General features: G+C 43.9%; 1 protein-coding gene and 1 long non-coding RNA gene across 6 annotated transcripts; one reads left to right on the top strand and one right to left on the bottom strand.

The window, feature by feature from the left end:
• Nucleotides 1-28667: 28667 nt before the first annotated feature.
• LOC129527133 (uncharacterized) lies at nt 28668-37463 on the bottom strand. Its single transcript, XR_008672077.2, has 3 exons — nt 37313-37463; nt 33790-37218; nt 28668-29075 (listed from the first exon to the last, which is right to left on the bottom strand). It is a non-coding gene; the product is annotated as an uncharacterized lncRNA (long non-coding RNA).
• A 149-nt stretch (nt 37464-37612) lies between these two features.
• Nucleotides 37613-70027, top strand: ADPGK (ADP dependent glucokinase). 5 transcript variants are annotated; one of them, XM_019011130.4, is made up of 7 exons: nt 37613-37925; nt 46296-46521; nt 49557-49619; nt 60881-61001; nt 64939-65135; nt 65733-65831; nt 68502-70027. In XM_019011130.4, exons 1-7 carry the CDS (start codon nt 37693-37695, stop codon nt 69051-69053), a joined length of 1491 nt encoding a protein of 496 aa, XP_018866675.3. In that variant the 5' UTR covers nt 37613-37692; the 3' UTR covers nt 69054-70027. The 5 variants fall into 5 exon arrangements, with proteins under 5 accessions (XP_018866675.3, XP_018866672.3, XP_063554758.1 ...); XM_019011127.4 differs by having other exon boundaries at nt 37614-37925; nt 68499-70027; XM_019011129.4 differs by lacking the exon at nt 37613-37925 and adding an exon at nt 38008-38138 and having other exon boundaries at nt 68499-70027.
• Nucleotides 70028-71618: the final 1591 nt, after the last annotated feature.

Here is a 71618-nt window from a genome sequence, read left to right as displayed (position 1 = left end):
TGTCCCCTAATGACTTCTGCTGAGCAAACCTATTGGCCTGGCTGCCTATTCCCCTAGGTGAGGACTCTTCCCAAAGGACCATAATCCACACAAAAGAGGATCCTGTCCCACTGTTGCCAGAGATATCTAGCCTCACTGAATTCAAGAGATGGACACTGGTTTGGCTCAAGAGAACCCTGTTACACCCAAATATATGTTCAGCCTGCAAAAGTAATAACGACACCCTAATAATGACGGGGCAAGAGCCAGGCTTGGGGCTGTTTACCACCAATTCCACCTGCAATGGCCCAAAAGGCAAGAATATTGTCTGCCCTGGGCAGACGCTTGTGCTCTGCTAAAGGCTAAAATGGGACCACGACCTCTCAAGGTCTTGGTGTTTCCCACTCCCATGACCCTCACCCCACTTGCTGCTTTTCCTTATAAAGTGAAGACTACTGGTGTGGAAGAAGGGAGGGAATACCAACAGCTATGGTCTCAATGTTTGTTTCCCCCCCAAAATTCATATGTTGATATCCTAACCTCCAAGGTGATGGTATTAGGAGGCGGGGCCTTTGGGAAGTGATTAGGTCATGGGAGCAGAGCCCTCGTGAATGAGATTAGTGACCATATAAAAGATGCACCAGGCTAGGTGCAGTGGCTCATATCTGTAATCCCAGTACTTTGGGAGGCCAAGGCAGGCGGATTGCTTGAGCCCAGGAGTTCAAGACCAGCTTGAGCAACATGGCAAAACCCTAACTCTACAAACAATAAAAAAATTAGCTAAGCATGGTGGTGTGTGCCTGTAGTCCCAGCTACTCAGGAGGCTGAGGTGGGAGGATCACTTGAGCCCAGGAGGTCAAATCTGCAGTGAGCTGTGATCGCACCATTGCACTCCAGCCTGGGTGACACAGCAAGACACCATCTCAAAAAAAAAGGCCAAAAACCAAAATATAAAAGATGCCCCAGAGAGACCCTTCCTTCTTCCACCAAGTGAGGACACAACAAGAAGTCCATCTAGGAGGAAGCAGTCCCTCACCAGACATCGAATCTGCCAACACCTTAGTCTTGGACTTCCCAGCCTCTAGAACTGTGAGAAATAAATTTCTGTTGTTTATAAACTTATAAACCATCCTGTTTATGGTATTCTGTTACAGCCTGGAAAGACTAAAACACTGATCCATGCTAGAAAACAACATTCTTCCTCCCCAAGCTTCCAGCTCCAGCCTTCAGGACACTTGCTCAGTCTTCCCAGCCCCTGCACTGCTGCTCAGAGACAGGCCATGAAGACTGACGACCCTGCAGTTTTGGGAACTGACCTCCCCAGGGGACTCTGCTCACACTCCAACCTCATTTCCCCTTCAGACTGGCCTGGAGTGATTCTCTTCTGAAAGGCTTAACCCCGTTACCTTTGGTTTCTGCATTTACAGGGAAGTTCCAGTACAGAGCCACTGGACATCACCCAAATATCCACACTCTTCTTGAATATGATGCTAACAACATCCCCAATGGTGTTCTTCTCAAGCTCAAGCAGCCTGACAAGGCTTCCTGGGAGAGAAGAGGCCTCTGAAAGAGTAGGATTGAGTTGCAGCCAGCACAAAGAGAGAGGAAGGCCTCACAGTCAGTGGATCTCCACCCCTGAGGATGTGGAGTTAGCCCAGGGGTATGATCCCCCAGCCTTGGACCAGCTGAGGACCATGATCCCCAAACCCTGAGCACCATGGGGACCAGCCCAGGGATATGATACCCCAACCCTGAGGACCATGGGGCCAACTCAGGGCTATGACCCTCCAGCTGCCCTGAGGACCAGACCGTGGAGACCAGCTTGAGCTTAACTTGGTTAAGCTCTGAGACTAGCACTACAAGGGACATGGAAAGTGCCCTAAATATGAGGAAACAACACCCAGGGTAGGGCCCTCCACTGTAGCCTGTGCTGAGGCACTAGCCTGCCTTTGGGTCAGCCCAGAAGGGGAACTAGAAAAGGCTTCCAAAAGGCAAAGCCCAAAAGGGGAAACAGGAACCAGGAGGGTCATGGAGGACAGGGACAGCAGGGCCCATGTAAACTGCACAGGAAGAAAGGCACTTGGCTGTGGCCTTGAGGAGATTCATGCATGAAGGTAAAGGCAGGAGTTGGGAGCAGCAGACCAAGAGCCCTTCCAGACCTGAAGGGGAGACATCTCTCATCCTGGGGTGGAAGCACCAGACATTCCGTCTACCTGACTCCACATTCAGTCTCTACCTGCAGACACAGAGAAACTGCTGGCCACACATGCCTTCCTGGAGTCATGCATTCTAGTAAATCAACCCAGCAGCTCCTGGTTACAATCTGTTCCACCTGTACCTCAACCACAGGGAAGAGATGCCTGATGTTTCTGTCTCTCTCTCTCTCTCTCTCTCTCTCTCTCTCTCTCTCTCTCTCTCTCTCTCGCATTCTGAGTTCGAGAGTGTGTGTGTGTGTGTGTGTGTGTGTGTGTGTGAGTGATTATTTTTAAATCTCACCGCAGTTGGAGATGGTTGTCCTAAGAGGATGATAGAATTCCTCTGAGGGAGAAAACTGCTCTTTTGTTTGGGAAAACACCTTAATGGATCTTTTAATTATGCAAAGAGAGGCCCCAGGGCTGCTTTGGACTGGAAAGGATGAGACAAAGAGGAAGCTAAATCACACTGCATAATAAACTCACAGAAATTTTGAAACTCTCCCAGGAGGTAGCCTGAAGAAAGGGGCCCCCAACAAGAGGAAAACTCAGGGGCCTAAGGAAAAAGGTGGCCAGTGAGGAGCACAGGCTTCCCCCACCACCCTGTTCCCCTGCCGATGACACTGCTGGGGACAGCACTGGTTTTCCCACAGCAGGCTGGCATCCTTTACCTAGATGTTGGTGGAAAGGGCACCCTAGGAAGCTGGAAGGCTGAGATGTTTGGATTACAGATTTCAACTATTTCACTCTTGGGTCTGCCCATTTTTATGAAAAGCAATAAACTGATGTTCCGGCACCCACCTCAACCTTTCTGGGAGGTAGCAAGGGGAATGATGAGCTGGAGATGAGGTAACTGGAGATGAGGTCACCAAGGAGAAGTTCACAGTCATGGAGAGGGGGGTTCACTTTAGTTCTGTTTTGTGGTTTACAAGGCCACTCTATCTCATTGCTTCACCAAATCATCAGTAAAATCTGCATTACTTGCTAATGATTTGCAGAATCCTATTTGACTTTTGGGGGATGTGATCAAATGTCAAGTCCTGCTCCAGCGTGGATGTGGGAAATAGACTCAGTCAGTTACACCTGGGTTCCACTTAAAGCTAAATGTGTTCCATTCAAGGGTTGTCTTTTATCTTAGATTATGCCCTTCCTATTTTTATGAAATGATGGAATGATGTATTTTTCATGTCCTCAGTTGGCAAAATAAAAATTTTCAACCTAGTGTTACCTCCCTTTTTAAAAATATTTTTTACCCGTTTTTGAAATCCCAAAGTCTGACATTGTTAGCAGTGGTAGATGAGAACAGGTCTGCAGCAACCTCAAGTCTTGCCTTCTCAGAAGAAAGAATTCGACCAAGAGGCATAAGGAAGAGAAACCGAGGCAAGTTGAAGAGCAAGAGTGAAAGTTTATTAAAAAGCTTTAGGTCCAGCATGGAAAGAAGTAAAGTATACTTGGAAGAGGGTCAAGCGGGCAACCTGAGAGAGTCGAGTGCTCTGTTTGAGCTTTGACTTGGGGTTTTATATGTTGGTATACTTCTGGGGTCTTAAGTCTCCCTTCTCTCCTGATTCTCTTCTTGGGGTGGGCTGTCCACGTGCCCAGTGGCCTGCCAGCACTTGGGAGGGGCTGCATGTGCAGTGTGTTTACTGGAGGTGTACACATGCTCACTTGAGGCGTTCTTCCTTTACCAGTCACCTGTTCCTAGAAGGTTGTATACCAATTAAACTCTGACATGTTGCCTCTTAGTGCACATGCTTGAACCCACTGGCCCAATTCCTGAGATCTTATTAGGAAGCTGCTGATCACCAGTTTCAGGTATTTCTGTCTATGGGGAGACTGCTTTTCCCTGGAGCTTGCTGTGACAAATTATTATTTTAGAGAGACAGTTAACAACCACCTGACCATCACCTGATGGTCGCCTGACCTTCTTGGTTTGTGGTGAGCCCTCTCCTGCCCTGCTCCTGTCTAACTACCTGCCGTAACAACTTGAAGCCACATTCCTGAAGGCTCCGCCTTGCACAAATCTTACCCAGGTGGGAAATGCAGAGACGGCTTCCAACGAGAGAGGCTCTCCCTTTCCTAAAGATTTCTGCAGTGTCTGCGTCAGCACACAGCTTTATTACTCACTATGACATCAGGACAACCTTTCGATTAAAGAAACCCGACCTTACAGGCAACAAACAAGGTTTTATAGACACTTTATGTCCTTCGGCAAACTTCTTGAGTTTTTCCTCAATAAGCATCAGACTTAGAGGCGCATGTATTTTAGTTTGGTGCTCAGTTCCACAATCTTAGAGTTTTTCAGGTCTTTGATCATGCTTAAATGCTTCCTAGTCTTTATTATACTTCATGGTGGGGAAAGCCTTTTCATGGCCTCTTTTATTTATTTATTTTTTTTAGTCTTTATCATGAAGTGCAGTGGCCTTTGCTCACCCCTCATGTTACATATCTCTACCTCCCCAGGCGCCCGTAACTCAGCTAGCTCCCTGCATCTCCATCCGGACCTCTTGCATTCAAACTGTCTGGGCAGCCTATTGGGTGCCTGGCTGCCTCCTGCAGGGCTCAGAACCAGCTAGCTGAGAACCAGCTAGAGCTGGAGATAGAAGGGACCTAAATTACACAAATCCATCTGGTCCGACAAAGCCTCAGTGGGTGACCACTTGCAGCAGGGCTCCTGGTGGCACATTTATCCCCATCACGTCTTTTGAGAAATCTTCTCCCAGCCAAGTTGTCTAGTGCCCTTTTCTTCTCTCCTCCACAATCAGCAAGAGCCTGTCTGCAGTGTTGCACTGGATCTTTGCAGCTTTTAGGTGCAGGGCAGTTCTCCAGGTGTCCAGGTGGCCTTGGAGTGAACCAGTTCTCCCCACTTTTTCACTTATAATTTTTAAATTAACTGTAGAGGCCAGGTGCAGTGGCTCAAGCCTGTAATCCCAGCAATTTTGGAGGCCGAGGCAGGCAGATCACTTGAAGTCAGGAGTTTGAGACCAGCCTGGCCAACATGGTGAAACCCTGTCTCTACTAAAAATACAAAAATTAGCTGGGTGTGGTGGCATACACCTGTAATCCCAGCTACTCAGGAGGCTGAGGCAGGAGAATCACTTAAACCAAGGAGGCGGAGTTTGCAGTGAGCCAAGATCGTGTCACTGCACTCCAGCCTGGATGACAGAGCAAGACTCTGTCTCAAAAAAAAAAAAAAAAATTTCTTTTTTAAAGATTAACTGTAGAATGTCCTGGGAATGCAACATCCTGAGATAGGCAGGAAGTGGTTGCAACAGTTCTGGCTCTGCTTTTCTCCCTCGTAGAACAGGATATCCTTTAACACTTTATCCCAGCAAGTCATGTTACCATGGGGTAGAAAAACCAGAGCAGGCTGCTTTCAGGGGTCCCTCAGCTGCAGTGCAAGTGGAGCCCACTCAGACAAGACTCCATCCAATTTTGCTTCTTTCCTGAGCCATGGGGATTGGCTCGCCATGAATCCTAGGTTTCTGTTGTCCCTTGCTGCCTGTATATAAGTAATAACCCTGCTCCATGTAACTTGTTATGTGAGAGTGTCCTGTTCACTGGACTTGAGTAAGTGATGGAAATTGGCCAAGGTGCAGTAGACAATGTGATTGATACTGGTACATAGTGTTATCTGCCTTGCCTTGGGTATTTAAGTCCGATGTCCAGCAGGCAGTTTCTCAGCTGCTTGACTCTGCCCAGAAGCTCTTGAGAGGTACAGGATCAAAAAGATCAAAAAGACTGGTCCAGCACCAGAGTTACCCCCAACCCACAAGACAGCTTCCATTGGCCAGATTTGTAGTCCCCTCACCCCCAGCCCAACCCTGAGACACTCTGCTTCCTGGACCATCTCATTCACATGCACTTAGGAGAATAGCCCTAAGCCAGGGTGAGGGTCATGCAAGGCCTGGAAGCTCAATGACCAAGATGCTACAACATTAGGAAGCAATAGTCTGAAAGGGGTCTTCCTGGGAGGAGACAGGCCAATTCTACAGTTTTATTTAGCTCTGTCAGAAAAGACTGTAGGGAAGTCCAGGAAGACACTGGGCTGGGAGTGGAGGGAGTTTGGAACCAAGGGTTCTGGTTCCTTGCCCTTGCTCAGGCCTCTGGCCTCTGGAATGAGGTAAATTGTCAAATATTTACCTCCTTGCAGAACACAGGCTCTGCGTTCTCTCAGAAGTGAAGGCAGGATTGGACCACCACGAATGGAGCCTCCACACCAAGAAGGATGGAGGACTGTGTGGCCTTTCACATTTAACCCGGAATCACTCCCTCCACTTTGCAAACACACACAACATGCATGGGGCACATGAACACGTTGGGGCTCAGGAAATGATGCCCCAAAGTGAAGACCTCAGAAGCTGCCTCAGGAGCAAAGTTTCTCTGTGACATTCCCCTGCCCTCCTGTCTCTTGCCCCTCATTCTCTCCTGAGGCCAGCCATAGAAACTAAAAGCCCTCTTCCCCCAGATGGGTCATTGAAGAAACCAAAACCCCCTTACCCCAAAGCCAGTCATAAAACCTAAAACTATTACTCTTACCTTCCCCCCACACCTTTTGGTGTAACAGCTCGCCATAAAGAAATTCTCTGACACAACTTGTTTGGGAGTCATAAGACGCCTATTCCAGAAAGGGTCCTATCCTATACCTGGGAGAGGGGATGCTGCACAGAGAGGCCCACCAAGAATCTGGACAGACAGGCCTTGCTGGGTTTCCCCACTAAGTCTATTAGCATGAGATCATACCCTTTCTGTGCAATCCTATTTCTACATGGCTGTCCCAGCTTCATCCACCAAAGCATAAATATAGATCGTTTTTCCCTGTATTTTGGAATTTTCATTTCTGAAGTCTCCCATGTCACATAAAACTTTGATTAAACAAATCTGTTATGTTTTTCTCTTGTTAACCTGCCTTTTGTTATAGAAGTGTCAGCTGTGAGCCTTATGATGGTGAAGGAAAGAGCTCACATCTTTTCTGTTCCTTCATACATGTGTATAGCCATCTGTGTTTTGGGGGCATATACTGCTTTATTGCGATGTTGGTGTGTATCTATGTACTTACATGGCATGTATGTGTGTCTCATAATGTGAAAGTGATTGTATGAACATGGCTGTGCACAAGCATGTCTGTGTGTGTGTGTAACTCACGTAAAGGACAAGGCAGAATGAAGTGCCACCGTGTGATAAATGAAGAATATGGGGAACTCATAAGGAAAGAAGAAAAAGGGAATTAAAGTTGTGTTTTCCCCTTCTCCTCTTCCACGATTCCTTCTCTGACTTTCAACACATGGTGACTCAGAAAAGCTCTGAAAATATCAAGGTTGGAATGAACCATCTAATGCTGGAAACATTTCTGCAACCTCCCCAACAAGTCACTGTCTGTCTCCTCTTTAAGCACCCCTGCTGCTGTTTCTGGTGCTCACTGATGCTCCAGAGAGTATACCCTATCATCATTGGCTCTAATCACTGGAAATACCTTCCTTATCTTGCTTGAAATCAACACCCCTGTAAATTCCGCTTGCTGATACAGCTCCTCCTTGATGAGTTTCATAAACCAACTATCTATTCTCTGTCCCAGGCTCATCATGGTCTTTTTAAGATATGAACCTCAGAACTCAACACAATTCTCAGACCAGACAAATCAGAGTAAGCAGGACCATTGAAAAGTATTTGCCTTGTCCAAAACCAGGTAGAGATAGGGACTGATATCTAGGAAATTCTAAGAACTCCTGAAAATTAATACAAAAAGACAGGCATCTCAATAGAACAATGAGCAAAGGATAATGACCAGACAATTTATGGAGTAGAGAACCCAAAGGCTCAGTAGCATTTGAAAATATAATCAGGCAAGGAGCAATGGCTCACTCCTGTAATCCCTGTACTTTGGGAGGATGAGTTGGAGGGATTGCTTAAGCTCAGAAGTTTGAGACCAGCCTGGGCAACATAGGGAAAACCTTTTCTAATAAAAGTAAAAAATGTGCAAACCACATCAGTAATCCAAGAAATGCAAATGAAAACAACAGTGAAATATGACTATACCTGTTACACTGGCAAAAACAGAAGCTGAGTAACAAGTATTGGCAGCAGGGTGTGGAAACAATGGAACTCTAACCACTTGTGAGAGTGTTGAATAGTGCACCCACCTGGGACAACAACCTAGCACTGCCAGGTAAAATAAGGATGGACTAGCCTCTGTTCCAGCAGATCCTCACCTAAGCATATATCTCAATTCCATTCTCATTCAGATTCATAAAGCACATGTATGAGAATGTTCACCACAATTGTTTGTGGTTGCAGGAAATTGAAAGCCATCTGGGTGTCCATCACCAGGGTCATAGATAGGTAACACGTAGGGGGGATTCAGCATTTAGAAGTAATGAAGTTGGTATACTCATGGCAACATAAGTGGAAATTTAACAACAAAATGCTGGATGAGAAAAATAAGAAATAGAATGTGCTCCATGACACCACACCATTCACACAAATTCAAAACAACAGCAATACAAACTTTGTAAGTATAGGAAGGCATACAGACAAAAAGAATGTATTCCGTATGGGAATGGAATGGAGATAAAAGGAATACACAAACAAAACAAGAAAGGGATATTGTGTGGACTAACGATGGTGGTGTGCCAAGAATCAGAGTTTAAATAGTAAAGAGATAGGGAGAAACAGTATATTTCCATTAATGTGGCCCAAGATTATCTTAGCATTTTTAGGTAGCCACATAGAGACAACTAAGCATCTTTTCCAGATACTCCTACCACCACCACCCTATACCCAAACAAATGCTTTTTAGACCTCAATATAGGGCTCCACAGTTAGTTCTATTTCAGTTCCTCTTGACAGATTTGGTCCATTTTTCCAGGCTACTGAGCTCTTTATGGATTCTCATTCTGTTATCCATGATCCTGGCTATTCTTCCTACCTTGATGACATGCAGGATTAGGGCCCATGTGACATCCACATTCTCCTTATAACTTCTGTCATTCAACACTTAATAGGGACCCACTCTAGGCCAGACCCTGTACCAGATACAGGCAATACCGAAATGTAAAGAGAGAGTCTGTCTTCAAGGAGCTCACAGTCTAGAAGGGAGAGGCATGAAAGCCCAAAGTTACAATGTAGCGGCAGGGCCTGGTGGCTCATGCCTGTAATCCCAGCACTTTGGGATGCCAAGGCGGGCGGATCACTTGAGGTCAAGTGTTTCAGACCAGCCTGGCCAACATGGTGAAACCCTGTCTCTACTAAAAATACAAAAATTAGCTGGGCATGGTGGTGCGTGCCTGTAATCCTAGCTACTGGGGAGGCTGAGGCACAAGAATGGCTTGAACCTGGGAAGCAGAGGTTGCAGTGAGCCGAGATCATGACACTATACTCCAGCCTGGGTGACAGAGCGAGACTCTGTCTCAAAAAAACAAACAAACAAACAAAGTTACAATGTAGCAGCATCACTGCTGCAAAGCAAAGGACCCTGGGAACAGCAGGAGGCGGGGCCTCCAAGTCTCTGGGGAGCTAGGGAAGGAGGCCCCAGGGAGGCAGCACATAGGCTGCAACTTGATAGAGAAGAAGTCAGCCAGTGGGGAGAGCTGGAAAGAGAGCTGGCACGAGGGGCGGCGGTCCTGCAAGAAGGGAGGGTGCGGTGCTCACCTGTGTTGGCAAGCCCATTCTCCATTCCTTCTGCTCCTAGAGTCACTTCTCCATTGTTTCTGAGGAAAGCTGCCCTCCCCGACTCTTAGTCTATGTGCTTTGGGAAAAGCTGATTCCAACCTGCTCTGGGGATGAGCATATGATGATTCAGACCTGGATTACCAGAGCATTGCCTTCCTCTAACCACTGTGACTGTTTAAGGGGTGCGCACCTGACCCAAGGCAAGCCAATCAGGTCCAAGCAAAGGTAATCCTGGTACTTGGTTTGAGCAGCAATGGGAAAGGGATACTCTTTCTGCTGGATTTGTTCCTGTGAGGAGGTAGCAGTCTAGAGCTGCTGGCAGCTATCTCACCACAACATGAAAAGAAGCCTGCCAGAGAATGGAGCTAACAAAGCAAAAAGCAGAGCTGAGAGATGGAAACAGCTTTCTGATGACACTGCTTGAGCCCTTGGATCCAGCCATGCCTGAAACTGAGCCAGATCTTTCCCTGGATGTTCAGTTGTGTGAACCAATATATTTCCTTTTTGCTTAAGTCAATTTGAGTTGGATTTTCTCTTCCTTGCAATGTTAGAAATCTTAACTGGTCCAAAGTGACAGAAGATGAAGTTAGACAAGTCAGCAGTCACCAGATGGGAATTTAGATGATATCCAATGGGAGAGATGTTGTGGAAAGTGGAGAACCAGAGCAAGGAGTATAATTTTGTGATCTGCATGGTTCACATCAGATATCACTACGGTGGCCAGGATGAGAGATAAGACCAGAGGCAGTGAGGCCAGTTAGGACACCAATACAGTAATTCAAGCAAATGAGGATGGCATCCCAGGCCAGGGAGAGGAAGAAAAGGGAAGAAAGGATCTGAGAGAGATTTAAGAAGTGGGATCTACTGGATTTCGGAATAGAGTAGAATGGAGGGAGATGTGAGGGTAAGGGAGAGGGAGGATTCTGAAGTAACCCTTGGGTTTCTGGTTCTGGTGACTAGTCTGCTGTATTTAGAAGGATAGCCCAATAGTGCCCTGCCTGGAAACACAGAGCATGGAAGAAGAAGCAGGTTCAGAGGAGAAGAGAGGGAAGGGATGAAGGTGGAAGGGAGAGGGCAATGATACATTTGGTTTGGGACATGCTGAATTTGAGGTGCCTATGAAACATCCAATGAAATGTCTGATATTAATGAGTGCACAGGCCTGGAGCCCCAGAGAAGAGTCCATGGCTGTGGATATTGACATGGGGTCAGAGAAGACTTCTGAAAGGGAGCTGCAGCTGAGAACCCAAGCATGACTTAAACAGAGCCTGGTGGCCGGGCACAGTGGCTCACGCCTGTAATCCCAGCACTTTGAGAGGCTGAGGCAGGCGGATCAGTTAAGGTCAGGAGTTTGAGACCAGCCTGGTCAACATGGCAAAACCCCGTCTTTACTAAAAATACAAAAAAATAAGCTGGGTGTGGTGGTGCTCACCTGTAATCCCAGCTACTCAGGAGGCTGAGGTAAGAGAATCGCTTGAACTCAGGAGGCAGAGGTTGCAGTGAGCTGAGATGGCACCATTGCACTCCAGCCTGGGCAACAGAGTGAGACTCCGTCTCAAAAATAATAATAATAATAAAATAAAATAAAATAAAAAGAGCCTGGTAAGAGGAAGGAGAGAGAGTGTTTTTATGTAAAGGCATGGGGTACACAGAGGCACTGGGTACACAGAGGCCCAAAGGCCCAGGAAGGCTTGGCCTCTACTCTGATAGTCTGGCCATCCTTTTGAAGATAATGAAGAGAATGGAAACTCCTGAAAAATGCAGTACATTCACCTTTGCACATATCTTCTGCTGGTCCCTAGGAGAGTTGGTAGAGAGAGCACAGCTGGTATACAAGAAACCAGCCATGGGAGCTAACAAGCAGAGGTATTTTCTTGTCAACCTTGAGCAGCAGGGTGGCAGACATAAGCAAAAAATAGTTGAAGCTGTTGCAAGAATGACATTCCTTTGAAACATCACAAATGAAAAAGCAAAATCCTCTTAACCTATTGACAGTTCCCAGTGGAATAAAACCCTTTCTCTGAAATTACCTCCAAATTAGCAAAACCATAATTAGGATTACTAAATGAATAGATCAGAATTCCATAGAGAAAATACTTACTCCAGCAAAACCTCCCCAATTCAATAGCTCTTTCAGTGAATTTCTTCTAAAGTTTTGTATTTCCATTGACTAATCTGCTGTATTTAGAAGGACTCGTAAGCCACTTGCCAAGCAGTTAAAAGGTCTAAAATGTCTTTGCCAGGAAGCTCTTTGGGGACCTTAGCAAGAATGTACAGAGAGGCAGTGGGTTGTCCGAAATGCCTCCCTGCAGCCAACAGGACACCACTTTCCCCAGTGCCAGTCCATCTGCCACTGGGGTATGCCTTATGAACCATCCAGAGCAGCCTAGGATTGCCCAGTGCCATGGCCAGTTCCTAAGGTGGTGGTTGCCCCTGCAGGTGGGAGCCTTCTTACCCATAGAACTGAGGGTTCCATTTGGAAGAAGCTAATGGATTATAAGAGACAATATGAATTGCACAATGAAGGTGAATTGTGTTGCTTTGAATGCGATACTGAATCAAGCCTGGGCCACATGGTGCATTGAGGTGTATTTGGATTACCCTAAGATTTTGAGTGGTAGGACAGCTGAGAGGACCTCTGATGTGGAAGATAAGCAAGGCCCTACCTGGAGTCCTAACCTACTGTTATGAGCGGGATGTTTGTGTCCCCACAAAATTCATGTGTTGAAACCCTACCCCCCAGTGTCATAGTATTTGGAGGTGGGGCCTTTGAGAGATAATTAGGATTAGGTGACTTCAAGACGGTGGAGCTCTCAAGAATGGGACTAGTGCCCTTATAAGAATCCCGAGAGAGCTTGCTTCTCTCTGCTCTCCACGGTATGAGACTACAATTAGAAGTCAGTAGTCTGCAACCAGAAGTGGGCCCACTGTAGGAATTCAGCCACCAACCATGCTGGTACCCTGACCTTGGACTCCCAGACTCCAGAACCATAAGAAATAAATTTCTGTTGTTTATAAGCCACTCAGTGTATGGTGCTTTGTTACAGCAGCCTGGATGGACTAATTCACCTATTAGCATCACCTTCTGCCTCTGTTCCTCACCCCATTTCCCAACAGACTCACATACATTCCCCACTCACTCTGGTTTCTCTCTCCCTCTCCAAACTTACCTTTTTCTCTGGTCGTGCCCTCTACCTGAAATGTTCTTTTCCTTAAAGAAGGGAATGGCCAGACTGGAGAGCATAGCATACAGGTACCTAGTGCTCCATGTAACCCTGAACCTAGGCCTAGCAGCTTCCACTGGGAGCCTCTGATCCACGCCTCACCAACCTTGAAGCAAGATTCAGCATTCCTCTTCGTTCCTTCAAAGAAAACCCAGTCCACAATGCATTCGAGTAAGAAACTGATAGTGTTCTGAAGTGTCAACAGGAGAGATGTAGTAAAGGATCACATCGCACAGCACACAGCAAACTCTAACTTTTTTTGTAATTCTCCCTGCAAAGTTTCTCCCCAGCCATGCGCATTCCCCTCCCAGTTGATCCTCCTCCACGAAGCTTCAGCCTCTACTTCCCACCCCTCCCCATATATTTCCCTCTCCTTCTACAGAACAATTTAACTCTTCCCCACCTTGCTTCCAATTTTGTATTCTCCCTTCCATGACCTTCAACAAATAGTCCTGGGGCTTCATTTTCTTTAGAAAGCAATGAGCGGTTATAAATAACAAATATTGTATTTCTACATCACACCTTTTCCATAGTGAACGAATGTCAGAGCTCTGGGAGCACAGTGCGCGGCCTGGGCTGAGGATGAGTGAACAGCTTGAATGTTCACTCTGGCCACCAGGCCTTCCAGAAGCCACCTGGGCATTTCTGTCCTGGCAGCCCAAGACAGACATGAGGCTGCCCAAAGTTCCTTCTGAAGACCTCAGCAGAGGCAGCTCTACCAAAAGTGTTGTCAGGCCCCACATGTGCAAAAGTCTCACCAGACCACAAGAGCAGAGTCCCAGACTAAAGCAAGAAAGTAGAATAATCCATTTTTACAGGAAAAGATGTTCATGCTTCAATCGTCTAAGGGCAGTTCTGAAAACTAAAATAAGTCATAAGACATGCTGGCTGGGTGGCAGCTGGCTTCCCACAGACTGCGGGAAAAGGCGCTAACCACACCCTTCCCCTTCTCTTCAAGCCTACCCATCCATTTCTGTGTTAGTAAGCTGAGGGTGCCATGCTGATCCGTGTCAGGTAACACACTCCCTCCAATGTCTATTTCCACAGGGGTGGGCCTGAGAGCTGCTGACAGTAGAATTAAGCTGAGCCTTTAGTATCTAGCCTTTAGTGTAGTTTGCACCACACATTGCTATGGGACAAGCACAATTATCATTCTTGTCCCTTTGAGGACAGAAAAATATGTCTTATGGACCAGGGCAGCCCCAGACAGAGCCTCATTTCAGGAAGGGACAACAGTACTCCTAGGAAGGGCTCACTTTAATGCCACCTGAACTGAGGGCTGTGGGTTAAAGCTCCCGGGGCCTGGGGTGAGAGTAGGCAGCAGTGGCTTGGAGTCCAGGCTTGTGGGGAGTAGCTGAGTCTCTGCCCCACCAGCAGGATGCAGATAGCTGTAAAGTGTCCTTTTCTCCAGAGCCATCAAGATCATTCTGAGACCTGGACTTTGCCTGAAATTTCACCCTTACCTGACTTCCTCCCCTTCCCTGTCCTGCTTCCCTGCTTCCTTCCCCTGTTTCTCTAGGGAGCACTTCCACAACAAATTGCTTGCATAAGAATCCTTATCTCAGGGTCTGCAACAGGGAACATGAGAACATTTCAACTACACATCCTAGTCTCACAGGGAGCAGACCTCAGTGAATGTATATTAGAACAGATGGGATTGGGTGGGAGAAAACAGGGTGGAAAGGGAGACACTGCGTACAGACAGCTCTTTTGAGGGGCTTTGCTACAGAGGGGCTAAAAACTAACACGGTCATTGGAGAGAAATGAAAGTTGTATTATATTGCTATGTAACACAGAACCTCCCAAACTTAGCAGCTTAAATTTATTATCTCATAGTTTCTGAGGGTAACGAATGCTTCAGAGCAGTCCTGACTCAGTTTCTCAAAAGGTTGCCGTGAGAAACTCCAGCTGAAGCTGGAGGACCTGCTTCCAAACACTCACATGGTGGCTGGCCAGAGTCTTCAATTCCCCTCCACTTGGGCCTCTCCACAGGGCTGCTCATGATCCTGCTCCCCCAGTTTGAGTGATGAGAGAGAGAGGTGTTTTGAAATGTGTAGGCAAGAACTGGGAAGGACATGCTGTTAATAGTTGCTAAAAGTCCTTAACTCATGGAAATGGGATTGAGGAGCACAGGCCTGTGAGGATGATGAAGGCAGACTTCCACAATCTATACTTCTGAATTCCCTTGTTATTTTAAAACATTAAAGGTGAAAGCTTAAGTGAATTGGCAGTAGTTGGTAATGAGTAAAGCTACATCTACTGGAAAAATATCAATGAGAAGGAGAGATGATAAGGGCAGGAAATTGGAATTGGGTCCTTAAAAAATGTAGGTGACAAAAAAAGATACATGGATGATTTTAGAAACATGTATGATTTCCTGGGAGCACGTGGTAAGCTCTAGAACTGCTGCTGACCCCTGGCAGAGTGTGAATGGGAGTTCCTATCTCTGCTAAGAAATCCCAAGGCCTTCTGGGGAGCTGCCCCATCCTTTCTGTTCCCCCACCGCTGGGAGGCATCAGCTGTACGTGGACTCCCTGGTGCTGACAGCTTAGCCCAGGAGAGGTCCTGGCTGGGTGCAAGGCCACATCACATTCTCAGAGTTGACCCCCAGCTCAGAAGCTTCCTTTCTCGGCATGGCATTCAAGGCCCCTCATCATACACTGATATGGGGCCCTCAGGAAGGAGAAGGGGCTGCAAGGCTGGTGGAAATGAAGGGGCCGTGGGGAGCTGCACTTGTATCAGGACAGTAAGAGAACAGAGAACTTGGCGTGAAATGAGAGCTGCATGGCACAGGCAAAAGTGCTCACACAGAGACTGAAAAAGACCGTGGGGCAGGATTCAGCCTCATGGTTACCGGCACCACTCTTAGACAGAGGCAAGAGGGGGTCCCTACCCTGAATCTGGTGACTCCAGTGACTCGAAGCAGTCCTCCACAGAGAAGTGTGGTCGGTGGACCAGTGCCAGCCCAATGTGGTCTGTTACTTGTTCTTGATGAGTTACACACAGAAACTAACAGTAAAGTTATATCTGTTGAATCTTTAAAACTTGGGGCTTGTAACTTGTATAGATTTTTTTTTTTTTTTGAGACAGAGTCTCACTCTATCGCCCAGGCTGGAGGGCAGTGGTGTGATCTTGGCTCACTGCAGCAGCCTCCTGGGTTCAAGCGTTTCTCCTGCCTCAGCCTCCCGAGAAGCTGTGATTACAGGAACCCACCACCACGCCTGGCTAATTTTTGTATTTTTAGTAGAGATGGGGTTTCACCATATTGGCCAGGCTGGTCTCAAACTCCTGACCTCAAATCATCCACCCACCTCAGCCTCCCAAAGTACTGAGACAGGCGTGAGCCACCCCACAGGTCCTCATATAGATTTTTTTTTAATTTCATTTTTCTAGTGAATTATTTCTAGTGAATTATTGAATCAAATAATTGATCTGTATTGGGTTGGGAAATTAAAAACTAATAATTAGAAACTAAGAAGCCCTACTTGAAAAGGTTGCATATATCACAAACACCCATAAAATGTATTGGTTACGGAGCACATGGGATCGAGTGCTCAGCGCTGGCATAGCGCTGCTGGCAACAGAAACGTCAGTTCCAATGACAACACCGGTCAGGTCCCAGGGAAATGCGGCTCCTCACCTTTTGCCCTGTGTCCTCAAAACAGAAAGCAACCATGTCTGAACGTCACGGAGGTTTCTGGGTTGTGCTTCCGCCAATATTGGAGACAGACACTGCTTCAGAGAACAGGGAGGATTTGAGTGGTGGAAGCACTTAGGTAAGGGAAAAGACAAATTTATTAGCTTGTCAAATCCTTTATCTCTGATAGCAAGAACGCAATCGTTTCTTGTACAGTGAAATACCATTTCCCAGTAGGGCCACACGTCCATTTTCATGTTTCTCTTTGTGCTCCAGTTCGTGGTTCAGGAGGTCTCACGAATTAGTGAGGTATTGATTGTTGCACAGTGGCTGAGGAACATGTGTGCAATATGAACACTTTATTTTACCTTCATATCAGTAGAGGTATAAGTGTAGATGTAATACGTATGAAGCTAATTCTTCATGTTAGTGCATAAACTATTACCTTAAAAGACAGCAAAAATTGCAGTATGATAGAAATTTTTATTATGAAATTAAAATATTTTGTAGTATTTTCTGCAATAATTACAGTTTACCTAACACAACTCCACTAAAGTATTTGAACAGGATATGTAAAATTCATGGTTCATTTCCAAATGTAAACATTGTTTTAAGATTTTAATGAAAATTCCATTTATTCCTGAAACTTTCTCCAAATTGAAATTAATTTTTTTAATTATCTAAGAATTACAACTCAAAAAAGGTAGTCTAATTTGGCGTCATCATCAATAAAACACAAATTGTGCAAAAATCTTGATTATAACAACATAATTAGGTAATTTTGCAATAAGGAAGGTAAGAAAAACAAATCTGATGAAAAGATAAATAATAATTTGAATGATTTACAATATAAATTTGGTATATGCTGACTTTATAACTTACCAAAACATCGCCAGCCCATCAACAGAATATCCAAATAGATGCACAAATAATTAAATTCTGTCATCTTTACTATTTTATCAATTTTTGTTCATATACAAATCGTAGTGCTATACTTTTTAAAAATTTTGATATTAAGAGGGCATATTTTTCAAGACAGAAAGATGGAACTTTTTATCTAATAGTTTATTGGCCTAGTTTATGATTTTAAATATTTATACATATGCTACGGGGGCTTTCACTTAGTGTTAAAGGCCTGCTTAGGGCTACCTTCCTAAGCTAGGCCAGGGCTGCCCAACAACTGACCGAATGTTAGGGAATTGACTCTATATTTTAATTCACCTAAGAGAGAGCAATTTTTAGGTAGACAGAGATATGACAAACACAAACTTCAGAAGAGAGGCATGATTTTTAGAAATAATTATTTGCAATTGATTCCATGTCTCCTTTGTTCTTCAGTTAGTAGAGATATTTGCCTGCCTTTGGCTTAAGAAAGCCATTTTAAATGAGACCCGCAGTGGGTGTCAATAAGAGCCACCTCTGTGACCCTTTGTTGATGTCACTTCTTTGATACTGGAGGGATAGGAACTGAGTCCCGCCAAGAGGGGACATGGGAATGTCCGAACTCTAAACAGTCACTTCTCCAAAGCCTGCTCTGGAATCAATGCTACTAGCTCTGGCTAGGAGGAAGAGGGCTTTTGATCATCCATGACTCTGCCCACCCCACTCCCAGACCACCCCCTCCAGATGTGAAGACCTCCTGTGAACCGGCAAAAGTTTACCCCAGCCCTCTAGACTGTGAGCCTCAAGGGAAAGTACCACCATTTACACCATTTCCCTGCTGAGAGGCACAGGCTTTGTTTTCTGTGTGTGTGTGTATGCATGCACACCACGAATGCACCTCTGCAATCAATGCTGCAATAACCACCCTTCTACATGGACCCTTAGGTGGATCCTTCTATTTCTGTGGAATAGATTCCCAGGAGTGGGATCACTAGGTCAAAGGATATATGTATTTTTAATTCTAATGGATTTTTCCAGATTGATTGCAAAAAGGCTGTAATAATTTACATCTCCACCAGCAATGAATGAGAGCATGCTCCCCACAACCTCACACACAATACGTATAGAAACTCTTTTTAATTTTGCCAGCCTGAAGAGCATAAATGAGTATCTTATTACTACTTTAATTTGCATTCAACTGAATTCTAATGAATCTGAGCATCTTTCCATCAGTTGGATATTTTTCTTCTTTGAATCACCTACTCATATCATTTTGCCTATTTCATTATTGGGTTGTTTGTCTTTTCGCATCAATTTATAAGAGTTTTTTGCATACTATAGGTATTAGCCTTTGTCCATCATCTGCATTACACTTTTTCCAAGTCTGCTTGTCTTTTGACACTGCTTACAGTATCTTTTCCCACAAAAATGCTATATATATGTGTGTGTATGTATATGTACATATATGCAAAAATACCTATCTTTTTCATCTTCTAGGTTTCCAACCTTGGTTGAGACGGTATTCTAACCCTTAGATTATATGATGCCTCCTTGCCAAAATTTTTATTGAGATATATGTATGAAATAATGCACATCTTTTTATGGATCAATAAATTTTCACGAGGTGAACACACTCATGTAGCCAGGACTGAAATCAGGAAACAGAATCTTACCAGTACCCTAGACATTCCTTCAGTTCACACCCCCTTGCCAGTCACAACCGTCCTCAAAGATTAACCTCTACCCTGACTTCTAATATCATAGATTAGTGTTTGAACATTATTTAAATGAAATATCCATGTGTACTCTTTTGTATCTAGCTTTTTTGACTCAGCATTATGTTTGTGAGATGAATTCATGTAGTTCGTTCATTCTCATTGCTGTGCAGCAGTCCTGTATGTAACATACCACACTTTATCTGTTTTACTGTTGATAGACGTTTGGGTTGCTTCCAATTTGGCGCTATTACAAATAGTGCTGCTATGAACATTCTTGCAAACTTTGTTTGGTGAATTTATGTCTGCATTTCTGTTGAGTATTTACCCAAGAGTGTAATTTTTGGGTCATAGAGAACGCGTATGTTCAGCTTTTGTGGATATTGCCAGTCATCCAAAGTGGCCGTATCAATTACACTCTCACCAGTAATGTAAGAGACTTCTAGCTGCTCTACACCCACCCCAATACTTTATATCATCTGACGTTTGCATTTTAGCTATTCTGGCAGGTACGCGCTAGTGTTGCATTGTGGCTTGTCTTGACAGATAGTTAACATTTTATTTTTTACATTTTTAAGGCCTTAATCCCTCTGGAATTTTATCTTTGTATATGGCTAGAGATAGGGGTTCACTCTGATTCTCTTCCATGCAAACAGCCAGATGTGTTAGACTAAATACTATGTCCTTTGTCCTGATATGTTTTGAGGTATAAGTGAGCATTTGCCAGGTACAGTGGAGTGGGAGAGAACATTCCAGGCTGCAGGAGCTGCACAAGCAAAGGTACGGAGGCATGAAGTATCACGATGTGTGCAGGAGATTGCATGAGTGTGGTGAAAATTAAAAACGTGTGGCCGTGAGTGGCACAGGAGGGCAGACAGGATTGGACTTTGCCATTCTCACAGTGGTACACAGGCACAAGGCTGCTGCTGAATGGACACACTAAAGGAAAAAAGACTCCCTCCTCCTCTAATGTTTGGGGATGTTCTTTGAGATCCTCATTTTGAAAAGGTGTCATTATCAAAACGTCACCCTTAAGAGAGGGAACTTCTGTGTTGACTGAGACGCTTATTAAGATCCATGATACATATTGTTTAATTTACTCATCACAATGACTTCACGATGTGGGCATTGTTTCCCTTGATTTACAGATAAGGGAATGAGGTACAGAAAAATTAAGCGGCTTGCCCTTGGACACATAGCCAGTAAGTGGCAGAATTAAGGATGAAACAGCCTGTTCCTCTTCCTGTGTTCCCGCTCTTTCCCCTAGATGCACTGCCAGTAGATGCATGAATTGAACTTCCAGCCACTTCCCAAATAATGCACATGTGATGAAGCAGAGATTTACAATCCTTGCATGAGCCCCTGCCAGCAGACCTCTTGATGTCTGTTTCCTTTTCCCCAGTCACACAGAGAGGTTGATTCCTTGGGAAACTGAGTGACTGTTGCAGGCAGCAATTGTTCCTTCAGCTGAAAGGCATGCAGAGTCAGACCAGGGTGGCTGGCTTCGGCCCATGGGCAAGTTTATGGGTCCGCAGAGAGAAGGCAGCCTCTGTCCTCTATCCCTTTCCCATATGCAGTTGTTGGTTACAGAAAATCCAGTTGCTCTTCTTTTCCCAACTGGGAGAGATCTCTGTATCCTACAGTAAACTTCTTGGTAACCTGGGCTCTCCTGAGTAGGTCTCTGATCCTCAAGGAAGGGAAAGGTAAACACTCACTAACATGAACATCGGCAGTCAGACACACATCACACACACAGAGGTGGCACACAAGCTACACACTGACACAGAGCGGAGACAAACACACACTTGCAGAGAGCCTGCCTCCTGGAATACGAGAGCTCAGGGAATCTGTCGAGATCAAGGGTTTTCGAACTATGCCGCGTGAGTTTTTCTGCAAAGGGAAGTCACAGAAAATAATGAAGCAATTTCCTACCAAAGGGAATATTGTAACAGCTAGAGATAATTGTAGAAAAGTACACTGAAATTATGAGGTGTCATTTTCCCTCTATCAGACTGGCTAAGATTTAGAAGTTTGATAATACACAACGTAGGCGGGGGTGTAAAGATACAGCATGTAGCAGAAAAAGTAAATGATTGCAATTCCAGGGAAGAGAGCTCAGCAAGGTATATCAAAATGTTAAATGCAGCTACCCTTAAACCTAATGATTCCACTCCTAAAAAGTTTACACAAACACACACACACACACACAATACTGATTAAGGAGGTTCATTGTAGCATTTGTTTATATTACCATAAAATTAGAAACAACTAAAAAAAGGCTATTAATAGAAGCCTAGCCAAATAAGTTAAGGGACAGCCATACCATGGAATACTCTTAATCACTTAAAATGCTGAGGTGGACCTCTATGTTCTGACATCAGAAGATATCCACAATGTATTTTATCCTGTTTGTGTTTTTAAAAATATATGTTTGCAGCTGGGCGTGGTGGCTCATGCCTATAATCCCAGCACTTTGGGAAACCAAGGTGGGTGGATCACTTGAGGTCAGGAGTTCGAGATCAGCCTGGCCAATATGGTGAAACCCCATCGCTACTAAAAATACAAAAAATTAGCCAGGTGTGGTGGTGGGTGCCTGTAATCTCAGCTACTCAGGAGGCTGAGGCAGGAGAATTGCTTGAACCAGGGAAGTGGAGACTGCAGTGAGCCGAGATCACACCATTGCACTCCAGCCTGGGTGACAGAGCAAGACTCCATCTCAAAAATATATATATATATATATATATGTGTGTGTGTGTGTGTGTGTGTGTGTGTGCGCATGTGTGTATGTGTGTGTTTGTGTGTGTGTGTGTGTGTTTGCTATGTGCAGCGGCTCACGCCTGTAATCTCATCACTGTGGGAGGATCACTTGAGCCCAGGAGTTCTAGACCAGCCTAGGCAACATGGTGAAACCCCATCTCTACAAAAATTAGCCAGGTGTGGTGGTGTGTACCTGTAATCCCAACTACTTGGGAGGCTGAGGTGGAAGGATAGCTTGAGCCCAGGAGGTAGAGGTTGCAATGAGCGGAGATTGGGCCACTACACTCCAGCCTGGGTGACAGAGCCAGACCCTGTCTCAAAAAATATATGTATATGTTTGTATATATCTGTAGAGTGTCTATCGGGTACATAAGAAACTGTTAAAGTAGGTGGCTCTGGAGAATGAGAAGGGGACAGGGAGAAAGGGCAAGAGAAGGGAAACAAATGTTTCACTTAACTTTCTGTACTATTTGACATCTTTACGGTAAGCATATATTAACTGTATAATACATTATTTTAACCCTCTGAGATGTTAAAAAAATATATTCGGGTCAAGTGCAGTGGCTTACGCCTGTAATTCCAGCACTTTGGGAGGCCAAGGTGGGCATATAGCTTGAACTCAGGAGTTCTAGGCCAGCCTAGGCCACATGGCGAAATGCCATCTCCACAAAAAAATACAAAAATTATTTCTGGGTGTGGTGCCATGCACCTGTACTCCCAGCTACCTGGCAGGCTAAGGTGGGAGGATCATCTGAGTTTGGGGAGGTCAAGGCTGCAGTCAGCTGAGATCATGCCACTGCACTCCAACCTGGGCGACAGAGTGAGATCCTATCTCAAAAAATAGAAAATTAAAAATTAAAAAATAAAGTATCTATCTATTAGATATATAGATAGATATTAGGGTTTGCTGTTACATTTCACTTAGAAAGAGAGTTCCACCACTAAAAAGTTTGTAAAACCTTTATGCAACTCAAGCCTGTTGTATAAGCGGCCAGGAAAAATTGTGAAAGACTTTTGAAATGGGGAGAAAATATACCCTATGGAATGCAGGCCTGGTGTGCCCTTCCAGGTTATGTCATTCTATGGTAGTCTCCATTTTTCATTGTCTTTGAATCTGTAAACTGTAGAAAACTGAAAATAATACAAATTATTATTGTCCATGGCAATGCAAACAAGTTTTGTCAGGTGGAGATGCAAGTGATCCCCTGCCCCCTGCCCCATCCCCCACCAAACACACACACACACACACACACACACACACTGTGGATGAAGCCAGTTTTGTATCAATTAACAAACTTATTTCATTATTTCTGATGCCAATGTGTGTATCTGGCCTGTATGTTGTCCTTTGCATCAGTTTTTAACTTCATTATCTAATGAGTTAAATAAAATCTTTTACACTTGTTCATTTTTTATTTGTATGACAGGCATGATTTCTCCCTTGAAAAAATAATCATTTAGTGGCACGTGCCTGTGGTCCCAGCTACTGGAGAGGCTGAGGTGGGAGGATCACTTGAGCCCGGTAGGTGAGGCTGCAGTGAGTGGTGATTGCGCCACTGCACTCCAGCCTGGGAGACAAAGTGAGACCCTGTCTCGGAAAAAAAAAAAGGATCATTTAACAAACCAGAAAAACAAACAAACGAACAAACCAGAGACAACGAAGACTATGAGGAAGAGATTTGCCCAAGGTTAGACGCCTGTTGTAACAAATACAGCACCAATCCCTAACCCTCAAATGTGAGCTTCTGGACTGAATTCCTTGGCTATTGTATTTACACCATCAAGTAACAAGTACCGAAGTCACTTTCTATTTGACTTGACCATTTACCCTACACAAATATATTCTTAATTTAGAAGATGCTTTCCCACAAATATATACACACAGAGACTTACACATGCACAAACACAAACACCTGCGGGCATCCACAGGCCCCCCCCCCCCCCCGCCCCGCTGACACGCTGCACAAACTCCCCCACAGATCCAGAGCTCCCCTCCCCGCCACTGGGACAGCCGCCCTCCCAGTGCCAAGCCTGCTCTTGGTTCCTTCATCTCAGCGGAGCTTAAGATTGGGGATGAGCAAGGCCCCTTCCTGCGGACCCTCGCCTGTGCCACGCAGGGAGAAGAGGTGGCTCCCTCACTTATAATCATTGGCCAGGGGTCAGAGTGGCTCTGGGGTGCGACGCTGAGGGGTTCAAGGGGATGGAGGCCAAGCCCCATCCTCAAAGACTGCCGGTCGTGGAAGAGGCCCGCACACGGGCGGAACTAGGCCCGCTGTGGAGCCACGCCCCCAAGTCCTGGGGTAGTCCGGGAAGGCTGCCCGGAGGCGGTCACCTCAGCGCTGAGGTTTGAAAGCGTGGAGGAAACACTGGGAGCCTGGGAGCCGCACAGCCGCGGCTGGGCCGAAGTGTTGGGTGGAAGGACTGAGCCAGGGCCTCCTAGCACGGATCTGTTAAGTGGATGGCGTTTTTGGTTTTGCGGAAAAACAAATCCCGCGGAATTCAAGGACCTCCCAGGCGCCAGACTTGACCCGCGGGTCGGGAGCAGCGCGGCGCGCAGCCCGTGCGGCACCCACCCCGCGCCGCGGCCGCTCTCGCGGTGGGCTCGCGGCGCCCCCTGCGGGCTCCGAGCCACTCTCCCCACACTGCCACCCCGGGGAGGCGCCGGCGGGAAGAGGCGGGCGGGCGGGGGCTGCGTCCAGCCTTCGGGCCAGGAGGTCCGGTCTTCCGTCCCCACCAGCCCCCGAGGTCGCTGCTGCAGGCCGGCCTTGGTTCTGTGCACCCCCGAGGGCGCCGCGTCCACAGACCCCCATCACCAGGAGATCCCATCCCCATTCTGCAGATGGGGAAACCGAGGTTCAGAGACGGAGCCTGATGCATCCACCGCACGAAGAGGAGTCTGTGGATCCCGCGGCCCACCCTCACCCGCGCTCGTCTCTCTCCGCCTAGGTGTGGCCACAGACTCAATGGCTTGCGGTGCACCCCACGCACCCTCTCTTCTGGTTCTTTCTGGGCCACAGCGTCGCCTGGTTTGGCCTTTCAAGAGCTGTGTGGACGGGAGTGCATGTGGGGTGGGGTTACTCATCCACTTTACAGGAGGGAAATCTGACAACCGCAGGGGAGCGCCCTGGGATCTGATAGTTTCACTTGCGTGGTCTATACTAAGGAGGCAATTCAGAAACTCAGCAGATTTTGCTGTGTAAGTGCTTCTCCCTAGTTGTTCATAATAGCAAAACTTGTGAATAGTCTAACTCTCTACCGCTTGGTTAAATAAATGGTATTCTACGCAGCCATGAAAAATCATTCTGGGTAAAAAGTTTGGATATATTAAAGACGCCATTCTATTGTTAAGCAAATCAGCAGGTTACAATGCAGCATATACAATAACAAAGTTCCATTTCTGTGAAGATGCGTGTGTGCACACATTTTTTAAAAACTCTGCAAAGATATACACCAAAAACTTGAATATTAAGATTAAGAGTTATTATAAAATAAGTATTTGTACCTTTATGCATTTTCTAAATATTATACAGTGAATCTGTATTGTTTTTTGTTTTGTTGTTTTGTTTTGTTTGACAAGGTCTCACTCTGTCACCCACGCTGATCAAGTGCAGTGGTGTGATAAAGCTCACTGCAGCCTTGACCTCCGGCGCTCAAATGATCCTCCCACCTCAGCCTTCTAAGTAGCTGGGACAGCTAATTTTTGTATTTTTGTAGAAACGAGGTTTTGCCCTGTTGCCCAGTTTGGTCTCGAACTCCTGAGCTTAAGCAATTCTCTCATTTTGGGATTAGAAAGGAGCCACCATGCCCAGCTCCCTTTATTTTCTGTCTAAAACTTATCAATATCTGATATTTTTCATTTGTTTATTATTTATTTGTTGTGACCTTACCCTGTTAGAATATGAATTCCATGAGAACATGGACCTTGTCTGTCTTAGTGACTAGACTAATTAATGTCTGGCACTCAATAAATAATTGTTGAATAATAAAATAATGAATCCTCCAGCAACCACATTATATGGATGTCATTCTTTCCATTTTACAAATGGGAAACTGGGTTGGAAAAGATTAAGCGACTTGCTCCAAACTGCACTGTTAATGGTAGTGGTGGTGGGGATATAGGGTGCTAAGATTTGAATCTCGGATTTCCAAAGACATACCATATTTCTTTTTTAAAAAAAATTCTGTTGGGAGGCCGAGGTGGGCAGATCACGAGGTCAGGAGTTTGAGACCAGCCTGGCCAACATGGTGAAACCCCGTCTCTACTAAAAATACAAAAATTAGCTGGGCGTGGTGGCAGGTGCCTGTAATCCCAGCTACTTGGGAGGCTGAGGCAGGAGAATCGCTTGAACCTGGGAGGAAGAGGTTGCAGTGAGCCAAGATCACGCTATTCATTGCACTCCAGCCTGGGCAACAAGAGCAAAATTCCATCTCAAAAAAAAAAAAAAAAAAATCTGAGACAGGAAGCAGGATAGACTGAAGCTGGTTGTGTCTATCTCCTTTTATGGCAATAGCCCTTCTTTATACCACAGACCCAGACCACAGTGCCTGGACTAGGGGCAGCTAACATCCCAAGTGGTCAGCCCTTGGGGTCACTGGCTCTCAGCAGCAGTGGCAAGGCCTGCAGGTTTCTCGTGGATGTTGCTCCCCACCCTCCCAGAAAGAGCAGACAAATCATTCTCCCCAGCTTGTCCCCATTCATGCTTACATTTTTTTAAATGAATTAATACTTTTAATAATTTATTTCTAAATCTTTCTTTAAAGGGGAATTACAGTCTATTGCGAACAGATCTGCAGGCAAGTCAGCCTGACGTTGAAACTATAATATATGTTTTTCTTAGTTTTGGCACTATTTACTGTTTAGAACAAAAGAGAATAACTTTTAAAATAACAAATGGATAGTACTTCACTGGGAACATCATCCAACAGATAGATTTTCTTTTCATACCACAAATCTACATCTCTTTAGTCAAAGTTATATTAAGAAGTTAATTTCCCAAAAGAAACAAGAGTAAACAGTCATGATGAGACTTAGCTGGGTTTTCTTGAGAAACGAAACTAAAAAGCTGTAGTGCTTACTTTTCAGCAAATTCTACTTTGCCAAGTTTCAGAAGGAAAAGCCTAACATACTGGAAACTACCACATGTAGTTTCCAGTGTTGTCCCCTTGCCCAGGAGAATCTGGGGGACCTACTTCTTCCTGACAGCCTGCTTTGTCACCACCAAATCCATCAGCATGATGGCTTCACTCCCTACCACAAGCAGCCTAGCACCTGGGTAGGAGTTGATAAATTCCGCAAACCTGGGTCGGAGTAGATAAACTCTGCTGCCTCTTCAACGGAGCTGTGGATTTCAGGGCTCCATCTATGTGCTTCAGTCAGTTTGAATGCAGCTAGTTACTTACTGCAAGTTTGCCAGCTCTCTGCAACAAAAATCCGGCATATCAGTCCCTTTCTCTCCCCATTACAACTTGAGTAGGTACTGAGTAGCAATTTTTTTTCCAGAGCTCCTGATGTCAGTCCACTCTATGATCCACCAGTTTGGTCATGTGGCAAACTCTGTTACAATCAATATTTTGGAAAATTTACCATCACTGTCATGTTATTCAGAAGCAGCAGCTCTTGGTGACCGTGATTTCTGTGGCTATTTTGGGATTGGGGGAAGGAAATGCCCCAGAAATTCCCTTTCCTACTTCCTTGATCCAACCCTTTCAGCCTCTCTTTTCCTTCTGCAGTATGTAAGTGAATATTGGAGCTTTTCTGTGTAAGAAAAAAAAATGGCTGGGCATTGTGGCTCACACCTGTAATCCCAGCTACCCAGGAGGCTGAGGTAGGAGATTGCTTGAGGCCAGGGGTTCAAGACTAGTGTGGGCAACATACTGAGACCCCCTTCTCTAAAAAAAATTAAAAACAAAACATTAGCCAGTCAAGGTGCCATGCACCTGTAGTCCCAGCTACTCAGAAGGCTGAGGAGGGAGGATTGCTTGAGCCCAAGTGTTTGGAGTTTGAGGCTGCTGTGAGCTATGATGATGCCACTGCACTCCAGCCTGGGTTACAGAGTGAGAGCTCATCTCTAAAAATAAACAAACAAATAGGGAGAAGCCGTAGAGACCTACAGCCTTATTATATTGATTGGTCAGTGTAGCCCTTTTTGAGGAAATTGTATTTGAGCAGAGATATGAATGACATAAAGCAGCCAGGCATGCAAAGATCAAGTCACAGAGTATTCCAGATGAAAGTAAGAGCCAGAGCAAAGACTCTTAGGAAGGGTAGGCTGGGTGCGGTGGCTCACGCCTGTAATCCCAACATTTTAGGAGGTTGAGGTGGGCGGATCATGAGGTCAGGAGTTCAAGACCAGTCTGGCCAACATAGTGAAACTCCATCTCTACTGAAAATACAAAAAATTAGCCAGTGTGGTGGTGTGCGTCTGCAATCCCAGCTACTCAGGAGGCTGAGACAGAAGAATTGCGTGAACCCAGGAGGCGGAGGGTGGAGTCAGCCGAGATCACGCCATTGCACTCCAGCCTGGGCAACAGTGCGAGACTCCATATCAAAAAAAAAAAAAAAAAAAAAAAGGATGGGTATCAGGTAGCTTTTGTTCAATAATAAACCACTTCAAAATTCAGTGACATAAAAATAATAACCATTTATTTATTATTATTTTGTGGGTCAGTAATTTGGGCTGAGCTCAGATGGGCTGTCTTCTGGTCTCAGATGATCTTACTTTTGTGTGAGTGGTCAGCTACTAATCAGCTAGGTGACTTTGCTTCTTAGGGTTGCCTAGCTGTCAGCTGGAGTGATGGGAGCAAGCGGGCCATGTATCTTTCATCATCTAGCAGGCTATCCCAGGCTTGTTGATAAGTCTTGTTGATATGTGGCAGTGCAGGGTTGCAAGAGAGAGTAGAAGCATGCAAGGCCTCCTCAGGCTTTGACTCAGAAATGGAACGATGTCACTTCTGCCATATTCTATTGGCAAGGCCAGCCCAGATTCAAGAAGTGGAGAAACAGACATCACTCCTTGATGGGAGACTGAGAGACAAGGTCACAGAGAAAAGGAGAATTATGATATTTGTAACAAACCATGAGCAAGAATGAACAAAGAACAGAAAAAAAAATTCCAGCATGTCCAGAGCAATTGTTGGGGAGTGTTATGGGCTGAACTGTATTCCCTTCAAAATTCATATATTGAAGTCCTAATCCCTAGTACCTCAGAATGTGACTGTACAGTCTTTAAAAAGGTAACTAAGTTTAAATGAGGTCAGTAGGGTGGCCTCTAATCCAATATAACAGGTAAGGGAATGAAAAGACAGACAAGAAAATATTTGCAAATCACATGTCTTATAAAGGACTCGCATCTAGAGTATTTTTTTAATTCAGTAATAAGAAAAAACCAATCTAATAAAAATGGGCAAAAGATATGAACACATACTTGACCAATGAAGATATGAAAAGATGCTCAACATCATTAGTCATTAGGAAAATAAAAATTAAGACAAACATACACCTACATATTTATTAGAATGGCTAAATTTAAAAGACTTACCATACCAAGTCTTGGCAAGCACACAGAAGAACTAGAACTCTAATAGAATGCTGGTAGATATATAAAACGGTACAACCACTTTGGAAAACAATTTGATAGTTTGTTAAAAAGTGGAACATACATCTGTTACATGATTCAGGTATTCCATTCCTAGATATTTCCCAAGAGCAATTAAAGCCTACAAAAAGACCTGTAAACAAATGCTCATAGCAACTTTATTTGTAATAGTCAAAAACTAGAAAGAACCCAATGTCCATCAACAAATGAATAGATAAACAAATAATGGTATATCCATACAATGGAATACTATTCAGCAACAAAAAGCAATAAACTAGCACAATCTATAGAAGAAAAAATAATCAACACATTACACTTCATCAAGAAGAAGAACTTATTCTGTGAAAGGCTCTATTAAGAGAATGAAAAGACTGGAAGAAAATATTTGCATACCATGTATCTGGCAAAGGACTTTTATCTATAATGTATCACATATAGTCTCAAAATTCAATAACAAAAAACAAACAATTCAATTATAAAATGGGCAAAAGGCTTGAAGAGACAGCCAGCTGTGGTAGCTCATACCTATAATCCCAGCACTTTGGGAGGCGGAGGCAGGTGGATCACTTGAGGTCAGGAGTTCAAGACCAGACTGGCCAATATGATGAAACCCCGTCTCTACTAAAAAATACAAAAATTAGCCGGGTGTGGTGGTGCGCACAGATAGTCCCAGCTACTTGGAAGGCTGAGGCTGGAGAATCGCTTGAACCCAGGAGGCAGAGGTTGCAGTGAGCCGAGATCACCCCACTGCACTCCAGCCTGGGCAACAGGGCGAGACTCTGTCTCAAAAAAAGAAAAAAAAAAAACCTGAAGAGACACTTCACTGAGGAAGATATATGGATGGCAAATAAATACATGAAGAGATGCTCAACACTACTAGCCATTAGGGCAATGTAAACTAAGACCACAAACAGATGTCACTATACACCCATTAGAACAAAACATAAATTAGTGACAATATCAAGTGCTGGTGAGGATGTGAAGAAACTGGATCTCTCATATGCTGCCTGTGGGGATGTAAAAGAAAACTAAACATACAACCCAGCAATTGTATTCCTGGGCGTTTCTCTCAGAGATATGAAATATGTGCACCCAATACTCTGTACATGATTGTTTATTGCAGCTTTATTTGCAATTGCCCAAAACTGGCAACAACCAAAATGTCCTTCAATGAGTGAATGACTAAGCTAACTGTGATCTTTCCATACCACAGAACATTACTCAGTCAAAAAATAAAAATAAATAACAAAAATGAACTATTGACACATGCAACAGTGTTGGATGCATCTCAAGGGTATTATGCTCTCAAAAGATCACATACTGTATGATTCCATTTATAACATTTCTCAGAATGACAAAATTACAGTGATGCAAAGCAGATTAGTGGCTGCCAGGGTCTAGGAATGGTAGAGGATGGGGGTTGGGTGTGACTCTAAAGGGATAGCATGAGGGAGATCTTAGTGGTGATGGGACAGTTCTTGCAACTTGATTGAGTGGTGATTACCCGAATCTCCATATATAATAAAACGGCACAAAACTATACATATACCTTGCACCAATGTCCGTTTACTGGTTTTGATGCTGCACTATGATTATGTAAGATATATCCATTGAAAGAAACTGGGTGAAGGGTACACAGACCCTACCATTTTGGCAACTTCCTGTGAATATATAACTGTTTTGAAGTTAAAAGTTTTTTAAAGAGCAATTAACAATCGATATTCACTATAACTAGATAAATCTCAAAAATAATTATGCTGTATGAAAAAAGCCACATCAAAAAGAGTATGTACTGTATGATCCCATTTATATAAAATTCTGCAAAGTGTAAACTGAACTATAGGGACAGAAAGCAGATTGCCTAGGTACAGGGAGTGGGAGGATGTACAGGCAGGAAGGAGTAAGAGGGAAGGGTTACAAAGGGCCATGAGGAAATATTTGGGGGTGATGGATATGTTTACTGTATTACCTTGATTGTGGTGATGGTTTTGTCAGAGGCATTCGAACCAGAGCGACTCCGTTTTGAGTGAGGGCTAGGAGAATGAGGCTGAGACTTGCTGGACTGAATTCCCAGAAAGTTAGGCATTCTTAGCCTCTAGATGTTTACGGTTAAGGGAACAAATTAATAATGTTTACTAAAACAGATCCAGACTTGGGAGTGTCCAGATATCCCAATATCTGGGGAACAAAGGCATTCCTAATTTTCCTTGAAAGATAATAATATTGATTCTTGCCAAATACCATAATTAAGAAAATTAATAGCTTATCACAAACCCTTGTAGCAGAGCACATCTCTCCATATATACAAGCATTGTACCTAGGGTGGATGCATTCCTCTTCTTAGTTTCGGGAACGTCCTGCTCTGTCTATGGAGTAGCTGTCCTTTCACCACTTTGCTTTCTTAATAAACTTGCTTTCGCTTTGCACTACAGACTAGCCCTGAATCCTTTCTTGCATGAGATCCAAGAACCCTCTCTTGGGGTCTGGATCGGGACCCCTTTCCTGTAACAGTTTCAGGGTGTATACATATATTAAGCTTATTAATTTGTATACTTTAAATATTATGCACTTAATGCATATCAATTTTACTTCAATAAGCATACTAAAAATATTAAGTGCCTAGTAATAAAACTTACTAAAGACATACAAATCCTCCACAAAAAGTCTAATATGATACTGGGAGACATTTAGGTAGATCTAAATAAATGAAGGGATCTACCATAGTCCTAGAATGATAAAAATCCTAATTGGGTTTTTTTGGGAGGGAGGGCGACAAGTTGATTCAAAAATGTATATGGGAATTTTAAAAGGCCAAAGATAGCCAAGACACTCTTGAAGAGTAAGGAGAAACAATTTACATTAACAGATATCAAGACAGTGAGACGCTGATAAACAAATAGACCAATGGAACAGATTGAAGAGCCCCAAAACAGATCCACACATACATAGACACGTGGTATTGGACAGAGGTGGGAATGCAGAGTCATTGAGAAATGACCAGTAAAAGGCACTGGGTCAATTGGGTATCTATAAGCATTCTTCTCACAACACACAAAAATCAATTCCAAGGTAGATTAAATACCTAAACATGAAATGTGAAAGCCTACAGCTCTTACAAGGTTGTACAGGAAAATACCATCACGATTCTGAGTATGGGAAGATTTTTTAAATAAGTAACAAAAAGCACCAATGATAAGGGGAAAGTAGTAAAAAAAAAGAACAAAACGTTAACTACACTAAAAACTAAGAACTTTAAGCCTGCGCATGGTAGCTCACAACTGTATTCCTAGCACTTTGGGAGGCCAAGGCAGGAGGACCTCTCGAGGTCAGGAATTCAAAACCATCCTGGGCAACACAGAGAGACCCTATCTCTACAAAAATACATAAATAAGAATAATTTTTCATAGAACTCTACTCACTAAAGATATTATAAAAAGAATGAATAGACAAGTGACTGGGAGGGAGGCAAGATACTTGCAAATAACCAACAAATGGAAACTTGTCAAAACCACAGTAAGATACCACTACACACCCTACAAAATGACAAAGCTTTAAGAATCTGTTGGAGTGTAGCTGGAGCAACAGAAATTCTCATATGCTGCCAGTGGGAAGATAAACTGGCATACCACTTTGGAAAGATGTCAGATATTATATAGTAAAGTTGAAGACAGGCATATCATATGACCCAGAAATGTTACTTTGTTTCTACCCTGAAGAAATGGCTATACACGTGTACCACAGCATATATATAGCAACACTGTATGTAATAGTAAAAAACTGGGAAAACTCCAAATCGTCTATTCATAGTACAATAGATAAATTTTAGTATTTTTATTCAGTGGGATATTACATAGATGCTAAGCAGTCAAAAAATAGAAAAGGCTACTGCATAGTGACCTATGCAGAAATGGCTGTCTTCCTTATAGTAAGAGAGTGACAGACCAGCAAGAAAGACTAAAAAGAAAATTAAATATAGCTCTCAGAACCAACCATAGCAACAGCAGTGAATGTTTTGAATTCCAGCATGTAGCAGACACTGTGCTAGACTGTCTTAAGATAACTCTACCTCCCACAACCATTCTGCAAAGTAGGAATTATTTTGCATATAAGGAAACTGAAGAACAGAAAAGTTAAATGACTTACCTGAGGGCACACAGATAGCAGGTGACAGAGTGAAGATTTGCAACCAGGAATCAAATCCCACCTTCTTTCCATTGAAGTATGAACTGTTGATTGCAGCAACCATTCACCACCCCTCCCTTCATCCAGAACCCTGATTTTTGTTAAGATGTACTGCCTCTTCCGTGCTGTCTACCCTAGGGATGGCAGAGCAAAAGACAGAACAAGCCTGGGCCCCTGAGGACTCTCTCTGGCAATGCTGCCAGGCCATACCAGTTAGATGTTTTTGCTTCCTTTTATTTATTTTTCCTTTAATTTAGTTTTAGGCCCAGTGGTTGTAGAACTGCTAGGGTTCTTGAATCAAAAAGAAAATGTAGTTAGAAGGCAAACTTCCCATTTCCTTCCAAACCATTGCAAGTAATACTGAAACCCAAACCAGATCACTACAGCAGATGCTACAAGGGCTACAACAGGACTGGTTTACGCAGCCTGCAGAAGAGAACCCAAGCAGGAAGGCCTGTGAGTGTAAAGGGCTCCAGCAGGCAGCCTGGTAGCAGTGTTCCGGGAAGCCTGAGATGGCTAAGAGCACTGTGAGGGTGGAGGCCTCTGCTTTATCCTGCCCCGATTCATTCACCCTATGAAGCTCATAGGTCTCTGCCAGACAGAAGCCCACACAGTCCTGTGCCTCCTGCCTTTCTAGGCTCAGCGCTTCTTCCTGGTCCAAAGCAGTTAATTTCCAAAGTGAAAATTCCGGGCCACTATGTTGTCACATCCCCTCAAGCTACAACCCGGTTCCCAGTCTGTGTAGGAAGTTCTATTACTATCAAGAAACTCTCATGTTCTTCTTACTGCTTTGCTGCTGACGTTCCTCTCATCTGGCTCCTGTGCCTCAACACCCCTGCCTCTCCCCTGCACTGGCCAGAGGCAGTCCATCCTCTGAGCACTTCTAGTCCCCTCCTGACCTCACATTAGTGAGGAGGATGTCTGATTGCCGAGGGCTATGGCTACAGACACAAAGCTTTCTCTTTTCGGGGGCTGGGATCCTTTATTCCATCTCTTCAATCTCTTTGGAGTTTTCTGTAATCTTCAAAATTGTGCTCTGACTCTGGCCTTTGGGCATGGCCTGTGGTGGGCTGTGTCCCTGGCATCAACAAAGGCTTTGACACAGTGTGGCCTTCAAAGAGCAGCTTGGATGAAACCCCAGAGGCCTGGAGCTGCAAGGAAAGTGGGTTAGCCCAGCTTTCACAGGGACCATTTGGTCCCACTTTAGTTTCTGCTCCACGTGGGAACAAATGTGCCCCTTAAGGCCTTTCGGATTGCGGGAGTGGTGCTGATGGGTATTTATGTTAAAGCCAAAACCTTCAGCTAATTTGGAAGCTGACAGGATTCTGCTAATTCTTTGTGTTCATACAGGATCTGCTCCCTGGCCTTCCAGGTCAGGATCTTGGGTGGGACACCTGGAGCCTCCATTTGCCTCTGAATTTTCTAGAACCAAATTGCTTTTCTTCTCTCATTTCAAGGTCCTAGGAGAGAGAACCAATAGCAAAGGCCATGTCTGGAAGCAATTTGGGTGGGGGCGGGGGGTGTCTTGAGGCCTGCCCAGCCCAGCCCTTTCCTCTTTGTTCAGCCTAGGCAAAGGAGCCACAGCTGCCCACTCAGAGCTGTTTTAATTGTCCCCAGAAACCTAACTTCTAGAAAAACAATTGGCTTGCAAAGGATTCCAGACTCTCTGAACAGATAGATGATCAGAATCTTTTCTGATTTTCATTAAGGAAATATTTCAAGAAGGACTGTGGCACCAAGACAGTGAATGCCTGCCCCTGAGCCCCTGATGAGAAGGAATTAAGGGCCCTGTGACTATGTATGTGACCAGAAGCCACATCAGGCTCCGCCAGGCCTGGCAACTGTCCCTGGTGTTCTGTTCTTCACCTCCTGCGGCTCCTGACTCTTCAGTTCTCAGTTGGAACTGAGGTCAGCTCTCTCGTTTCCTTGTCTGGCCCCCTTCACCACCCACAATGCAAACCCACACTGAGTGACCAACCAGCAAGAGGCCCACAGCAGGTCCCATAGCAACCAGAGGGGGCCAAGCTTGCTACCACAGCCCACAACATGCCAACACCCCATTTAGACTTTTACATGAGAAATAAACATCCACTTTGTTCAACTGCTGTTGTTTTGTCTCTGTGACTAAATCAACAGTTCTGGCAAATCTAGAAAGAAGCAGAATTAGGTGCAAAGTGCTGGAAGTTTAGCAGCCTCTCGTGGGAGCAAGAAAGCCCCAGGCAGGTTTCTGTCCACATCACTTTAATGTGGAGCACTCTCCTAGTCCTCTAGATCTGTCTGTTCTATGGCCTTCCCACAGTTCGGCTTCCTGTGCTCCCCAAAGCTTCACCTTGGAAACATATTTAACTGGTTCTGACCTTTAGCCTTGTGTGACTTTGTGGGTCCACAGCCAATATCAAATGACTACAGACAACAGACACTTGGTTAAAATTCTCAATAGAGGGAAATGATCGCTGGACAGTCAGCAGACTCGCTGTTTTCAGGTCAGCTGCTGGCTCAGTCCCCTCTGGGCGCCAGGGAAACCTGAGCTGAGGGTTGTGAGAAGAAGCAGTTTCTCTAGGAACTGACTGACATGTCTCCCTAAGGAGAGAGAAGTGACAGGCAACTCTAGGGAAGATGGCTTTCATGGCTTCATAAAGATCTGACTGGCTCTTTGGCTTCTTTTCCAAGGTAGCCCAAATCTGTTCCTGTGTGAATATCTTTGTCGAAAGGGATGGCATGGTCAGGTAGACTGGGTGGGATGAACTGCGGGAAGGTAGATGACCAGGATGGGGAAATTCTGATGAGGTGGGGCTGAGGAGAATGAAGACTAATGCCCAAGATCAAAGTTAGGGAAATAAAGTTTCGCTGCCAAGTCCAAAGGTCAGGGTCACAGTGGAAAACTGGACACAAAGCCAAGGTCAGGAGCCGAGAGATTTGGAAAAGTGGAAACAAACCAGGGAACAAGACTAGGCCGGGCATTGTGGCTGATGAGAATGAGCTGGTACCCAGCCTAGCTTCACTGTCTCTCAACCTAGCCTCATGCGCAGAAAAGTATCAGCGAAGAGAGAGCTGGGTTTAAGTGATGTCACCAAGGGGGAACAAAAGAAACCAGCGTTTCTCAACCCAGGTCCATAACTCTCGTGTTGTGCACAAGATTGTGTACATTTTCCAGAGTTTGTTAAAGGGAACAGCGCCCCCAAAAGGGTTAAAGTTTCATTGTGGAATAATCTGGTTATCCAAAAGAGAACGATCTCTGCGGGCTCTCCTGTCTCGACGAAGTCCTTTAGTGGCTGAGGGTCTCGGCCACCTTCCAAAGGGGCGGAATCCCCCTGCCTCGCGTACCCCAGGGGTCTCGGCAGCGCCGCTATTCTGTGAGCCTATTCCTCTCAGAAGCGCCGAGCACTAGGCCTGGAAGAGGACAAGTCTAGCAAATGAGGGGACACAGGGGCGGAGGGAGGGATTAAAAGATGGGGGTGTGATCCGTGCCAATGGGGACACCCACTGGTTCGAATATTAACGCGAGGTTTGTCCGCTTCTTCACAATCTGTCCGTTTCATTTTACTGCGAAAGCAAATGTGTTCCCATCCCTCTATTTGGGGATACGATTAGAGTTCCGGGAAGGGGGTGCAGCGCCCGGACTGGCACAACCGCCGTTGTCCCACCTCCTCCGGGGCTGCAACACCGCAGTGCCATGCCTGGGACTGAGGCGTTGGGTGCCCCCTCGCTCCGTCGTGGCGCCGCCCGTCGCCCGGCCCCTTGGGGGGGCCCCCGTGGCGCACCCTTGTGACGTAGCGCTTGTGTCGACATCGGCGCGCGCCGAGCCCGGAAGAGGCGCGGGCTAGGAAAGGAGTTGGTTCGCGCAGGTGCGGCCCGTGGGTCCCCATGGCGCTGTGGCGCGGCTCCGCGTACGCGGGCTTCCTGGCGCTGGCCGTGGGCTGCGTCTTCCTGCTGGAGCCAGAGCTGCCAGGCTCGGCGCTGCGCTCTCTCTGGAGCTCGCTGTGTCTGGGGCCCGCGCCTGCGCCCCCGGGACCCGTCTCCCCCGAGGGTCGGTTGGCGGCAGCCTGGGACGCGCTTATCGTGCGGCCAGTCCGGCGCTGGCGCCGCGTGGCAGTGGGGTGAGTGCCAACGGGGCCTGGGTCTCTGAGCCTCCGAGGTCGGCCTTGGAGGTCGGGCGGAGCCGCGCAGAAACAGGGCTTCTCAGAGGTCCCCGGGAGGCGCTGCTGTCCGCGCTGGCCCCTTGGCGAGAAGTGTCGGACGTCTGAGTGGAACCCGGTTCGTCACCGCTGCTCTTTCCACTCGGCTGGCCTCTGCGCCTTTCTCTCATCCCGGTAGGACCAGCCCTAACAGCTTCTTGCTAATCCCGCTTTGTCTGACACCTTTCTCCGAGCCTTCTTCCTCGTTCCAACTTTTAGCCCCTTCTCTTCTGGCGACTGTTGTTGTGCAATCAAAGATACTTGACCTTACCCACTATGACAACACTCTTCTTCCTCTTTCTTCTGAACTTCTTGAAGACGCGTGATCTCTGCCTTTACCCACTTTCTTTCGAAACGCCGTGTAGTCTAGAAACCACACGACTGTACTGCAACTCCTCTCAGATTTGCCTTTTTGAGTCTTCATTATCTACTCTGCAGCCTTCCACGCATTGAACACGCCCTTCTCCGTGAAACTCTTTTCTTCCCCTGACTTCAGTGACACTGCATATTTAAGGTTCTTCCAAATGACACTACCTCCTTTCTTTGTACTTTTCCTTGGAAATGTAATTATTCCGTTTATAGTATTGATACTGTAAACACTAACTTTAGTCCCTGTCTCAGTTCGATTTGACTTTCTTGCCATAATCTCAGAGTTATGTATAACCACTACATAAAAGCAGGCCCTCTACCATGTAGCTCACTACTTTCTGTGGAGTGTTCGGGCCGGGAGGGGTAAAGTAGAGCAAACTTGTCCTGAAGATTAAATGACATCATTCATGTAATCTCTCTAGCATAGTGCCTGCTTTAAAAAGCATTCGATATTAGCTATAATTTTTGGGGTTTTTTTTTTTTTTTTTGGACACAGGGTCTCTCTCTCTGTCGCCTAGGCTGGAGTGCAGTGGTGCAATCACTGCTCACTGCAACCTCGAACTCCCGAGCTCAAGAGATCCTTCTGCCTCAGCCTCTGGAGTAGCTGGGACGACAGGCAAGCACCACCACGCCCAGCCAATTTTTTATTTATTTATTTATTTTTAGTAGAGTCGAGGTCTTGCTATATTGCCCAGGCTGGTCTCAAACTTCTGAGCTCAAGCCAGCCTCCCATCTTGGCCTCCCAAAGTGCTGGGATTAAATTGTCCTTCCTTGCTTTATGTGCGTTCATTCAGCAGATATTCACCAACTGCGTGGTTAGTGTCAGGTCTGTGCTAGGTTCTTAAGATACAGAGATGGGTGAAGCAAGGCCCCTGTCTCACTTGTTGGAAACATATTATTGTATCAGTCATTTGGGCTGCTAGAACAGAATACCACAAATTAGGTGGATTAAACAACAAATCTGTTTTCTCATGGATCTGGAGGCTGATAGTCCAATATCAAGGTGCTGGCAGGATTGGCTTCCGATGTGGCCTCTCTTCCTAGCTTGCAGCCAGCTGGCTTTTCAGTTAGTCTGCGCATGCACGCTCCTGGTGCCTCTTATTCTTCTTATATGGACACTAGGTCCTTTTGGAATAGGGCTCACCCATATGACCTTATTTAACCTTAACTACTTCCTTAAAGGCCCTACGTCCAAATATAGTCACATTGGGAATTAGGGTTTCAGCATATGAATTGGTGGGGGGTGGACAATTCAGTCCATAACAATTATGGTTAGAAGAGGAACAACCCACGAGGACCAGGCAGAAGCCTTAATGCCTTTTACGACCTACCCTTAGAAGCACATAGGAACTCTTCTACCAGAGTCACAGGTCCACCTGGTTTTAAGGGAGGGGACATAGAACAAACCTTGATGGGAGGAGCATCAGTGTCACATTGTGAAAAGAACATTTGGAATGGGGCATCTTATTGCTACCATCTTGGAAAATATATTTTACTACAGTGACTTTCATAGGACAGACACTGAATAAATGAGATTTCTTCAAGCCAAGGTGGAAACAGGTCCACCTAGGCAAGAGAACCAAATGTGAAAAAGTACATGGTTTGTTTGGGAACAGGTCGGCCTTGTTTTGGAGCGAGAATCTTATGGTAGAGGGTTGTAAAGAGATGATGCTGAGAACGAAGGGTTGGACCAGATTGTGAAGGGCCTTTTATGGGGAAGCCATAAAGGTTTGTAAGTAGTTAACTGATGACAAGTTTTTTGTTGAGAATTGGTGGGAATGTGAAGGGTGGATTTTGAGCAGTGGTTCTAAACTGTTTCACTGCTTCTCATCATTTATTACCCAAAGAGGATTTTTAGCCCAAAGATAGGGGGATATAGGAGGGATGAGGGGGAGCAGGTGTAGTACTTGTATCAGAATCTCATTTTGAGGTTGTAGTTTGACTTCTCTAGAGACACACTCGTATTCACACTCTCTGTCACACAGACACACTCAAAATGCAATTTAATGTGATTCATAAGGGGGAATATCTTGACATCCTGACACTGGTTTAAGAGGCCATTGTAGGGTTTGTGTAAAGGGAGAAAGGAGCCCGAACCAAACTTGGCAATGATGTAGAAGAGGTGAGATTTGAGAGATAACCTGAATAATAGGTTGGATGTGGTGGAGTAAAGAAAGGCAGTCAAAAACGACAGGTTTTTAATATTGGATATCTTGTTTAGTTTTTGTTTTCTGTTTGAGACAGCATCTCACTCTGTCACCCAGGCTGGCGTGTGCAGTGGCATGTTCAAGCTCACTATGGCCTTGACCTGTCATGCTCAGTGTCCCGAGTAGCTGGAACTACAGGCATGTACCACCACACCCGGCTAATTTTTGTATTCTTGGTAGGGACAGGATTTGCCAAGTTGCTCAGGCTGGTCTTCAACTACTGGGATCAGGCCTTGGCCTCCCATCTTGGCCTCTGAAAGTGCTGGAATTACAGGTGTGATTCCACACCCAGCCCAGTATTAAATATCTTATAACAACTAATATGGTTAGGCTTTGTGTCCCCGCTCAAATCTCATCTTGAATTGTAATCCCCATAAGCTAATCAAGGGAGAGACCAGGGGGAGGTAATTGAATCATGGGGGCGGTTCCCCCATTCTGTTCTCCTGATAGTGAGTTCGTTCTCATGAGATCCTTCGGTTTTATAAGGGGCTCTTCCCTGCTATTCACTGGGCACGGCTCCTTCCTGACACCTTAAGAAGAAGGTGCCTTGCTTCCCCTTCACCTTCCACCATGAATGTAAGTATCCTGAGGCCTTCCCAGCCATGCTGAACTGTAAGTCAATTAAACCTCTTTCCTTTATAAATTACCTAGTCCCGGGCAATTCATTATAGCATTATGAAAATTGACTAATGCAACAACTTTATGAGGGAGGCAGATAACAGATATTGTCACCGAGTCTTCACACATTGATTTATTTGCCCAAGATCTTGTAGCTATCAAGTGCCAGAGGAGCAACTGAAGCCTGGTCTTTCCCATTTTTGGTTCCTTGTTGATGCCATGTTGTTGCCATTAAGAGAGATTTAAGAAAAACAAGTTTCAGAAGATAAATTGGATTTCAGAGGAGGAGAAATGTACATACATTGTTATGGGATTTCAGATGAAGCTTCTCTGTCAGCTACTGAAAATGAGAAGCTGGTTTTTAGGAATATATTGAGAAACAGGATTGCAAATTTTGGAGACACTGGCACTTAGGTTGAAGCCAGAGACTGGATAGGATCACCCAGGAAGAGAAGGAGAGGAGAAGGTAAAAATGGTAAAGGTGGAATTCTGGGAGGCACCAGCCCTTAAATGCTAGTGCATTAAGGGGCTGGTGAAAAGGGGTCAAAGAAGTAAAGGATAGGAGGAGTTTTAAGGCGTTTCTAGGAAACTTCCCCTGCTTCTAAATCAGACTCTGGTACCTATTCATTGGTTTAAAAATGATGAAACCCGGCAGGCATGGTGGCTCACGCCTGTAATCCCAGCACTTTGGGAGGCTGAGGTGGGTGGATCACCTGAGGTCAGGAGTTCGAGACCAGTGACCAACATGGAGAAACCCCGTCTCTACTAAAAATACAAAAACTAGTCGGGCGTGGTGGTGCATTTCTGTAATCCCAGCTTCTCAGGAGGCTGAGGCAGGAGAATCGCTTCAACCCAGGAGGCAGAGGTTGCGGTGAGCCGAGATCGCGCCATTGCATTCCAGCCTGGGCAACAAGAGTGAAACTCCATCTCAAAAAAAAAAAAAAAAAAAAAACCCTCATGCTAATATTTATTGCCCCTGGAACTGGCTTCACCCTGAACCTTGAAACATAGCTTGGTCTTCTCCCCTGTATGAATTCTCCATTCTAGCTATATAATTCTTTATTGTATCCAAACACAAGGTTAATCCCTTCGTGTACAGCTTTGCTTGTGTATACTTCCTACGTGGGTTTCAGTATCAGATAAATCTGGGTTTGAATTTCAGCTCCGCCTGTCTGTGGCCTTTGGAATGTTAGTTAATCCACGGCCTCACTCTTCTCAGCTGAAAGCAGTGATGACTAATTAGCGATCTTACCGCATTTTGCAAATAGGTTTAATCTATCTGAAAATGCCTGCCTAGCATGGGGTGCTTCTTAAAGATCAGCCGCCTTTCTTCTGTCTAGATGCAGGAGCTAGGGTTCAGCACAGGGACCACTGCCCTAGCCTTTTTTCCCCTGCCTCTTTACGGTTCTATGTCTTAACAATTACGATTAGCTCTTATAACAGCTGAGGCACATAATGTAAAGCTAGAGCAAACCTTAGAAAACATTTTACAGGTGATGAAACAGAAGGGAGGAGATAGGAAACATCGTCTTTGCCTTAGAGGCACTTATGGTCTAGAAGGGAGAACTGTGCCCTCTTTGCCAGCCCCCCAACCCATTTTGACATTCAGCATCTGTTGTCTTGACCTATTTTCTAGTTGTTTCATCTGTGTTTTCTCCAAAATCACAGTCATCTAATATACATTTTTTACTGAAGTGTGAGCTTCTGCTTGCATGTCAGATGAGCATAATTTTGTCTTCTGATTCTTTAACTGTGTCTCCCTTTATTTCCCCTTGACAATACAGCACCTTAGGTAATATGCTTTTTACATTTTGGGATGCTATTGAGTTGAGAAAGTGCAGAGAAAGATTCTTATTCTGGTTAAAGTATTATAAAACAGAACAAGAAAGTACATGTAAAGTACTTGTTTGGCATCCGGCATGTAGTAGATGTTCAGTGTTTTTTTGAGACAGGGTCTTGCTCTCTCACCCAGGCTGAAGAGCAGTGGTGCCATCTTGGTTCACTGCAACCTCTGCCTCCCAGGCTCAAGTGATCCTCCTGCCTCAGCTTCCTGAGTAGCTGGGGCTACAGGTGTGCACCACCACACCCGGGTAATTTTTGTAATTTTTGTATTTTTTGTAGAGACGGGGTCTTGCTATACTGCTCAGGCTGGTCTGGAACTCCTAGGCTCAAGTGATCCACCCGCCTTGGCCTCCCGAAGTGCTGGGGTTACAAGTGTGAGCCACTGTGCTCAGCCTGGTTTTTTTTAATTATAAAAAGTTATCAAGTAAACCGTGAACCAGTCTGAAAAACTGGTTATTTTCCCCCAGTATTCCTGGTATGATTAGGTGAGGGATGGAAAATGTTCCATGATAGTGATATTTTGTAACTCAAAATTAGTTCTGTTGGGTTTTGCCTTGTGTTACAAAATATACCGAACAGCTTTCCCCATTCTCATTTTAAGGAGTCAGACTGTTTAAAATCTCCGCAGTACTAGATATGGAGAGTGGGGTGTTTATAGTTTTGTTTTGTTTTTGAGATGGAGTCTCGCTCTGTTGCCCAGGCTGGAGTACCATGGCACGATCTCAGCTCACTGCAACCTCCACCTCCCGGGTTCAAGCGATTCTCCTGCCTCAGCCTCCCAAGTAGCTGGGATTACAGGTGTCCACCACCACACCCAGCTAATTTTTGTATTTTCATTAGAGACGGAGTTTCACCATCTTGGCCAGGCTGGTCTCGAACTCCTGACCTCATGATCCACCTGCCTCGGTCTCCCAAAGTGCTGGGATTACAGGCTTGAGGGTGTTTATAGTTTTTGAAGTAGTTATTTTCAAAGACAGGTTTCCCTCCATTTCTGAACCTTTACTCTTCAGACTCGGGACCCAAATCCATTTGGATACAATTTTTTAGACTGGGCTGTCTGGAGGAAATGGTATCCCTCCTTACTCAAGCCCTCACTGTCTGAAACTTAGGAACCTACTGGCGTCTGAGAGCTACAGATACTTGTATTCCTGTTGATTCTACCTACCAATCTAATGTTGCATTCATTAGAAATAAAGGGTACCATGTCTGAGGTAAAATTGAGACCAGTTTGCAAGGTGTGTTTGGTTTCTTAACATTGAAGGTTGTGAAAGGAAAGATTTTAAACATATCTTTAAGCAACTGCCACGTGCATGTCCAGAATGGCCCCTTCTGTGTGTGTCATGGAGAAGTTCTGGCTTCTATTTTGAGTGTTTTTTTACTATAAATCATCCCTTTTTTTAAAGAGAAGGGCCAAATACAGTAGCTAGATGTTTTATGCACCGAAAGGCATAGTAACTCTTAGGTTATGCTTCTCCAGTTGACCAGAGTCATTATGTGTGTCTTGAACAAGAAACTGAGTATTTAAATGCTATTTGATAGGCAAAACTCCTTTCAAAACATGAATCCCTAGGGGAAGAATTAATAAAAAGGACCCTTATAATGAGGATGCAGTCTCTTTGTGTCTTGAGGGAGGATGTCTCTTCCTTGCCCTTGTAAATCTTCCTTAAGTGATGTAAATAATATCTAGTCTGCATACAAACCTTTTTAAAGTTATGTCATTTTAAAAATTCTAAAAGGAATACAAGCATGTTAAAAGTAGAAATATACCTGGTAAAATTCCTCTTCATCCCAGTCTCATTCCCCTTCATTTTTGAAAGAGACTAAAAGGGAAATACAACTATGTATTTTACACCAAAATCTCATCCATTGGGACATTTTTATTAATGAGTTTACCTTGTGGTTGCAGAGCTGCTCAGAATTAACTGTGAAGCCCAGTCACCCGTATCACTAGGGGCGGTCTCAGTTGGCCGGCTGGGAGCTGCCTGTGTGGTAATCCAACCTCACTGGCCAGAATGACATCCCAATAGGCAGAGGCAGGAATAAAGATGACCATGATAGGGGTAGGGGCGGGAAGACCTCATCTAGCTACCTTAATTATTTGAACGTTCTCTTTGAAAGAGGGATGACTTAGCAAAGAAACCCTGAAAATGTAAGACAGACTTTCTCCATACACACATAGGAGAGGTCATGCCAGACAACCTTAGTACAAGTTGAGCATCCAAAATGCTCTGAAATCCAAAACTTTGGGGCACTGACATGATGCCACTGATGTATATTAAGTACTTATATGTGAAAATTCCACCCACACGTAAGGAATAGAAACTTTATTTCATGCACAAAAGTATTTAAAACATTGTATAAAGTTACCTTCAGGCTGTATGTATAAAGTATATATGAAATGCGTTTGGACTTGGGTTGCATTCCCAAGATATCTCATGTATATGTAAATATTCCAAAATCGGAAACACTTCTGATCTCAAGCACTTCAGATAAGGGATTCAACCTGTACTTTATAATTTCCATCAAGACAACCAGGAGTGGCAGGTCTTTAACGTTCATGGGTCAGTCCTATGAACACTGGCCAAAGGGTGAGTTCTTAAAATGCTGCAGGTGTGCCTAAGTCTGTAAAACACCACTAAATTCTAAGAGGCAGGGTTTCAACTGGGAGTACTCAGGCATTTAGGAATTTATTGTATCTTACCATCCTCATTTGTCTTTAGAGGGAAGATGCCTGATACCTAGCCTTTGACTGAAACACATATTTTGCTTACTCTGCGCCAATTGCTGTTCCTAAGTATACATTCACTTATTTAATCTTAACCATAGCTCTATGAGTTAAATGCTTATATTATTGCCATTTTGTGGATGAGGAAACCGAGGCACAGAGAAATTAGTGACTTGCCCAAGTCACACAGCCAGCATGAATCCTGTTTGGCTCTGCCAGCGTTTTCTCAGAAATGTTACATTTTTGTTACAGTAGCTTTGTTCTGAAATGCTAAGCACCTATCTTCTCACTTTGTAACTAGTGTAAAAGTTTGCCAAATTATTGAAGAGTCCTGTGTTCTGATGCTAATACATACATCCAGTTAAAGTAATTTTTCTCCTGCCGTGTGCTGTTTACTTTCCAATTCAGGTTTCAGATCTACTTCCCGTTTTTCTGTTGAATAAGGTTCTGAGAAACATTTTCCTTTTGTTAAATGCAAAATGGCTACTTGGTGCTTCTGCTGCTTTCACACAGTTTTTTTCCTCCTTCTAGAGTCAATGCATGTGTTGATGTGGTGCTGTCAGGGGTGAAGCTCTTGCAGGCACTTGGCCTTAGTCCTGGGAATGGGAAAGATCACAGCATTCTGCATTCAAGGAATGATCTGGAAGAAGCCTTCATTCACTTCATGGGGAAGGGAGCAGCTGCTGAGCGCTTCTTCAGTGATAAGGAAACTTTTCAAGACATTGCCCAGGTTGCGTCAGAGTTCCCAGGAGCCCAGGTCTGTTTGGTTCAGCAATAGTAAATTAAGGGTGGAAAAAGATGCCTTTTTCATATGGTTCCTAGAAGCAAGCAAGCAACTTTTCATTCCAGTTTGAAGAGGAGGGGAGCAAAATCACCCCTGGTTGAAAACTGTGGGTCTAGGTTGATGGTTCTCAGACTTGAGCATGTGTCAGAATCATTTGGAGAGGCTGTTGAAACACAGATTTCTGGGCCTACTACCAGAGTTCACATTCAGTAGATGTGGGATGGGACCCAAGAATTTACCTTTCCAGCGAGTTTCCTGGTTGATCCTGTAGGTCTGAGAACCTCCTTTTGAGAACCACTGGTCTGCAAGGTAGAACCTGTCGAAGTTAGAACCTTAGTGGTTTCCAAGCTCACCTGGTGATTATATACAAAGCCCTGCATGGTCCAGGCACTTCCTGGAGGTTCACGTGGAATAAGAGGCAGTGCTGGGGCTGGAGACCCAACCATGGCTCTTCCTACCTCACCCCAGTATGCCTGCTCCTGCATGTACCCTCATGCCTCTTGAGGCTGAGTTTTGGTTGGTTGGTTATCTCCCGTGTCTTGCCCCCACCCCATTCTTCCTCCGCATTTAAACCTCCCTTTGGCTGGGCACCCATCTGGTTTGGTAGTTCTAGCCAGGGAAGCTCTTAATGCCATTTTTAATTGGCACCTTTCACAGGCAAACCTTTGTGACTACTTTTATTTTGATGACTTAAGATTTTAGGCCGGGCACAGTGGCTCACGCCTGTAATTCCAGCACTTTGGGAGGCTGAGGCAGGTGGATTGCTTGAGCCCAGGAGTTTGAGACCAGCCTGGGCAACATGGTGAAACCCTGTCTCTACAAAAAATACAAAAAATTAGCTGGGCATGGTGGCATGTGCCTGTGGGAGGATCACCTGAGCCTGGGAGGTCAAGGCTGCAGTGAACCATGACCGTGCCACTGCACTCCAGTCTGGGCAACAGGGTGTGACCCTGTCTCAAAAAAATTTTAAAAATAATAAGTTTTTTGTCTTCGAAGCTGCCTATTTGAACATTAGAAATGGACATAGGCATTACCTAGCTGAGTTTCTAAAGGTGACAGCAAGTTAAGATTTCAGTTATTATCATTTTGACAACTGGGATCAGTAGTGAGATTCTTATTATCTCTTATGAGAGAATCTCGATAGTTCTAACATGATGAGTTCACTGCTCAAAAGTCTTTATGATTATGGAATTTAAACCACCAGTTTGATTTCTCTTCTCTCTTGATTCTGCCTTTATTTCTTGATGAAAAAAATTTTTACAGCAACTTGATCTAGCTTTGTGATGGTCCAGGTTATTTCTTAACATTGTAAAACCCCTTTCACTAGGGGAGTGCCTTTTCATACTTCCTTATAGTTTAAGGCAGGTTGATAAACATTATATGAAAATTCTGAAATCCACTTTGTAGATATCTTACTATTTTCCCAAGATTTTTTTTAGTAAATTCTAACTATCGTGGTTGAATAAAACATTAAGGCTGACATGTTAAAGGGCCAAATTTCAGCCTACATATCACAGAAAGTTTTAAATTATCTCTAAAAAGCTATTACTGTCCCACCTGAATTCAGAGGTTAGTCAGCACAAAATTGGGATAAGAGTGATGTCTACCATCTAGAATTGTTTACTCCAACCTTGTCCAGTCTGCAGCCCAGGATGGCTTTGAATGTGGTCCAACACAAATTCATAAACTTTCTTAAAACATTATGAGATTCAACCTCCCCCCCACCCTTTTTTTTTTAATAGCTCATCAGCTATCGTTATTGTTAGTGTATTTTATGTGTGACCCAAGACAATTCTTCCAGTGTGGCCTAGGGCGGCCAAAAGATTGGACACCCCTGGTTTAGTCTATGCCTCTGCGTGGGCTGAGGACTAGGAAGCTGGGATAGTAGCATTCCACCCAGGTAACACTATCAGGCTTTTCAACTTTTATAATAGAACACCAGCCTTAGCTGTTATGTGTCAGATTTCCAAGGCACATGGATCCATCCTTAGCAACATGGAACACCAACCTTGAATTATTTGTTCTCCGGGTCCTCAGCTGAGAGATGTGGTGTTTAAGGGAAAGTACTGTCCTATATTAGGGGCCTATTATCTTTAGAATTTACTCCCAGGAAAACTTTTATATTTCCCAACACATCAGTGTGTTTCTTTGTTTCTCAAAATTTAGCAACAAACATTTACTGAACACTTCAGAAGAAGACAGTCCCTGCCCCGAAGGACCTAGTTGTGTACCCAGATGATAGTAGCCCAAGCAGACAAGAGCTGCATTAGAGGTTTGTTCAGGTTATAGGGGTAGGAAGAGATCTGTAATCCTATCTGCTGAGGGCGGTTGTGAAGGCTGAGATGTCAGTGGGGTGTAAGGGGAACAGAGAAGGCATTACACAAGAGGTGACACTGCAGCTGATTCTTGGAAAGTGATCAGGGTTTTACCTAGTATATGAGAAGGGGAGGGTGTCCTAATGGAAGGAAACAGCATGTGCCAAAGGCACAGAGACAGGGGAAGGCTGACTTGGAGAGCTGTAAGCAGGGTGTGGAAGGGAACGGCAGGAGATGAAGGTGGTAAGGAAAACATGGGTTAGATAAAGGCCATATGTGCCTCACTCAAGAGTTAGATTTTAGTTCATTATAGTATCTACTGAATGATTTTCCACAGGATAGTGAAATTTTTCTTCATTTTAGAAGGACTATAATGTAGACGATAAGCCCTGTCCACACTTTTCCTGTTTCCTGTGTCTCTTCTGGCTGTCTGTAAGCTCAGAGCTGAATTTGATCAACAGTTAAAGCAATCAGACTCATTTTCATGGTTGTCCTATTTATTTTCTTCACCTTATTACTCACTTTCTATTTCTGTGTTGCATTCACTTCATCTGTGTGTCCTTTGATGTAAAATCACCTCAAAATGTTTTTGGGAAAATGGACTATAAGTTAATTTTTAAAATAAAAAATGATTAAACTTGGGTGATATAGTTGTATTAAAATACTGTCTAAAAGCCTTGAACTCTCTTACAGCACTATGTAGGAGGAAATGCAGCTTTAATTGGACAGAAATTTGCAGCCAACTCAGATTTAAAGGTAGGTCAAGTTTTTAGATTAAAACTTATGCCTTTCTCTAGTGTTTCAATAATTTTAGGAGCAAGAATGAGTATCTATTCCTTGATTCAACTTATGGATCACCTACTGTGTACCAGACCCTGGGTCTTTTGTTAGGAAGCAGTAATAGTAGGAGATAGTAGTAACTAATACTTTCTGAGTGTTTACTCTGTGCCTGACATTGTCTTTAGTGCTTTGCATAGATTATCTAATCCTTGCAACAAACCCTGTAAGGCTAGTCGGTACTGCCATTGTTCTTCCTTTCTGCATGAGAAAACTTGAGGCACACAGAGGTTCACAACTGATCGGTAATGGAATGAGAAATTTAACCCAGGCAGTCTGACCCAATAACCCATGTTCTTAGGCACCATATCATGTAATAGTTAGGAGCATGTGGGCCTTGAGACTAAGGATTATACAAGTCATGAGAGAAAATACGGTTGGCCATGTTGGTGAGCCTGGATCCAGAGTGCCAAAAAATAAAAGCCACTAGATGAGAGTCAGTAGGGGAGTGTCTTCAAGACTTAAATTGTTTGGTTTAAGTAGAATTAAAAATTATTGCCATGTTCACAGTAACAACTGAGTAAGAAGTTTCTCTTACTATGAGTAGAATAGGCCTGAAGGGGGAGGCCAACAAGAAAGTTATCGCTGTTTTCCTGTATAATGATTAAGGTTTGGATTAGAGCAGCCAGAGAGGAGAAACATGTATCTAAAACCTACTACAATACATGGGGAACAAAGAAGAGATTTATCAAAGATGATTCTGGAGTAAATAACCTTGATCAGTGCAGAATGGTTGTGGCCGCTAACACTAGAAAACAGACTGTGAACAGTCTTCTAGTTTTGGGGGACCAGCCTAAAAATAGAAATGTGAGTCAGAGTGGTGGAACCAGAAGCCAGAGATGAACTCAGAAATACGGATAGGTCATCAGCAGTTTCAGGGAAAAATTCATATGGAGCCACACTGTACACCTGGAGATAGATGTGCTTTCAGTTTAGAGAGGATATTAAAATGTGAACATTCATATTTTAATAGGAATCAAAGTTCTCATGAAATATTAGGGTAGAAAATACTTTTAAGAAAGAATAATAAAAAGAAAATAAAGACTTTTGCAGTCATTATGTTTATAAATTGTAATTAACTCCCAAATAGAGAAGATTAGAAATTCCAGGGCTGACCTTTGGAAATATTACCAGCTAATGGGTGGAAGAAAAGGAGATTGATCATAAGCCCTTTAGAGAGAGCCAAGGCCATTCCCATCAGAATCCCAGGAGTTTTCATGGTTTCCTAAGAAGCCACCCTCCTGATCCTGAGAAATAATTCTGCCCTCTGGGAAGACAATACCCTGGACGGTCATGGCTGAGTACAAGATTGACCTTTCAGTATTGACCTCCCCTGGGACCAGCATTTGCTCTTGGTCTCTGGAGTAGCTGGTCCTGGGACCAGTCTGATTGGAAGGCATTCTAATAAAACAGGTCTGGCTTTGGTAGGAGACTGAGGAAAGAGAAGCGTTCTGTTACTCAATCCTCACAACAGTCTTAGGATGTCAAAGACAGAGGTCTAGAGAAGCTAAGTAAGGTGCGCAGGGGCACCTGGCTAGTAAATGATAGAGTCAGGATTCAAGTGTCAGGCTCTGCCTTTACTTCACCCTGTATGCACTCTCAAAGAGACTCAGTTTAACTTTCTGAAATGCTTCTCAACATAGACTGAGAGATCATCTGAGAACTACAGAGATTAAGAACTAGGTATTTTCCAGAGGTGGTAATTATAGCTGGCACTTCCTTCTATAGTTTTTTACCATATACCAGGCACTGTTTTAAGTTAGGTGCTTTAAATGTGTATGAACCAATTTAAATCTTCATAGGGCCCTATAAGGGAAGTCTTTTTATTATCCCCATTTTGCAGATAGGAAAAATGAGGCATGGAGAAGTTTAAACTAGTGAAAATCACATACCTGATAATGGGTAGAGCGGGAATTGAACCCAAGTAGTCAAGCTTCAGAATCCATTCTCCTAATAGCCATGCTATATTGCATCTTTGAAATAGACGCTGGTGAATATAGTAAAGGCAGGTTTAGTGGAATGATAGAATAGAAGCCAAATTTCAGGAGAGGAACCGTGCCTTTAAAAAATATACTTGTGTAATCCCAGCACTTCGGGAGGCCGAGGCAGGCGGATTACCTGAGGTCAGGAGTTCAAGACCAGCCTGGCCAACATGGTGAAACCCTGTCTTAGCTAAAAATACAAAGAATTAGCTGGGCACGGTGGCAGGCGCTTGTAGTCCCAACTACTCAGGAGGCTGAGGCAGGAGAATCGCTTGAACCCGGGAGGCGTAGGTTGCAGTGAGCTGAGATTGCGCCACTGCACTCCAGCCTGGGCTACAGAGCAAGACTCCATCTCAAAAAAATATATACTTGTAGAATTAGGCAAGAATTAGGAATAGTTATTTTATTTTGTCAAATGCTGCTTTTGTCAAATTCTGCATTTACTGAGGTTATTGTGTGGTTTTTTGATTTTTAGTTTGATATATGGTAATTATATTGACTTTCACATATTAAACCAACCTTGCATCTCTAGGATAAAGCTTACTTTGTTCTGATGTATTCATTATCCTTTTCATATATTCAGTTTACTAAAATTGTGTTTAAAATTTTTACATCAATGCCCAAGAATAATATTGGTCTGTATTTTTCTTTTCTTGTAATGTCTGTGGTTTTGCTGTCAGGGCAATACTGGCCTTGTAGAATAAGTTGGAAAGTGTTTCCCCCTCTTCAATTTTTTTTTTTTTTTTTTTTTTGAGAGACAGGATCTGGCTTTGGCATCCAGGCTGGAGTGCAGTGGCATGATCTCGGCTCACTGCAACCTCTGCCTCCTGGGCTCAAGCCATCCTCCCACCTCAGCCGAGTTCCTGAGTATTTAGGATTGCAGACACGTCACCACAGCCAGCTAATTATTTTGTATTTTTTGTAGAATTGAGGTTTCACCATGTTGCCAGGCTAGTCTCAACTCCCGACCTCAAGCAATCCACCTGCCTTAGCCTCCCAAAGTGCTGGGATTACAGGTGTGATCCACCACACCTATCTTCTCTTCAATTTCTTTTTTTTTCTTAAGATGCAGTCTCGCTCTGCCCAGACTGGAGTGCAGTGGTGGCGATCTCAGCTCACTGCAATGTCCGTCTCTCAGGTTCAAGTGATTCTCATGCCTCAGCCTCCCGAGTAGCTGGGACTACAGGTGTGTGCCACCATGTCCAGCTAATTTTTGTATTTTTTAGTAGAGAGGGAGTTTCACTGTGTTGGCCAGGCTGGTCTCTAACTTCTGATCTCAAGTAATCCACCTGCCTCAGCCTTCCATAGTGCGGGGATTCATCCACCACACCTGGCCCTTTCTTCAATTTTTAAAACAGAATTAGTGTCGAATTGGTATTGTATCTTCCTTAAATGTTTATAGAATTTAAGCCTTCTAGTGAAGTGTTCTAGGCCCAGGGTTTTCTATGTAGGAAGATTTTAAATAACTGATTTCTTTAATAGATATAGGGAAATCCAGATTTTCCTTTTTTTTTTTAAATGAGCTTTAGTAGTTTGTATCTTTCAAGGAATTTGTTTCATCTAAGTTGTTGGATTTATTGGCATAAAGTTAATTATGGTATTCTATTATTCCTTTAAGATCTCTACAATTTGTAATGATGTTTTCCTTCTCATTCCTGATATTGGTCATTTGTATCTTCTTTTTTTTCCTGATCAGCTTGGCTAGAGGTTTATAAATTTTATTGCTCTTTTTAATAAGTAATTAGCTTTTGGTGAATTTATTTTTCTCTGTTTTTCTACTTTCATTGGATTTTGCCTGCTTCAGATTTAACTTGCTCTTTTTCTAGTTTCTTAAGGTGAGAAGCTACAGTCATTGATTTGAGACCTTTCCTGTTTTCTCATATAGGGGTTTAGTGCTATAAATTTCCCCTTAAGTATTGCTTTAGCTACATCCCAAAGATTTTGATGCATTATTTTTATTTTCATTCATTTCAAAATACTAATATCCCTTTGATGTATTGAGATGTGCCATTTAATAGCCCATTCATGGACTACTTAGAGGTATGTTATTTAGTTCCTAAATATTTGGGGATTTTCCAGATGTCTTTCTGTTACGGATTTCTATTTCAATTCCAGTATGGTCAGAAAATATGCTTTCTATGACCTGAATCCTACTAAGTTTTTGAGACCTTTTTTATGGTGCAGAATATGGTCTATCTTGGTGAGGTTCTGTGTGTACTTGAAAGCTTCAAGAATATACATAAGCCTTTCTGTTGTTGGGTCGAGTGTTCTGTAAATGTCAATTAGATGAAGTTGATTGATAATGTTGTTCAAGTCTTCTATATTCTTATTGGTTTGTTTTTTTTTTTTTTTTGTCTATTTGATCTGTCAGTTATTAAGAGGTATGTTGACGTCTCCAACTGTAATTTTGGATACTTGTCTATTTCCTTTATAGTTCTGTAACTTTTTGCTTTATGTATTTTGAAACTCTTATTAGGTACATAAATGTTTAGGATTGTTACATCCCTTTAATGAATTAATTCCTTTATCATTACTAGGGATAAATAAAATCATTTCATAATATTCTTTGCTCTGAAATCTATTTTGATTGAAATAGCCATTCCAGCTTTCATTTGATTAGTATTGGCATGGTATATCTTTTTCTATCCTTGTGCTTTTAATCTATTTGCATCTTTTTACCTTAAAGTGTATTTTTTATAGACAACATATAGTTGGGGCTTGCTTTTTAATCCACTTTGACAATCTCTGCCTTTTAATCGGAGTGTTTAGACCATTTACATCTAATGTGATTATTGATATATCAGGTTAGGTTTAAATCTGACATCTTGCTATTTGTTTACTGTTTGTCCCATCTCTATCTCTCTTTTTCTGTACTCTTTTGGATTATTTTCTATGATTTCATTTTATCTTCTCTGACTTCATTAGGTATAATTCTTTTTTTCTTAGTGGTTGCATTAGGGTTTATACTGTACATCTTTAGCTTATCACAGTCTACTTTCAAGTGATAACAGGCATACCTCAGAGATACTGCATGTTTGGTTCTAGACGACTGCAATAAAACAAATACTGCAATAAAATGAAACGCATGAATTTTGTTTCCCAGTGCATTAAAAGGTATGTTTACACTGTACTATCATCAAGTAAGTGTGCAGTACCATTATGTCTGAAAAAAAGTGTACACAATTTTAGAGTGCTTGGTTGCCAAAAAATGTTAACAATCATCTGAGCTTTCAGACGGTCATAATCTTTTTGCTGGCAGTGTTTTGCCTTGATGTTGATGGCTGCTGGCTGATCAGGGTGGTGGCTGAAGCTTGGGGTGGCTGTGGCAATTTCTTAAAACAACAATGAAGTTTGCCACATCAGTTAACTCTTCCTTTCACAAAAGATTTCTCTGTAACATGTGATGCTGTTTGATAGCATTTTACCCACAGTGGAACTTCATTCAAAATTGGAATCAGGCCAGGTACAGTGGCTCACACCTGTAATTCCAGCACTTTGGGAAAATGAGGCAGGAGGATCACTTGAGCCTGGGCAACATAGCGAGACCCCATCTCTACAAAAAAAAATTTTTTTAATTAGCTAGGCATGGTGGCACAGCTGCTTGGGAAGCTGAGGCAGGAAGATCTCTTAAGCCTAGGAGTTTGAGGCTACTGTACTGTGAGCTATGATTGTGCCACTGCACTCTAGCTTGGGTGATAGAGCAAATTCCTATCTCTAAAAATGAAAAATTAAAAAACTTTTAAAAATTGGAGTCAGTCCTCTCAAACCTTCCTGCTATTTGTCATTATCAACTAAGTGTATGTAATACTCTAAATCTTTTGTTGTCATTTCAACAATATTCATAACATCTTTACTAGAAGTAGATTCCATCTCAGCCACTTTCTTTGCTCACCCATAAGAAGCAAGTCTTTATCCATTCAAGTTTTATCATGAAGAATACAATAATTCAGTCACATCTTCAGGCCCCACTTCTAATTCTAGTTCTCTGGCTGTTTTCACCACATCTGCAGTTACTGCAGTTTACTGAAGTCTTGAATCTCAAAGGCGTCCAAGAGGGTTAGAATCAATCTCTTTGAAACTCCTGTTAATGTTGATATGCTGACTTCCTCCTATAAATCATAAATGTTCTTAATGGCATTTAGAATGGTAAATTCTTTCCAGAAGTTTTCAGTTTACTTTGCCCAGATCCATCAGAGGAGTTATTATCTATGGCAGCTATAGCCTTATGAAATGTATTTCTTAAATAATAGACTTGACAAAATTCCAGCCAGGTGCAGTGGCTCACGCCTGTAATCCCAGCACTTTGGGAGGCCGAGGTGGGCAGATCACTTGAGGCTGGGAGTTTGAGACCAGTCTGGCCAATGTGGTTAAAACCCCGTCTCTACTAAAAATACAAAAACTAGCCGGGTGTGGTGGTGCACACCTGTAATCCCAGCTACTCAGGAGGCTCAGGCACAAGAATCACTTGAACCCAGGAGGTGGAGATTGCAGTGGGCTGAGATCATGCCACTCACTATACTCCAGCCTGGGCGACAGAGCCAGACTGTCTCAAAAAAAAAAAAAAAAAAAAGTCAAAATAACTTCTTAATTTATGGATTGCAGAATGGATGTTGCATTAGCAGGTGTGAAAACATCATCCTTCTCCGTATACATTTCCATCAGAGCTCTTGGGCGACTAGGTATACTGTCAATGAGCAGTGATACTTTAAACATTTTTTTTTTTTTTTTCTGAGCAGTAGTTCTGAACAGTGGGCTTAAAATACCTATTAAACTGTAAACAGGTATGCTGTCATTCAGGCTTTGTTATATATATAGAACACAGGCAGAGTAGATTTAGCATCATACTTAAGGATCCTAGGATTTTTCAGAATGGTCAGTGAGCATTGGCTTCAACTTAGTCACCAGCTGTGTTAGCCCCAAAAAGAGAGTCAGTTTGTTCTTTGAAGCTTTGAAGGTAGGCATTGACTTCTACTCTCTAGCTCTGAAAGTCCTAGATGGCATCTTCTTACAATAATGTTACGTACTTCTCCAGCATTACCCTCCAACAGAAGGCTGTTTTGTATACATCGAACCTGTTGTTAAGTGTAGCCATGTTCATCAGTGATCTTAGCTAGATCTTTTGGATAACTTGCTGCAGCTTCTACATCAGCACTTGCTGCCTCACCTTGCATTTTTATGTTGTGGAGACAGCTTCTTTCCTTAAACCTCATGAACCAACCTCTGCTAGCTTCTGACGTTTCTTTTGCAGCTTCCTCACCTCTCTCAGCCTTCATAGAATTGGAGCGAGTTAGGACATTGCTCTGGATTAGGCTTTGGCTTAAGGGAATGTTGTAGCTTGTTTGATCTGCTATCCAGACCATTCAGACTTTCTCCATATCAGCAATAAGGCTGTTTTGCTTTCCTTTTGTTGCTGTTTTTTGTTTCTGTTTTGTTTTGCTTTCTTACATTCGTATGTTCACTAGAGTAGCACTTTTAATTTCCTTCAAGGACTTTTTGCATTCACAACTTGGCTAACAGCATAAGAGGCTTTACTCAGCTTTCTACATGCCTTCCTCGCTAAGCTTAATCATTTCTAGCTTTTGATTTAAAGTTAGAGATGTGTGATTCTTCCATTCACTTGAACACATAGAGGCCATTGTAGGGTTATTAACTGGCCTAATTTCAATATTGTTATGTCTCAGGAAATTAGTGAGGCCCAAGGAGAGGGCGAGAGATGGGAACAGCCAGTCCATGGAGCGGTCAGAACACATAAAATATTTATTGATTAAGTTCACTGTCTTATGTGGGAATGATCTGTGGTATCCCAAAACAGTTATAATAGTAGCATCAAAGATCACTGATCACTATAACAGACATAATAATGAAAACCTTTGAAATGTGAGAGCTACCAAAATGTGACAGAGACATGAAGTGAGCACGTGCTGTTGGAAAAATGGTGCCCATAGGGGACCACAGGGTTGCCACAAACTGTCAATTTGTAAAAACTGCAGTATCTGCAGAGCACAGTAAAGTGAAGCACAATAAAATGAGGTAGGCCTGTACTTCTCTCCATCCAGTCTTTATACTATTATTATGAGATATTTGACTTCCTCATGTTACAAACCTCAATTACATTTGTTAGTACTTTTCTTCAGTTATCTCTTAAAGAGATTTAAATAATAAGAAAAATAATCTTATGTACTTATCTAGCATTACCATTTCTGTTGTTCTTCATTTCTTTGTTTAGATCCATATTTTTGGCTGGGCATGGTGGCTCATGCCTGTAATCCGGCACTTTGGAAGGCCAAGACGGGCAGATCATTTGAGGTCAGGAGTTTGAGACCAGCCTGACGTGGTCAGGTTGTTTCAGCCAACATGGTGAAACCCCATCTCTACTAAAAAAAAAAAAAAAAAAAAAAAAAAAAATTAGCCGAGTGTGGTGGTGTGTGTCCATAATCCCAGCTACTTGGGAGTCTGAGGCAGGAGAATCACTTAAACGCAGGAGGTGGAGGTTACAGTGAGTCAAGATCACGCCACTGCACTCCAGCCTGAGCCACAGAGCAAAACTCTTGTCTCAAAAAAATATAAAAACATATTTCCATCTCATGTCATTCTCCCTTCTGCCAGAAGGACTTCTTTTAACATTGCTTGTGGTGCGAGTCTGCTGGTGATAAATTCTTTCAGGTTCCGTATACCTGGAAATTCTTTTACAGTAATATGCTAAGACATTTGTAGGGCTTACTAAGTTTATTCCTGTTTCCTTTTTTTTGGAGACAGAATCTCACTTTGTCGCCCATGCCAGAGTGCAGTGGCACGATCTTGGCTCTCCACCTCCCAGGTTCAAGTGATTCTCCTGCCTCAGCCTCCTGAGTAGCTGGGATTACAGGTGTGTGCCACCACGCCTAGCTAAATTTTTTGTATTTTTGGTAGAGATAGGGTTTCACCATGTTGGCCAGGCTGGTCTCGAACTCCTGACCTCAGGTGATCTGCCTGTCTCAGCCTCCCAAAGTGCTGGGATTACAGGCATGAGCCACCACGCCTGGCCAGTTTATTCCTGTTTTTTAGGGATCGTCCTTTATTGTCTGATGTTCACACAATGTTTTGAAAACCATTGTTTCATATATTTTGTCTTTTTTGTTGTTTCAGGCAGGAGGGTAAATACGGCCTATGGCCTTCGTTGTCTCATCTTGGAAGTGAAGCACTAGCCAAGAATTAGAGAAAGGAAGTAAAGTGGTTGGGGCAAGACTTTTTCAGAATCGGCAAGTAATGGGCATGTGTCCAGGCAGAAAAGGGAGAGGAGTATGTTTTTATCCAGAAGCTGGGATTTCTTAGATAACACGAAAGTACCTCTGTACAAAGCAGTCTATATAAGCAGTTAATTAGCAAGTTAATGCCTTTTGAAGTTTCTGGGTGGGACATACTAAATCTGAAACGGACTGAGTATGTTAGCTCATGCCTGTAATCCTAGCAAGTTGGGAGGCTGATTTGGGAGGATCTCTTGAGCTCAGGAGTTCGAGACTAGCCTGGGCAACATAGTGAGGCCTTGTCTCTATTAAAAATAAAAATAAAAAATTAGGCCAGGTGCGGTGGCTCATGCCTGTAATCCCAGCACTTTGGGAGGCCAAGGCGGGTGGATCATGAGGTCACGAGATTGAGACCAGCCTGACCAACATGGTGAAACCCCGTCTCTACTAAAAATAGAAAAATTAGCTGGGCGTGGTGGCACGCGCCTGTAATCCCAGCTACTTGGGAGGCTGAGGCAGGAGAATTGATTGAACCTGGGAAGCGGAGATTGCAGTGAGCCGAGATTGTGCCACTGCACTCCAGCCTGGTGACGGAGTGAGACTCTGTCTCAAAAAAATTAAAAAAAAATAAAAAATTAGCCAGGTGGTGTGGCTTATGCCTGTAGTCCCAGCTACTCGGGAGGCTGAGGCAGGAGGGTCGCTTGAGCCTGGGAGGTCAAGGCTGTGGTGAGCTATGATTGCACCACTGCACTCCAGCCTGGGCAACAGAGCAAAACTCTGTCTCAAAAAAAAAAAAAAAAAATCATGAAGCAGTGCTGATAATCTCTGTGGACTTTCCTTTAAATCTCAGTGCCGTCCTCATTGTTCAGTGGTTTTGAGTCTGCTAGTCTGGCCTTGAATGTTGTGTCAAAGACAGCAGTTTATTGGAGTTGAGGAGCAGGAACAGATACGAAATGGCTTCTAGAAAGAATAGCCAGAGGGAGGCTCTGGTTGGAGTTGAAGAAAAAGGTTTTGGAAAAGTTGCAGAGCACCTTCCCCTGAAGTCTCTCAGTTGGGATGCTCTTTAATTCTCGTATTGGAAAGGCTGTCCTATTCACTTAACAGTTCAGTAATGGGAGAGAATTTTATTCCACAAATGAGGTCACCCGGTTGAGGATATGGTGATCCAGAAACTTTTTTTATACTGTATAAAAACTCAAACAGTTTTCATCTGGCAGCTTTGTTGCAGACAACATCCCATGTCTGTTTGCCTGCACAAGGTGTGAGTGAGTAAAGAAAGTGGGGGTAGGGTCTGCTTTGGCTGCCATAGTAGCACAATACCATAGACTTGGGGGCTCAAGCAACAGAAGTTTATTTTCTCACAGTGGAGACTGGAAAGCCCCAGAACAAGTTTCCAGCAAGGTGTGGCTTCTGGTGAGAAGTCTCTTCCTGGCTTGCAGGTGGCCACCTTCTCAATGTGTTACCACATGTCCTGTCCTTGGTGCATGCGGTGGGGGGAGAGAGATTGATCTCTCTCTCTTTTCTTATAAGGCCACCAGTTCTATCTGATTAGGACCTCACCTCACCCTTATGACCTCATTTCATATTAATTACCTTCCAAAAGCCCTATCTCCAAATAAGCCACATGGGGGTTTGGGCTTCACCATCTAAATTTGGGGAGGTGACACAAACGTGCAGTCCGCAGCAGAGGGAATGAGTTGCAGCAGCTGCATAGGTGCCTGACGGCTGTGACACAGTTCTTTTGTCAGCCTCTCAGTTCTGGGTACATTATGGCCATACCCTCCAGAGGCCTTAGCCCTGGTGACATGCCTTCTGCCGCACACCTCCAAACCAACAGCTTTCAAAATTAGATTTGGATTCCAATATTTTGTTGAAATGATTAGAATCAGCCTGAATGTACTGTCCTGGGGTGCTGTTGAGGTTCTGTGGGGAAAGGAACGGGGCTCCTGATGGACTTCGTGTTGCTTGCCTCCAGGTTCTTCTTTGCGGTCCAGTTGGTCCAAAGCTACATGAGCTTCTTGATGACAACGTCTTTGTTCCACCAGAGTCATTGCAGGAAGTGGATGAGTTCCACCTCATTTTAGAGTATCAAGCAGGTAAGGAAATGAGTAAGTAATGGTGGCAAGACCAGTCAAGGGACTGTGTATTTTCAGATTGGGGTGTGACTGTGCCAGAAATTTATCTTTGTAAATTAGCAGGATCCTGTTTTTGCCATACTGAAAGTTTCCTGACCTATGGTTCTACTGAGCTGATACTGGCCGTTGTCTCAAGGGAGACTGAGTATTATAACATGGAAGAAAATTCCCAGGTCTACAAGCAGAATTGCTCCGAACCCAAGATAAATCAGGTCATAGGAAAGCAAGCATCTCAAAAGTGAAAACGTGTTAAACACACATATATAAAGTTTTCCTTTATGACTAAGACAAGAGAAAGGCAGGTAGCATCCATTCAACTCTGTGCTGGATTCTGCCCTAGGCCTTTCTGACTGACTCTTCCAAGCTGCTTGGGGTTGATTCCAAGCTTCTGGCAAGTTTCTCTGGAGCATTTTATTTTTCCTTGGGTGTGTGAGTGGAAGTGTTTTGTATTTAACATCACTATATTGTTTCCCATCAGATGTTCTAATGTTAATAAATCCACGTCCACTGCATCCCATCCCCTCTTCCCAGCAGATTTTATATGTTACGTAGATTAGGCATCTGGTTTCTGAGAGAATCTTAAATACTTGGACATACTTTGATCCTGTGTATTTCCTGCTGTAATTTTCCCTCTGCTCAGAACTCAGACTCTTGAGTTTCTGATTCAACACATTGTTAATACACATTAAAGACTCAAGCATCTAAACAGACTAATTGGTACCTTAAAGCAGCACTTAATACTCTTCAGTGAACTACTTCCAAGTCAATTAAGAGAATCTTCTCTACTAGAGTAATTAACTTTAACATAAGATATGAACTATGTTATTTCTTGAGAATTATGCCTTTCTCCAGGTAGAAAAAAGAGTTGTAACATGTTCTGGTTCTCTTTCGGGTGCTTACTAGAATCAGTTGGGAATTAAAGAAGGATAGGGTCTGAAAATTAGGGACACAGCATTGACGTAGGCAATTCATACTTAATGCTACACAAGTTTTTGAGTTTCTCAGCTTTAGTTTTCCCAAATGGGAAGTAAGAGTAATAGTTTTTACTGCCTGATCATTGTAGTAAGGATTAAGAGATTGGTTGGTGTGCGGAAACATTGTGAGCAGCTTGGATGAAAAGATGACCTGGCCGCGTGTGGTGGCTCACGCCTGTAATCCCAGAACTTTGTGAGGCCGAACCGGGTGGATCACAAGGTCAGGAGTTCAAGACCAGCCTGGCCAAGATGGTGAAACCCCGTCTCTACTAAAAATATAAAAATTAGCCAGGTGTGGCGGCGGGCGCCTATAATCCCAGCTACTCAGTAGGCTGAGGCAGAGAATTGCTTGAGCCTGGGAGGCGGAGGTTGCAGTGAACTGAGATTGCACCACTGCACTCCAGTCTGGGCAACAGAGCGAGACTCCATCTCAAAAAAAAATAATAATAAATAAATAAAAGAATGACCTGACTGTGGACTGGAAGGGTCTGGAATTGCTAAAGATGAGCCTCTGAGGTATTGCTGCCATGAGTTCCAGATTCGTGTCAGTTTTTTTGGCACCCACAGCAGGAACTGGGGACCTTTGTGATTCCTGGTTTGTCATTTTTCCTGGTGACTACAGAGTGGAGAGTCTTATGTCTTCAGCAAGACTTTGATGTTGTATTGGACAGCTGTGCCTTGTATGTAGTTAAGGAGACAGCACAGTTCACCGCACAAAGAGAGTGTCTCCATCCTTGGGTTTATAAGCTTCACACTTCAGTTTTTCTTTCCTATGCCTTTTCTGCATACAAAGCAGTGGACTTCCATTAAACTTTGTGAGGTGACATTTTCCTAGGTCCAAGGAGGGAGCCTAGTCTAGTGGCAGCAGCCCTGGGCTCAGCTCTCTCAACAGAAATCCATTCCCAGCTTCTCTCTGACCTCAATAGGGAAATTCCAAGGGATTTGTCCATTTTTTTTTCCACATTCTCTCTTACCAGATCTCCCCAGAGAAGCCCATTATCAGGCTTGGGCTGGGAATCCAGTGAGTCACTGCGCAGAGGTTTTGCTGACTTACTGGCTGAGGGCAGGATGATACATTGAGAAGAGATTGCTTACAGAAATGAATACAACACTTTGTGAGGAAAGAGGGGCGCTAACTACCATCACAGGCAGAATTAGATCCATTTGCATCTGCCCCCTGCCCTGGCCTCTCCAATGGGGCCATGAATATGCTGGAGGTGTTTGTGTCTAGCCTGGAGGAGTTTCAGCCAGACCTGGTGGTCCTCTCTGGATTGCACATGATGGAGGGACAAAGCAAGGAGCTCCAGAGGAAGAGACTCTTGGAGGTAATGGCACTGTTACAGAATTTCACAGATCTCAGCTGGTGGTTTTCTTCAGGTTCCAGCCTCTCTTGGCATCTGCTGCCTTGTTTCCTGTGGAAACAGCAAGCAGCTCTGCACGGTTCTTCTCATCCTTGCCTTGCAGAAGCCTGTTTATTTTTGCCTCTGTCACTTCCTGAAGAAATCAATGTAATTTGAATACAGTGTGGCTCCTTTCTCCTAGGTTCAGTTAGGTCGTGTTTCCTAGCAGTGTCACTATTCAAGGGTTGAGTCCACGTCTTGCTCTCTGGAGAATATCAATGTAATGTATTTTTCCCATCGTACAGAGTCTTTGTTGATTTGCAGAATGTTGGATTTGGGGTTCATACCCATATTTTTTGTTGTCATGGGCATTTAGGTCATCAGTCTGTTCTCTTATTTGCTTGTTCTTTTGTTAATTCATTCCCATGGCTATATGCCAGACACAGCATGATGCAGAAGGAATATGACAGAGGATGACACAGGCCCTGCCCTCAGCTCACAGTTTACTGCCGGAGATAGACACTTGGAAAAAGTAATTGCAGGCCGGGCATGGTGGCTCACGCCTGTAATCCCAGCACTTTGGGAGGCTAAGGCAGGCGGATCACCTGAGGTCAGGAGTTTAAGACCAGCCTGGCCAACATGGTGAAACTCCGTCTCTACTGAAAATACAAAAATTACCCAGGCATGGTGGCGGGTACCTGTAATCCCAGCTACTCGGGAGGCTGAGGCAGGAGAATCGCTTGAACCTGGGAGGCAGAGGTTGCAGTGAGCTGAGGTCGCGCCATTGCGCTCCAACCTGGGCAACAGAGCGAAACTCCATCTCAGAAAAAAAAAAAAAAGGAAAAAAGAAAAAGGAATTGCAAAATCATGTGCCTCAGTCCTATATTAGGGTACAGTGGTGGCCCCGGAAAGGAGGTAATCAAGTCTGCTTAGGGGTGGTAGGATTAGGAAACGCTTCACGTTTAGGGAGGAACTAGCACTTGAACTTGGGTCTTTAAACAGTCATTCCTCTAAAGCAACTCACATAGAAGCAACTGGAGCAGCCAGATAGTCTGACCCTTTGGATCAGGTGCCCAGAAACCACTGATGGGCAGCAGGGAAGAGGAGATGCAGTGAGCTTGGCTGTTGGGAAGAAATTCAGCCTGCTTAAGTTCCAACTGAATGAAAGATGCTCAGGGCAATGCTGTGAGGAAGAATGTGCTTTAAACAATGACAGCCTGTACTGTCTGCAGGGCGTGCGTGCTGCACACTGGTATTTGGAAGTCATGCTGCCGTTCTGTACTGTCTCTCCTGTGTTTGAGAGCTCAAGTAGGGCTCTCCTGGGACTCGGGGAGCTAATTACCTTGAAAAAGGCATATAGCACCCACACTATGTTTCTGTTTCTTGGCTGGGTTTGGGTTTAGGTTTTTGGTTTGTTTCTTGCAGTGCCATGCTGACCTTAGGCCATTGTTGCTGGGGTCTCCTCAGCCAGAAACCAGCCTGCTTGGAGCCAAGGCTCCTGTGAGGTGCCTGAAAGTGCCCCCACAGCTAGGAGACCTAAAGCCTCTTCCTTTTCTTCCCATTGTGTTGACTGGGTTTTTCCAGGGGAGGAGTGGGGCCAGTTAAAAGCTCCCCATGCCAACCGATTCATCTTCTCTCACGACCTCTCCAACGGGGCCATGAATATGCTGGAGGTGTTTGTGTCTAGCCTGGAGGAGTTTCAGCCAGACCTGGTGGTCCTCTCTGGATTGCACATGATGGAGGGACAAAGCAAGGAGCTCCAGAGGAAGAGACTCCTGGAGGTAATGGCACTGTTACAGAATTTCACAGATCTCAGCTGGTGGTTTTCTTCAGGTTCCAGCCTCTCTTGGCATCTGCTGCCTTGTCTTAGGTCCTGGCCTCCCAGGGACATATCTTGGCAGCTGGCTGTGGAGCTTGCCTCCTGCTGCAGTGAGGCACCTCACTGTATCCCTTCAGACGTGGGCAGCAGCTTGAGTAGGACAGGGCAGAACATCTTCTTGCCTGAGCCTCTGCATCCTGTGCTAAACCGACCATGGCTGCAAGCTGCAGGGTTTGTAGTTTGTGTCCTTTGTGTTATTTGTATCATCTCACTTCACATCAGCTATGCTGCAACTCCTACAGATTCGTACAGCAGTCAGAGTGAACTGCCATCTCTGATTCTGTATCCCTGATGGCTCTGCACAGCCTAGTCTTCCCTGGTGGGAAGAGTGTCCCTTGTCCACAGAGGCGGTGGGGGACCCACATTGCTTGTAGCTCCCGTGAGCATGCAAAGAAGGCCATTACCAGGAGGAACCCCCTCTCAGGATCTGATCTTTTCTTCCCTCTTTCTTGACTTCCTTCTGTTTCTAATGGCAGTGCTTATCTTCTTCTCTTTGCAGGTTGTAACCTCCATTTCTGACATCCCCACTGGTATTCCAGTTCACCTAGAGCTGGCCAGTATGACTAACAGGGAGCTCATGAGCAGCATTGTCCATCAGGTAACCTCATGGGACCATCGTTTGGCCCTGATCCTCATAGAGCCTTGCAGAGAAGCTTTTTTGTGCAGCGGGACCATCTGTTTGGGCTCAGGGACTGGCTCACTGACATGTAGGTTTGTGTCACTTAGACCCAAGTCCATGGAGATCCAAATAAGGATCCAGGACTGTTCTGAAACAGCAGTATCTCCTACTAGGTTAAAGTTATGGCAGTGTAACTGACAGATTGTTGATCATATTTCTCCTCTGGAATGGAAAAGTTGAAAGTGAGTGGAAAAAACTGAAAGCCCAGCTCAGCTGCTTTCAGTTGAACTTCAAGAAGCTCAAAGCAAAAAACTTTGAGGGAACCTCCCTCCTTCCTCAGGCATCTGGGTGTTCAGTGCCTGCCTCTGGGCAGCAGCATTGATTAGTATAAATCTGAGCAGGTGAAGCTTCAGAACACAAGCTCTGGAGACCTGGGTTGGCATGCCAGCCTTGCACTCACGGGCTTCATGAACTCAGGCAAGTTACCTCACCTGGCAATCTAGTGTTACCTAATTTTAATTGGTAATATATTCATTTGGTTAAAAAATACCCAAAAACTATGAAAAGATAAACAATGAAGTCTCCCTTCTACTTCCTCCCCTTCCCTACTTATACCCTTCATCAGTTTATTTCCAGAGTTCTTTTGTACAAGTATAAGAAAATACGGAAATATATCCTGATTTTGTTTTCCATCCCCTTTTACCCAAAAAGATAGCATAGCCTACTGAATACTCTGTTCTTCACTTTGCTCTTTTTTTCACTAAATATATCTTGGAGTTCTTCCTGCATCACTAACATGGAGAGTATCCTCTGTCTTTTCACAGCCACATGGTTAAAATGAATGTGTAGATGTACCTCTGTTTACTTAACCTGAACCTTCTTGATGGACATATTGGTTATTTACTGCCCTTTGCTGTTACACACAGTGCTGCATTGAACAACTTTATACATGATTTTATTTTGCCTGTGAACAAGTCCATATTTAGGAGAAAGTCTCAGAAGTAGAATAGCTGGACTGGAGCATAAAAAAGCACTTGTAATTTTGAGATTGCCAGATTGCCCTCCATAAGAATTATACCAGTTTACTTCCCACTGGCAATAATTACAAATACTTGTTCCCTCATATCCTTGCTACCAGAATGTTAAAATTTGCATTTATATCAGTCTGACAGATGAAAAAATGGTATTTCAGTATACAGTCATCCCTCGTCATCAGCGGTGTGTGGGGCGGGGGGGCGGTTCCAGAACCCTTCCCAGATACAAGAATCTGCAGATGGTTAAGTCCTGCAGTTGGCCCTGTGGAATCTGTGGATTAGACAAGTTGGCCCTCCCTATCTGCAGGTTCCACATCCTTGAATACTCTGTTTTCCATCTGAAGTTGGTTGAAGCCACGGATATGGAGGGCTGACTGTTGTTGGTTTTTTGTTTTGTTTTGTTTTGTTTTTTTGATAGACTTCATTTTTTTTACGGTAATATTAGGTGCATAGCAAAATAGAGCAGAATCCAAGAGAGTTCCCATATACTTCCAGTCCCCTCACACACAAGCCTCCCCAACTACCAGCAGCCTGCACCAGAGTGGTACATTTGTTACAGCTAGTGAGCCTACACAGGCACGTCATCAGCACCCAAAGTCCATAGTTTACACTTGGGTTCACTCTTGGTGTTTTTCAGTATAGCTTTTGTTTGGGTTTTTCTTCTCACCTTTAAAAAAATGAGCCATTTCTATTTCATTTTCTCTGTAACTGTCTACTTAACCCTTCTGAGGCTTAGTCTGTACAATGGAGGCAGTCCCTCCTTCCCTCAGAAGATTACAGTAAGAATTGGATGAAATAAAGCCTTTAGCTCAGTGCCTGACACAGAAGAACATGCAGTGAAGGAAAGCTGCTATTGCTCCAACAAAGATATAGGCCATTACATTTTTAAAACCATTTTATACATGCACACATACATACAAGGACTCCTCTCTCCTGCAAAAATTGTTACCTTAAGTGTGGTTCTCTAGTTCTAAGGAGGGAAGTGCTAAGTAAGAAAGACAGGGAGGTGGATATTGTGGTTCCCCATCAGACAGAAAATACGGGCACCTGTTTGGTAATCTTTTTCTTACAGTGTTATTGCTAAATTCAGACAGTCTTCCTAACCCACACCTGCTTTTAAAAAGCTTAGCTCTAACATGAAACTGTATGCTTTTTGCTTCTTGGTGTTTTGTACAAAAAAAATCATTATAACCCTGACAGTATGTTGCTTGAGGTCTCCATTTTACTGGTCTAATACTGCTGACATTCAGGAACTGAGAGCCATGCCCCATCAGTGGTAAGAGTATCTCCTATGTGTGCAGTGGCAAAAGCTAGGGACCATGGAAAGAAACACAAAATATAGACACCTCTGCCTTTTGTCTTACAGTGGCGTATCACAAAAGACTGCATCTGAAACAATGTTACTGCAGCTTTCCAATTTCTCCCAAATGATGATGAAGGTGAAGATAGGGGTGTGATAGCTAAAACAGTGACTTCAGGGCCAGGGAGTCCTGTGTCAAGGAAGAAAGCTGCCTGCCTGTGTTCCCTGTCATTTAGTCACTGGCTGTGTCATAAGACATCTTAGAAGCCAGGTTATCTCCATCAGAAAGATACCTGTTGTTGTTTTTGTTAGCAGGTCTTTCCCGCAGTGACTTCCCTTGGGCTGAATGAACAGGAGCTGTTATTTCTCACCCAGTCGGCCTCTGGACCTCACTCTTCTCTCTCTTCCTGGAACGGTGTTCCTGATGTGGGCATGGTCAGTGACATCCTCTTCTGGATCTTGAAAGAACATGGGAGGAGTAAAAGCAGAGCCTCGGATCTCACCAGGATCCATTTCCACACGCTGGTCTACCACATCCTGGCAACTGTGGATGGACACTGGGCCAACCAGCTGGCAGCCGTGGCTGCAGGAGCTCGTGTGGCTGGGACACAGGCCTGCGCCACAGAAACCATAGACACCAGCCGAGTGTCTCTGAGGGCACCCCAGGAGTTCATGACTTCCCATTCGGAGGCAGGCTCCAGGATTGTATTAAACCCAAACAAGCCAGTAGTAGAATGGCACAGAGAGGGAATATCCTTCCACTTCACACCAGTATTGGTGTGTAAAGACCCCATTCGAACTGTAGGCCTTGGAGATGCCATTTCAGCCGAAGGACTCGTCTATTCGGAAGTACACCCTCACTATTAGGAAGATTCTTAGGGGTAATTTTTCTGAGGAAGGAGAACTAGCCAACTTAAGAATTACAGGAAGAAAGTGGTTTGGAAGACAGCCAAAGAAATCAAAGCAGATTAAACTGTATCAGATACATTCCAGCCTGTTGGCAACTCCATAAAAACATTTCAGATTTTAATCCGAATTTAGCTAATGAGACTGGATTTTTGTTTTTTATGTTGTGTGTCACAGAGCTGAAAACTCAGTTCCTAAATCCCCAGTTTATGCAGCGCCATCAAGTATTTTAAGCTAAACTTCTTCACCCCTGAGAGCATGTCAGCTGGAGAAAAGCACTTCTTCCTTGCCCACTTGGGAAGTGCACGCCCACTCACCCAACATCCTGGTCTCTAGGAAAGCCTCATGTGAGGTTCCTCTTTCTTTCAGCTCAGTGCCCATGGGCAAGGATCATGGTTTCCATTCAGTGTTACAATGACAATATTTAATGAGCATAACCTTCTCAGTCTCCTGCTCTCAAATTTAGGACAGAGCCGCTAAGGACAAAACAGTCCCTCCCGTGCTTTATGATGGCAGCAGGGGCTGGGGAGCCTCTGAGGGACTCTTTCATTCTGCAGTTGTCTGGAAGCCTGGGTGGCGTCATGAGCTGAAGGATCGTGCTTTCCTGTCCTGGCTCCATAGGTTATAGGCTGGCTGGTGAAAGGTTCACGTGGCCCAGGCTGAACTTCATTGCCTAGCTTTGGATGTGCTTTCTGCCATAAAGACTGATTTTTGTTCGTTCTGAGCCTTCAAGGAATTTGTTTTTTACAACTGGAATATGCTCCTGTGTGTGTTAACAGATCATGGATGTTTTATGTTTTCACTGATCATTTAAAGAGTTTGACCTCTGAGCTCCAGGATCATCAGTAAATTTGTCATGTTATATATTTATTTTTTTATAAATCAAGACTTCTGTGTGCTCTTAAATATATTAAAAACAATTTACATTTCAGGAATTCTGTCTGTAATTGATTTTTGTCTCCATCACCACTCTGGAACCAGAGAAGATAAAAATCATTCTGATCTTCATTTGTGATGTGCATGTTACTTTGCTCTTGTGGTGCTTGCAGTCCCTCATGCTGAGCCTGAGCTATAGGCTTGTCCTGTGGGGTTGAAAGTGACACAAAGTACTAGTATGAAGTAGCCCAGTTAAAGCTGAATTGGAGCATAGCAGTTTGAGAGCGTGGTGAGCCTTTTCAGCTTGTTGGGAGGGCAGTATGAACATGGCAGCTGGTGGTGGGCCTGCCTAGTTCAGGGGTCTTCATTTCCCCTGGGCCTACAGCAGCTTCTGGAATCTCAAAGCTACCTCAAGCTCTTCATTTGTGACCTCCCTTTCCCTGCTTTGGATAAGAAAGCTTGATTACTCCTTCAAAGTAAATTTAAGCCTAGAATGCAGCTTGTAACTCAAAGCTGCATTCTAGGCTTAAATTAAGGAAATCTCTGGCTGCTACCTCTTCCTTCTGTTTCCCCGATAAGTTAAAAATAACCACGAACCTTCTAGCCTATTTTTATTAGAAAGGCTCACATGAAATTTTTATTTTCTCAAGAATTGAAATATTTATATTCTAAACCTAAGAAGACTTTATTAGGAGTCCTGAAGTGTTCACATGATCTTTTCTAATGTCTAAGTTGACTAAGCCCCTGGTCCTGAGTGTATATTCTTAACTCGTTCTCCATTTTTTGATTGGTGATGCCAGTAAAGACTAGTTCAGGGAGTATAGACTACACATAACCTAGAGCAGTGTTTTTCAAATAATGGATCTTGAACTAATAGCTACTAAATCCATTTGGTGGTTATCACAAAAAGTATAAAAACATCATACATTATAAGGGTAAGTATAAGTAAGCATTGTTTGTAAAATGTCAGTGACTGTCTTAAGTGTATATAGATTTGAACATACATACACCCCCCTGCAGAATGTCCATCTTTTTTGTGAAGCAGCTAAGCAATAGAAGTGATGGGTATTTATCACACAAGACAGATTATGCAGAGGTGAGTTGGAAGGGTAGGTAGGATAAGCTTGAACAGGTGGGGGCTTCAGGTTTCTCAACCCTTTGGTGTTTTACAAAGGTATTTTACATATGATTTTATATGAAGAAATGTTTGAAAATCCACTGGCCTAAAAAGGATGCCTGGTGAAGGGTGAGTCTTCCTGAAAAGTGTTGGTACACTCCCTCTGGCTTTCATTTGAAACTGATTTTAGTTTCAGGGAAAAGAAAAGCTGCAGCATACAAAGCACTACCAAGAAGTAAGAGTACAGCCAAAAATCTGTCATCTTATCATGCAGGTACAGTTTGCATTGTATTCTCTCCTGGCAAGTTTGAGAAGAAATCCAAATTCTACAAAAGGTTTTGAGGTGGTGAGTATTGAATGATGTTGGACAAGTTACCCTTACTGAGCCTTACTTTGCTTATCTGTAAAATGGGGTTAATGGTGGTAACTACCTTCATACGGCTGTTGATTAAAGGAGACTGCCATGTGGAATATTTAGCACAGTATGGGGCACATATTTAAGAGCTAAATAATTGTCAGTTATAACCAAACTG

The sequence above is a fragment of the Gorilla gorilla genome, chromosome 16 (genome assembly GCF_029281585.2).
Source record: "Gorilla gorilla gorilla isolate KB3781 chromosome 16, NHGRI_mGorGor1-v2.1_pri, whole genome shotgun sequence".
NCBI classification, from domain to species: Eukaryota; Metazoa; Chordata; class Mammalia; order Primates; family Hominidae; genus Gorilla; species Gorilla gorilla.
The sequence above is the reverse complement of the archived record's forward strand: the minus strand, read 5'-3'. Positions and strand labels throughout refer to the sequence as shown.

What these genes read in the sequence shown, in the direction of transcription:
- ADPGK (XM_019011127.4), top strand. Translation starts at nt 37,693, where the DNA reads ATGGCGCTGTGGCGCGGCTCCGCGTACGCGGGCTTCCTGGCGCTGGCC. An exon ending in TGGCGCCGCGTGGCAGTGGG is followed by an intron (nt 37,926 to 46,295) that starts GTGAGTGCCAAC and finishes TCCTCCTTCTAG; the next exon opens with AGTCAATGCATGTGTTGATG. An exon ending in CATTTTAGAGTATCAAGCAG is followed by an intron (nt 61,002 to 64,938) that starts GTAAGGAAATGA and finishes GGGTTTTTCCAG; the next exon opens with GGGAGGAGTGGGGCCAGTTA.